General features: G+C 36.3%; 1 protein-coding gene and 1 long non-coding RNA gene across 3 annotated transcripts; both read left to right on the top strand.

Annotated features, from left to right (window-relative positions):
* Nucleotides 1-25255: 25255 nt before the first annotated feature.
* Nucleotides 25256-29347, top strand: LOC141712051 (uncharacterized). 2 transcript variants are annotated; one of them, XR_012571511.1, is made up of 4 exons: nt 25256-25465; nt 25922-26002; nt 27034-28372; nt 28997-29347. It is a non-coding gene; the product is annotated as an uncharacterized LOC141712051 (long non-coding RNA). The 2 variants fall into 2 exon arrangements; XR_012571510.1 differs by having other exon boundaries at nt 25922-28372.
* Nucleotides 29348-48293: 18946 nt separating this feature from the next.
* Nucleotides 48294-49475, top strand: LOC141712050 (metalloendoproteinase 2-MMP-like). The gene is made up of 2 exons (XM_074514817.1): nt 48294-49128; nt 49220-49475. Exons 1-2 carry the CDS (start codon nt 48334-48336, stop codon nt 49313-49315), a joined length of 891 nt encoding a protein of 296 aa, XP_074370918.1. The 5' UTR covers nt 48294-48333; the 3' UTR covers nt 49316-49475.
* The last annotated feature ends 22614 nt before the right edge of the window (nt 49476-72089 follow it).

Here is a 72089-nt window from a genome sequence, read left to right as displayed (position 1 = left end):
GCGGCATTCCGATGCTAGCATGAAAGCTATTGTTATAAGAAAATTCGATCAACGGCAAGTGATCATCCCAACTTCCTTTAAAGTCTATTGCACAGACTCTCAACATATCCTCTAGTGTCTGGATGGTCCTTTCACTCTGCCCATCCGTCTGGGGATGGTAAGCGGTACTCATATTTAACTTGGTCCCCGCACATTATTGAAAGCTCCTCCAAAATCTGGAGTTGAACCTGGGGTCTTGGTCTGAGACAATGGACGCTGGGACTCCATGTCGCGTCACTATTTCCTTAAGGTAAATGTCCACCAGCCTATCGACTGTGTATCTCTCATTGATAGGAATGAAATGAGCTGACTTTGTCAGTCGGTCTATAATCACCCATATGGCATCATGGTTGGCTTTCGTCCTTGGTAAACCGACAACAAAATCCATGGCTATCTGTTCCCATTTCTATTCGGGAATCTCCAGGGGTCGTAAAAGTCCACTGGGTCTCTGGTGCTCTGCCTTTACTCTTTGGCAAGTCAAACATTTGCTTACCCATTCTGCTACGTCCCTCTTCATATTGGGCCACCAGTAATATTCCTTCAAATCCCTATACATCTTGGTGCTTCCCGGGTGAATGGAATATCTTGAACTATGGCTTTCATCCCAAATCTCATCTTTAAGCTCTTGAACGCTCGGAACCCAAATCCGGTAGGAGTACCTCATTATCCCTTTATCATCTTTCTCAGTATGGGTCTCTTCTCCAGTCATTGACTCTCTGCCTTCATTCATTATTTTCTCTTGGCACAATCAGATCTTTTCCAATAACTCTGGCTGCATTGAGATCTCAAACAGCTTTTCAGTTCCGGTTCCGGTTACCTTTACTTCTATTTCCATCCTCTCGAAATCCTTTATCAATTCTTCCGAAGTCATTATTATTCTGAGTCTTTCCTTTCTACTAAGGGCATTAGCCACCACATTGGCTTTCCCCGGATGATAGAAAATCTCACAATCATAGTCCTTGATTAGCTCTAACCATCTCCTCTGGCGCATGTTGAGCTCTTTCTGCGTAAATATGTACTTGAGGCTCTTATGGTCTGTGAAAATCTCGCACTTCTCTCCATACAAGTAGTGCCTCCAAATTTTTAGGGCAAAAACTATTGCCGCGAGCTCAAGGTCATGAGTAGGATATCTAATCTCGTATTCCTTCAGCTGTCTCGACGCATACGCAATCACTTTACCGTGCTGCATAAGCACACACCCTAATCCTTTGTGCGAAGCGTCACTATATATCACAAAATCTCCTTTTCCGTCTGGCAATGCCAACACCGGGGCCGTTACCAACCTTTTCTTTAATTCCTGAAAACTGTTCTCGCATTTCTCCGTCCATTCAAACTTCTCTGTCTTACGAGTAAGTCATGTCAAAGGGGCTGCGATCTTCTCAAAGTCCTATACAAATCTACGATAGTAGCCGGCCAATCCTATGAAACTCCTTACCTCTGTGGGTGTGGTTGGCCTTTCCCAATTTGAGACCGCCTCTATCTTGGAGGGGTCGACCAATACTCCTTCTTTATTGATCACATGCCCTAAAAACTGTACTTCATTCCGCCAGAATTCACACTTCAAGAATTTGGCATATAACTGTTCCTCTCTGAGTATTCCTAGAGCTATCCTCAAATGCTCTGCATGCTATGCCTCAATCCTTGAGTAGATTAAAATATCATCGATAAAAACTATCACACACTTGTCCAAGTACTTCTTGAATACTCTGTTCATTAAGTCCATGAAAGCCGCTGGGGCGTTGGTTAATCCAAAGGACATTAACAAGAACTCATAGTGCCCATACCTAGTACGAAACGCTATCTTGGGAATATCTTCGGGTTTAATCTTTAGTTGGTGATATCCAGTTCTCAGGTCAATCTTGGAAAAATAAACAGTATCCTTTAGCTGGTCGAACAGATCATCTATTCTAGGTAACGGGTACCTGTTCTTCATGGTTAGCTTGTTTAACTCTTGATAGTCGATGCACAGCCTCATGCTCCCATTCTTCATCTTAACAAATAACACTGGTGCTCCCCACAGAGACACACTGGGTCTTATCATACCCTTTCCAAAAGTTCCTGCAATTGGGTAGCTAATTCCTTCATTTCTAATGGGGCTAACCGGTAAGGTGCTTTTGAAACTGGCGCCGTCCCTGGGGCCAACTCAATAGCAAATTCAATCACTCTATCGGGTGGTAATCCCGGAAGGTCTTGTGGGAATACGTCTTCAAATTCGTTGACTACCGGAATATCTTGTAAGTTGGGCACCTCCTTCTGTGTGTCCACCACATAGGCTAGGTAAGCCTCATTTCCTTTTCGTAGCATCCTTCTGGCCTGGGCCATAGTCAAAAATTTCTGCGTCTGCCTCTTTCCTCTAAATATGACTTCTTTCTTTCCTGGGATATTTAACTTAACTTTCTTCCCCTTACAGTCTATCTGAGCATCATTGCTAGATAGCCAGTCCATTCCCAAAATTACATCAAACTCCCCTAATTTAAAAGGAATCAGATCAACACTAAAAGATTGCTCCCCTATGCCTAACTCACAGGTGGGGTGAATCTGGTTAACAGGAATAATTTCATGATTGGCTATTTCTACTTGTAAGGGTTCTATCAAGGGTTCAGCCTTAAGTCTTAACTTACGCGCAAGGTCCTTTGATATAAAAGATTTAGTTGCTCCTGAATCAAATAAAACGTTTGCACTGACTGAATTTAGAGAAAGGGTACCTGCTATCACATCTGAGTCTTTCATAGCATCCTGGACTGTCATGTTGAAAGTCCTCGCAGTAGGTGGCTTATTGGAGGCAGCCCTGCTGGCTCCTGAAGCTGCTGGTTTGTTCATTGGGCATTCCTTCTTCCAATGACCCGGGCGTCCACACTGATGATAAGTGGTGGTTGGAATGACGACAGGGGCTGACGAAGGGCATTTGTGGGAATAGTGGCCCACTTGCCCACACTTAAAGCAGGTCACTGGCTTTCCTTTACATTCCCCAGAATGCATCCTTCCACAAGTGTTACAGGCTGGCAATGGGGGTCGAGACTGGTTGGAATAGGACATTCTTGACTTCTGGCCACTCTGGCTCACATTCACACTCATTGGCCGCTTAAACCCAGTGTTCTTTCCCGGTAGGGACACTGCTCCTCGATTAAATCTAGTTGGGAAGCTCCTTCCTGCGGAACCTCCACCCATGCTCATGCTTTTCCTCTTTATTCCCTTCTTCTCTCTTTCCTTCTGCATCTGTTCACTTCCGGCTTCTACAATTGTTGCCTTTTGCACCAGAGTGGCATAATCAGTAAGCTCAAGGATTTCCACCCTATTCTGAATCCACGGTTTCAGTCCCTGCTGAAACCTCCTAGCTTTCTTTTTCTCGGTGCTCACAAACTCCGGCACAAACCTTGATAACTCAGTAAATTTTGCTTCGTACTCTGCTACAGATAAGTTATTCTGCTTTAGCTCCAAGAACTTGAGCTCCATCTGGTTTTCCATAAACCTCGGGAAATATTTCCCAGAAACAACTGACTGAATCTCTCCCAGGTTATAATAGCATATGTCTCCATGTTTTTCTTGGCCTCCTACCAGTAGTTAGCCTCTCCTTTCAGAAGGTAGGTAGCAAATACAGTCTTCTGTGCCTCATCGATACTTAGAATCTCAAAGGATTTCTCCATTTCATTTAACCATGCCCTTGCCTCAACTGGGTCGGCTGATCCGTGGAACTCAGGGGGCTTAAGGGTCTTAAAAGCCCTGAAAGAGTTTGCCACATCATTGTTATTTCCTTGAGGGGGTGGGTTGGGTTGACGTTCCAAGTTCTGCCTTAGTAGTTGCATGAACTGGCCCATGGGATCCATGTATGGGTTTGGTACTGGTTGCTCAACCTCAATTTCTCCTTCCTCAGCCTCTATCTCAAATCCCTCAACATCATATATTTCCTCCTCCTCTTCATACAGGGAGTCATCCTGTTCAACATAATCCTCGTCTTTCTCTTCACTGTGTTCTTGGTTCCTATCATCCTGGTTATGGCTTCCCTGGTCCTCAGATCCAGGGTTCGCCCTAGTTCCAATCTTTCTTGGCGGCATGATACTGATAATAATAAAAAATAATTATTGGGAAAATCAACGTTAGGTCACAATCATACACAATATTGTGCCTTGAACAGTTCTATAATGGGGAGAATGTATCTCGTAATTCTATTATTTTATGACAGTTCTAATAAGAAGTGCAGTAATAATAATGATAAAAACAGTGATCTCGTCACTAAGGAACTGAACTGAAAGGAAACAAATATATACATAATACGAGAAATACATAGTTTGATCTGGTCAAAAGTACAACAGTGCTGCAGCCATCTGTCCCAAAAGTGATACACAATAGTCTATCTGTCTAGTCAGAAAAAGGGATGCTATATACAAGTCAACTATCCCGGAAAATTGGCTCTTACTAAGGCCTCGACTAACTAGACAACTAGACTATCCCATCGTCAGTCCTGAATCACACACCGGAACGGGTCAGCTCCCATACTCTTTCCATCGCACGACGGAAGATATAGTCGGCCTGCCGCCTGGAGATCCTACCATGCCTGTCCCTCTGGAGCGATCCGAGTCTCGCTTGGGACGTGAGCTCTATCCCCGTCAGCTCCCTTCTCAAGGATCGGGGTATAGTAGCCCTAGTCTCATAAGCTCGGGTACGCCTACCCGCCCTCTCCGCATCCAACTCCCTCCTGACCTCATCCAGCCGGGCCTCAGCAACAGCCACTCGGGTCCTCAGTACATCCTGAACATAGCCGTGGGCTAACAAAGACTGCCTATGGGCAGGGTCGAGAGGTGGTGAATCCGGAGCCGCTGGGGGTGCCTCCTCGGTCTGCCTAGGCTCGGAAGTATGGGTCTCTGAGCTGTCATCATATGGGCTCCAGGATAGTGGTGGAGGGGTAGGAGCTCTGACTACCAGGAGTGAGGGTAAAGGGGTACCAGTGTACACTACCATAGCTCCGACACGCTCCTCAGTTACTGGTACCTCATCCGGGTCCTCCTCATCTGAAATAGCAATGACCTCTGTCTCTGACTCCTCTGAGGGGTCCTCCTCATCCTCCTCCATCTTAGGCTCCTCCTGATTCTCGACATCTAGCAGTGCCTCATCATGCTCACGCTCCAACATCTCAGGGTCCTCTATCTCATGTGCCTACACATTAAACGAGCTAAGTTACTATCATGATACTTATAAGGGTTCCCGTAAGGGTTTTAACTGTCAGTGTTACTTTAAGTAGTCCGACCATGAACTTGGCAAAAGTTCTTATTATCTTTGTGAGTTTATTATTATATCGTCGTACCATCTCTGAGGTTTATAACGCTTAGCTCTGATACCATTTTTGTAACACCCCCAGATCCGGGGTCAGGGATCCGGGTCTTCACGGTCTTTCTTTCCACAATATCACTTCACTTAATTAATAATAAATAACCACATGCTGTGACCCACACTAACACACACCATAACCCGTTATAGTCTCAGAGATGAAATTGAAATAAGTACAAGTCCTTGAATCCACAATTTAAAAGTTATTACAACCCAAAATGATTACTTGATAAATTTATAGTTAATTGCCATTATCTGCCACAAGTTATAATTATACAATATTTGGTTCCCAAAAGTAGAATGCCTGATCTACCAATAGATCTACCTCTGCAGCTATAACAGCTACAACATCAACGGGAAGACGCGGGACGCATCCCACGCGCTTGCGCTGGGTCTGCTTGAGTCTGGCCATCTTTCCTAACTGTTGTTGTGTGATGAAGAAATGAAGCAAGAGTGAGCATTACAGCTCGCAAGATAATATATAGTGTAAACAATAATGCAAGTATCTAAATGGATAACTTGCTAGAATCCTTTATCAAGTGTAAGGTAAATACTTACTGGATATAAGCTTAAAGGAAGATGAATTTACCAATTACTTCACTATACTTATACCATTTTTAGAAATCTACTTGAACTACTACTGTTCAAAGTATAATAAGTTTCAAAAGGTCATCCCATAGATGAGACCACAAGTTAAAACTTGAATAGATTCAATCTTTGAAATATTTTTAAAGGAAATGAAGTTACGAGATACTTCATTCAATGGAAACACCATTATAACTGTTTGACCCTGTCAATGCTTCGGCAACCTCCCATTCGTAGCCTTTCGATCGAAATGCTACGGATAGTGTTGCAGAATTATCCAACTGGATGATGAACTCATTACGAGAGTTTGTCGCGCCAGGAAGACCACTTACGATGATCAGTCGCAGTAGTACAACCCCACCATTTTCTACATGTAGAGGAGAACCTGTCGGATTTACTTGTCAACCGAACACTGGACTCCTAAGGAATGTACCGTCTTGCGGAACTTCCAGGCCATTTGGGCCAATATAATAAGGCTGGGCCGGCGCCACTCGACCACTTACGCCACTCCTAGTTCAGATGAAATCCATGACTCTTAAACGTAAAGCTCGTCCCCACTTTCCCCAAGTAGAAACTTTTTGATACGGCTCCACCAAGAAGTCGTATCTAGTTGGAAAGGAAAACTCACCGATATTTCCCAGGCGATGTCTGTTAATGGATTAACTTGTTCCAAGAATTTTACTTCCCGAGTATTGGGTAAGTAATCAAAAACTCTTTTATCAAAATAGCAACCTTGTTGCGAATATAAAACACACCATAGAGCCGGATCCCTCAGGTTTTGAGCGAATATTTAAATCCCCTTTGAAAGGAAGATCTTAAATATATAAAAAAATGAGTTTTGGGGTCCGCTCTAACTTTTAAAATCATTTTGACGACTCGCAAACATTTTTTAGAATGTTTGGAGTAATGCTGATTTAATGAAATAAATCAGTCTCAATTTATTAGAAAATATCCGAATATTATTATTTAAATAATATTCTCATAAAGAATAATCTTTATAAAAATAATTGAAGTAGAAGTTTTAAAACTTATACTTGCAATGTATATTAAATAACCAAAGATATACTTATACGAAAGTACTATCTTTATTTGAATAATCAAAAGTGAGTTTGATTATCGACACATTATTCTTTAATAAAATTAAGAATAATAATTAGTAAATAATCGGAGTCATAAGTCCTCGAATGAATATTCAAAATAATATTCATTAATAAAATAAAGCGGAGTCATAAGTCCTCGAATGAATATTTAAAATAATATTCATTAATAAAATAGAGCGGAGTCATAAGTCCTCGAATGAATATTCAAAATAATATTCATTAATAAAATAAAGTTATCGAATAAAACTTATTCGATTCATCGTTTTGAAAACTATATCTATATATATACATAAATATATAATATACTCGGGAGCATCGACTCCCGGTTTCAGAAAAATGTTCACCTTTGGGTCCCCTGTACTAAGGGTACATGTAATTACTGCTTATCTCTAGCATAGGTATTATCAACTGAATCAACAGATATATATATCAAGATTACGAAATAGGCATACATATATAACATATCACATGCTACAATATCTCGCAAGGATTTTCTAATTTAACCATCATGCATCTATCACAAGATAATGCATATACATATGTATACATCACAACAACAGTATAACGGATAGAAAACTTGCCTGAGCGACTGGGGGTTATAAATGGCTTGGGACGAGTCTGGTAATCTATAAACAACATATAAGTTGGAATTAAACCAAAGTCACTTATAAATCAATACTTTAACCAATTTAGACTCTAACGCTCGCTTTGCGCTTACGGATTCTCTTAAGTCGCTCGAGTACCCTCGGCTCCACCATTTTTAATAAATTAATCATTAAGAGTTTTAAGGCGATTCTTTCGCGAATGTCTTACCAACTGCCTAATACACTTTACATAAATGTTTCATACTCCAATTAGTCCTTTTAGGTCTTTAACCTATGTTTCAAAGTAAGGCGAGGGGTAATGGTTCGTTCGCGAAATGCCGTTACTTAAACGGTCGTTTCTCCTAAACCGTACATCGGAATCAAACGAACTACATATCAAAACGAAGCTCGTAACATGAACTATCTAATCATGGCAGTGGTCAAAACCTAGCAGTGAGTTCACGGGTCCTAATGTTAATAACAAAAACAGTCTAAAGTAAATCGGACATTACGACGGCTATGTTTACGCGATTACCCAAATTTATACCACTCCAAATCAACCCACAATCAACCCACAATCAACACTCCATCCATAATTCACCATAACAGCCCCAACAACTCAACATTATCAATTTATACTATTCTCAAACATGAATTTAAACTATACTTAAGTTCATTAATCAACAATCCAAGAATTACAACTCCAAAAACTTCCCAAAACCAACTAACCTCTACATACACAACAATCAAGCCTCTCATGAATTATAACAACAAAACTAAACCTAATACTCAAGTAAAGTTAGGGTTTGGAGGGATTATACCTTCCTTGGAGAGTGGAGAATCAAGTAATTAGGTTGGAATCACCCTTAAAATTCCTTATCCAGGCTTAATCTAAACAAAACTCAAAAACAAAAATTTTAGTTCTTGAAAAACACTATTCACCATCTTCTTCCATGATTTTTAGGAAGATATTGTGAATGATTTAGGAGCTCAAACTTATAGGATAGCTATATCTATGCATAAGGAGTCTTAGATAATTACCTTGCTAATTAACAAAGCTTGGAACTAGGATTTTGAATTTTCTTTCTTTGAAGAAGAAAAAAAAGCCGAGAGCTTTTGGATGAAGAAGGTGAAATAACTTTGTGTTTTTGGTGAAAATGAAATGTTTTGGCTTGGTTGGTTGCTTTTGATTTGTTTTGTTTTGTTTTATTACCTTTTACCATGGTAACTTTTGTTTGGTTTTAAATCAACCAACAACACACTTTGCTTTGGTCATGCTTATGTCATCATGTGATGTCACCCTCCCACCTTTGTCCTCTTCTTATTGGTTTGATGACATCATCCCCACTAACCTCTTTGATTAGCTTCTAATTACTTGGCTAATGACCGCTGATCTGTTATACGGTTCGCTTAACTTTCATTTTCGTTTATCGTTTGAGGGATCATACCCGGGATCTTATTACTTGGGTTCCCATTAACCTTTCTCAATACATTATATTCCTTTTATGATCCTCCCTTAAAATCCATAAATTTAAATCCTTTTTATCCTGTTACCTTATACTCAATTCTTTCGATATCTGGTGGATTTTCGGGAAAAATCAAAGTGTTCGGATTTGGATTCTGACGATCTTTACATACACTCATTTATCATAAAGAGTACTAATAGGATCGCAGAATAACAATAAAAGAACCCCTACATAGTGTGACATGAAAAGTTTTCTTATTCAGCAATATCAGCAAAAATACTATTCATAAGCGTTACAAAAAAGTTCAAAATTTTGGGGTTATTACACAGTTCGTCAAACGGTTCGACTCGGTACGTTTAAAACGGAAATCGGGTCAAAAATATAATTTATCGATCAAAAATTGACTCAAAATGATTCGTAAAACAAGCGACCTTTCGAAACAAAAGGATTTGGGTCTCGAAAGTATTTTTAATGAAAGCGGAATATTTTTCTGAGTCTGGAGGCGTTCGTTTCGTATTAAACGGACGAACAGTTTATTTATTACGAATTTTTGAACATTTTTCGGAATTAAAACGGGTGTCCGAATTATTTTATAACTAAATAATAAGGCTCGAACACCCGAAAATAATTTTATAAGAATTATCGAGCCTGGAAAATAATTTAAAATAATATTTTAAAGCTCGAACTAATTTTCGGAATTTTTAAACATAAGAAATAATTAACTCAAATTAAATAATCAATTAAAATTCATTAACTAAATAATTTGGATTTATTTTCGAATAATAATACAAATAATAATCTTCAGAACTAAAAATAATATTTTCTTGGAAATCGGACATCACCTCCTCTATTTCTCGGACTACTAGTCGATATCATATCGACACAACCAACAACAATCAACATAATAATTTATATTTACGCGTATAAACACTCGAGAAATGAATAACACGGCCACCTGAACCAAAACTTGGACCAAAAGTGACTTCTCCAACAATTTCTAAAAATTATGAAATAAATATTAAACACTAACATGCTATAATATACACAAGTACGAAGGCGGAATTTCCGAATCGTTACCCAAAATAAATTTTGATCACCCCGAATAAAATATATGATGTCCAGAAAATATCTCCAGAAAAATCTGAAATTAATAGCCATAGACATATACACGCTGAGATGCCATGTGGAGTAATCACCGCCTCCAAACTCTTTTTCTAGCCCTGAAAATAAATTAAAACTGAAAATATGATTCGCAAATTTTCTTCTCAAAACCTCGCAATATATATACCTATGCGTAGGTATCGAAGCGCTGATCGTTTATATATATAACAATTAAAATTTGGATATACGGTTTGTAAGATATGAATTTTTGAAAAATTAAAAATATATAAATATACGATAGAGAGGAGAGATAGAGGGAAGAGGGAGTGGGGATGCAGAAGGAGGCGTACACTAAAAAGAAAGGAAGGGATTAGGGAGGGGCGGCGCACGTGGCGCGGGTGGGGTGGGGGCTGTTTAACAAGTTTTTTTTAATAACTAAAATCTATACAATATTTAAATAATTAGCCCAAAATTAATATTTAGCGGGGAATAATATTTAACCAGATAAATATAAAATTTATATCAAAATGTCCTAAAAATATGAATATTCTAAATATGCGAAAATATAAAATATTTGGAAGTCCCACGATTTTATAAAAATAAAAATATGATTTTTGTGGGGTTTGACGTCCCAATAGGGGTTCGGTCCGATAATTTTTATGAAACTGAAATATTTCTAAAATTCTCAGAATATTTAAAAACTAATAAAAATATTTTCATAATTTTTAAAACATTTATGAATTGTGCATCCGACCCGCATTTTACGATTTAACGAACAAACGTGCAGGTAAATATAATCCGAAAATTTTTCGAAATAATTTTAAAAATCTCGAAATATTCAAATACCAATAAAATATAAGTTTCATGATTTTTGAAACTTTCTGGAATTTAATACTGAATTTACACTTATATATATAGGATCCAAAAATAGATTACTTAGCCGCTAAGTAACTATAAAAATGATACAATTTAATACCAGAATTGGATAATCATCAAAACCGGGCTTTTCATAAAACACCATATACGAAAATAATGTAAAAATATCCCCTCTTTCGAGAATACGGGTTTTGTTGATTTATCGAAATGGTTATAGTACCGAAAATCTTGCGCCGGGCCGCGCACGGGTCAAACCGTAATCCGGATCGAAAAAGTCAAAACACGGAAAATGTCCGGAATTACCAGATTAGGTTAGAAAAGAGTTTTCGGAAGAGTTTCGGGTTATAAAAACGTAAAAATAGTTGAGGTTGGACGATTCCCGACTTTATAAAATAATTTTGGTAATTATTCAGAAAATAATTAATAAATCCATAAATTATTATAAAATCATCTAACAGTCCAAAAATTATCAGAAAAATATCACAATTATCTATATTTTATTCTGCACATATAAAAATTCACATACTCAAATAATATCACATATAAACACCCAAACATTAATTCCAATTATCATATAATTCACTAAAATTCACATAAAATCACATAAATAATTCCAAATAATTATAATAATAATATCTGAAAATAAGGGATATTACAATCTACCCCCCTTATAAGGATTCCGTCCTCGGAATCAGCAGAAGAAAGCACTACGGGCCTTCTAACCAACTTCCCAATCTTGCATAAGTAACTTTTCTCAAAATTTCAACTAACACTGAAATTCCTTATACCACATAGTTATCACATGAGCCTCACTCTACAACCTTGCTCCATCCATATCTTTTGACCAATTTCTCAATAGAATCGCTTTTACTGATCGCAAGAAAGAAGAATGGAGAGAAAGATAGAGAGAAGAAAAGAAAGAGAGGTAGAGAGAGAAATAAAGAGATAGATTGACTTCGTTCCACGCCCATGATATTATAACCATATCTCATTCCACTGTTGTTCTTGGTAATCCCATCACATAGCCTTACTTAGACTTGACAAAGTTAACTCAGCTTAACTTGATTGGCATACCTTCGAATGTTGGGAATGATAAAATCATGGAATTTCAAAAGGAAAGAGATAAAATCTGAATTTGTTAAAAAAGTGTTGTTGAAATAAGAGAATAACTGAGAGATCAATATGATCAAATGAACTTGGTATTGCGTGCCCAACTAGGACACTACTAAAGGTTGTTAACCTTCATGTATTCATAATACACACAAGTGATGGCGTCCCATCCAACTCCTATCACACAAATATGTATACCTTGTGTCCCCTATAGTTAGGGTTGTTCATCTTAGTCAGAGTAAAAGAATATCAAAGGAATTCAAAATCAAATGAATAAAAATAAAAAGATTTCAAAGTTGATATTTTTGAAGGAAATGAAATCCGGGGAACAAAATTCTGGCACAAAATGACTAAACGAGTGTTAGGGAATATATCCTTCTAACAGATACCTCTTTTTGAGAGAGGTCAAAAGAAGTTATAGAAAGAGAATGTATTGCTAAGGTCTTAATACTTATCTTCTATTTGAATTCTTCAGTTGACTCGTCATCCGATTCTAGATGCTTCTTTATGTTATAAGGATATCGATAATCTTCATCGTCGTCGAGTCGTAGTAGCCTCGGAAGATTCCACAATAGAAGTTTGCAACTGCCAGGAGTTTTATCCAGCTCAACGTAGCCATCTCAAACGAAGGCGCCTATCTTAGCTTACTCGTTGGTACCATATCCAATAGTCCAACAGGAACTCGATATGAGCTCAAGCATCCTCACATAGCTATACACACTCCTACACACTCTCGTTTCTAGTTTACTATAACCTCAGCTCTGATACCAACCTGTAACACCCCCAAATCCAGGGTCAAGGGATTTGGTCGTCACTATGAAACCTCAATCCAAATTAACCTGTTAAATCAATAAATAAATGCCAGCGGAAGATATTTAATATAAATGACCCCAACTAATCCAAGATCTTTTAAGGTTACAGTTCTAGAAACAAGATATCCAAATTCCACAAATAAATTTTTCTCTTTCTTTTATAACTCTTTGCAGCAATTCTCAATCTCAAAACTTAACCCGCTAGTATAACTTCGAAATGAAGTATACTAGGCCCAACTATAAAATACACAACTATAATATAATATAATATAAACAACTTTACACAATAGAAATTACACTAGTTCGCAAACCCTGGACCAACCACCTTCCAAAAGCTTCTTCTTTGCTTCCTCGAATTACGCACCTAAACAGCGCAAGCTAATCCTCACTGGAGGTTAAATTTGAAAACAGGCAAGTATGAGCGAAAGATATGCTCAGCAAGATCATTATAGCGAATATAGGGTCATTTTGATATAAAACCGACATCAGCATTAGAGCAGAACATTTAAAATTATAATTGCTGAATCATAAAATTTTAGTTGAGGAATCATAGAATTAATTCCTGAATTGTATTCAAAACCATTTTGCTATTTTTGAGCGAAATGCTTCAGCAATACTTTGAATCTTGACGAGAATTAAACTCGTAAAACAGTGTTTACGGAAATATCATAAATAATAATAACAAGAAACAATGATTATGGATTGAATCATAAAACTTTACTCAAAACTGAACTCTTCAAATTAATACTTATTCTGCTGTCATATCAAATTAGATATCAATACGAACTTTGATGCTCACAACATTCCATACTGAAGTCAGCATCAATCATCTGTACTAATACCACCTTTGATATTTAACAACAACGTAAGTATCAGCATAAATCAAAAACTGAATCAAAACCGCAATTCACTTTTAATCCAAAAATCCAAAGCTGAATCAGTACTTTTAATCCAAAACAGAATCAAAAGATAAATCATTTACTCTATGATTATCAAAACAATAAAGAATTTAGATATCAATTTAGATTGGAACTAATAACATTTCATGTTGTTCCCGATGATCAGTCGCGAAACAACACCGGTATCCCGCAGCCATACCGTAAATATAGGTACTACCCGTATCCTGAAGGCATACGGTACCTATAGGGTGGCAGAAAAGGCATAACTAGCCTTAAAAGATATTACAGCTGGACCGATATCTCGATCACCTACGCTGTAACCAATAACCAGTAACCAGTAACCATTCCAATCTTAAAAACCTTTTTATTGAAAAAGGAGCTGAAACCTTCGACATACTAAATAATTTTTATTCCCCCATTCACTTGGGCAGGAATACTCGCAACAAAATCATCTTTCTCAAAATCCAAAACATTTATAAATCCAGTAATTTTATAAGTAAAATCACTTAGCCATTCTGATCAAAGAATAGCAGAAGAATACTTGCATAAACAGAATCATTTAATTCAGCGATATATAAAACATTTATCGATTCTAATTGAGAATAGGGAAAACAATACTTGCATGATAAGATTCAAAATAAATATCACTTGAACAATAAGTGATGATAGGGATACTTAACTTTGGGTTTTAGTAGTTAGTCACACTCGCAAAGATGCATCTATTCTGACATTCAGTCTCAAAACATCACCGTCTTTATTCTACTAATTCTTTGGTCTACTGCTCATGCAGTGCTGCAACCCAATATTCCACACTGTTCAACTCTAGTCTTCATCCATGCCCTCTGGTTCTGATCGTCTTGAAAGACTCGCATCTATAATTAAAAGATACAAATTTAATCGTCTAAATGATAATCACTCGACGAACTGCGCGTCAAAAGCCTATCGTCTACCCATATGATAGCCCACACATAAATATAACAGACAAACACAGGACTCTTGATCCACATACACACGTAATTCGCATAACACGTAAACACATAAATCATATATCACATAATTCATATCATATATGACTGAGTTCGTCAAACGGTTCGACTCGGTACGTTTAAAACGGAAATCAGGTCAAAAATATAATTTATCGATAAAAAAATGACTCCGAATGATTCGTAATAACAAGCGACCTTTAGAAACAAAAGGATTTGGGTCTTGAAAGTATTTTTAATGAAAGCGGAATATTTTTCTGAGTCTGGAGGCGTTCGTTTCGTATTAAACGGACGAACGGTTTATTTATTATGAATTTTTGAACATTTTTGGGAATTAAAACGGGTGTCCGAATCATTTTATAACTAAATAATAGGGCTCGAACACCCAAAAATAATTTTATAAGAATTATCGAGCCTGGAAAATAATTTAAAATAATATTTTAAAGCTCGAACTAATTTTCGGAATTTTTAAATCATAAGAAATAATTAACTCGAATTAAATAATCAATTAAAATTCATTAACTAAATAATTTGGATTTATTTTCGAATAATAATACAAATAATAATCTTCAGAACTAAAAATAATATTTTCTTGGAAATCGGACATCACCTCCTCTATTTCTCGGACTACTAGTCGATATCATATCGACACAACCAACAACAATCAACACAATAATTTATATTTACGCGTATAAACACTCGAGAAATGAATAACACGGCCACCTGAACCAAAACTCGAGCCAAAAGTGACTTCTCCAACAATTTCTAAAAATTATGAAATAAATATTAAACACTAACATGCTATAATATACACAAGTACGAAGGCGGAATTTCGGAATCCTTACCCAAAATAAATTTTGATCACCCCGAAGAGAATATCTGATGTCCAGAAAATATCTCCATAAAAATCCGAAATTAATAGCCATAGACATATACACGTTGAGATGCCATGTGGAATAATCACCGCCTCCAAACTTTTTTTCTACGCCCCGAAAATAAATTAAAACTGAAAATATGATTCACAAATTTTCTTCTCAAAACCCCGCAATATATATACCTATGCGTAGGTATCGAAGCGCTGATCGTTTATATATATAACAACTGAAATTTGGATATACAGTTTGTAAGATATGAATTTTTGAAAATTAAAAATATATAAATATACGATAGAGAGGAGAGATAGGGGGAAGAGGGAGTGGGGATGCAGAAGGAAGCGTACACTAAAAAGAAAGGAAGGGATTAGGGAGGGGCGGCGCACGTGGCGCGGGTGGGGTGGGGGCTGTTTAACATATTTTTTTAATAACTAAAATCTATACAATATTTAAATAATTAGCCCAAAATTAATATTTAGCGGGGAATAATATTTAACCAGATAAATATAAAATTTATATCAAAATGTCCTAAAAATATGAATATTCCAAATATATGAAAATATAAAATATTTGGAAGTCCCACGATTTTATAAAAATAAAAATCTGATTTTTGTGGGGTTTGACGTTCCGATAGGGGTCCGGTCCGATAATTTTTATGAAACTGAAATATTTCTAAAATTCTCAGAATATTAAAAACTAATAAAAATATTTTCATAATTTTTAAAACATTTATGAATTGTGCATCCGACCCGTATTTTACGATTTAACGAACAAACGTGCGGGTAAATATAATCCAAATAATTTTCGAAATAATTTTAAAATTCTCGAAATATTCGAATACCAATAAAATATAAGTTTCATGATTTTTGAAACTTTCTGGAATTTAATACTGAATTTACACTTATATATATTGGATCCAAAAATAGATTACTTAGCCGCTAAGTAACTATAAAAACGATACAATTTAATACCAGAATTGGATAATCATCAAAACCGGGCTTTTCATAAAACACCACATACGAAAATAATATAAAAATATCCCCTCTTTCGAGAATACGGGTTTTGTTGATTTATCGAAATGGTTATAGTACCGAAAATCTTGCGCCGGGCTGCGCACGGGTCAAACCGTAATCCGGATCAAAAAAGTCAAAACACGGAAAATGTCCGGAATTACCAGATTAGGTTAGGAAAGAGTTTTCGGAAGAGTTTCGGGTTATAAAAACGTAAAAACAGTTGAGGTTGGACGATTCCCGACTTTATAAAATAATTTTGGTAATTATTCAGAAAATAATTAATAAATCCATAAATTATTATAAAATCATCTAATAGTCCAAAAATTACCAGAAAAATATCACAATTATCTATATTTTATTCTGCACATATAAAAATTCACATACTCAAATAATATCACATATAAACACCCAAACATTAATTCCAATTATCATATAATTCACTAAAATTCACATAAAATCTCATAAATAATTCCAAATAATTATAACAATAATATCTGAAAATAAGGGATATTACAATCTACCCCCCTTATAAGGATTCCGTCCTCGGAATCAGTAGAAGAAAGCACTACGAGCCTTCTAACCAACTTCCCAATCTTGCGTAAGTAACTTCTCTCAAAATTTGAACTAACACTGAAATTCCTTATACCACATAGTTATCACATGAGCCATTAACATTTCTAAAGAATAAAGTTTTGTCCACAGTACCTCTTGTGAAGTTATTTTCCAAAAGGAACTTTGATAAAGTGTCATACCAGGCTCTAGGTGCTTGCTTCAGTCCATAGAGCTTTCAAAAGATAGTAGACATGATTTGGGAAATTTGGGTCTTCAAAACCAGGAGGCTGACTCACATAGACTTCCTCATCCAAATCTCCATTTAGAAAAGCACTCTTGACATCCATTTGATAGACCTTGAAATTGGCATGGGCTGCATAGGCTAAGAAAATTTTGATGGCTTCAAGTCTTGCAACAGGAGCAAAGGATTCATCAAAATTTATTCCTTCTTGTTGACAATAGCCCTTAGCAACCAATCTAGCTTTGTTCCTGACTACTATGCCATTTTCATCCATCTTGTTTCTCAATACCCATTTGGTGTCTATTGGATTCTTTTCTTTAGGCTTGGGTACCAGCTTCCATACTTTATTCCTTTCAAATTGGTTTAGCTCCTCCTGTATAGCTAAAATCCAATCAAGATCCAACAGAGCTTCTTCCACCTTCTTTGGTTCTTCCTTAGATAGGAAGCTGCTATATAGACATTCTTCTTGAGTTGCTCTCCTTGTTTGAACTCTAGAAGATATATGACCAATGATGAGCTCAAAGGGGTGATCCTTTATCCATTTTCTTTGTTGAGGTAGATTAGCTCTAGATGAAGAGGTCTCATTGTTATCTTGATGTGTGATTGAGTTTTGATTATTAGAAACTCCCCCCGAGTTTATGGATCTTTGATTTGAGAAAGGGAAACTTTCTGTGAGTGATCTATTCTGACTTTCAGCTTCTTTTGATGACCCGACGGATGGTGTATTTTGAGTTCCGATGGATGGAGATGATTGTCTCCTGGCTAATAAAGTAGATTGTCTCCCGACGGATGAAGCATTTTGTAACTCGATATATGTTAAATTTTGTGCTTTATTAGTAGTAGATTTTTCTGCAATATCCTTTGTCATTATTTCCTGATCACTTTCATCATCACTAACCATCTCCACATTATCAAATTTGAGGCTTTCATGGTAATCTCCATCTTGCAGTCCTTCAATCTTCTTATCATCAAACACAACACGTATTGATTCCACAACAATGTTGGTTCTTAAATTGTAGACTCTATATGCTTTACCAACAGCATATCCAACAAAAATCGCTTCATCTGCTTTAGCATCAAACTTTCCATTTTGATCAGTTTGATTTCTCTAGATATAACATTTGCAGCCAAAGACATGAAGAAAGTTTAGGGTTAGCTTCTTGTTCTTGAACAATTGGTAGGGTGTCATACAATTTGCTCGATTAAACAAAGAAATATTCTAAGTGTAATATGCAGTATTTACAGCTTCAGCCCAGAAGTATGTTGGTAACTTTGATTCTTCAAGCATTGTCCTTGCAGTTTCAATAAGTGATATGTTCTTTGTTTCCACTACTCCATTTTGTTGTGGAGTTCTTGCTGTTGAAAACTCATATATAATCCCATTCTTTTCACAAAATGCTCTCATAACAGAATTCTTAACCTCAGTTCCATTGCCACTCCTGATTCTTCTAACTTTAAAATTAGGATGATTGTTGACTTGCCTTATGTGATTGATGATGATTTCACTAGCCTCATTTTTAGACTTTAGGAAATATGTCCAAGAGAACTTTGAGAAATCATCTACAATTACTAGGCAAAATCTTTTCCTTGAGATGGACAACACATTGACTGGTCCAAACAAATCCATGTGTAGCAATTGCAGAGGTTCTTCAATTATTGAATCAAGCTTCTTTCTAAATGATGCTTTGATCTACTTTCCTTTATGACAAGCATCACACAGTCCATCCTTAGAATACTCCACTTGAGGAATACCTCTAACCAGTTCTTTCTTGACAAGCTCATTCATGGTCTTGAAGTTTAGATGGAACAACTTCTTGTGCCATAGCCAACTTTCATCTTGACTTGCTTTACTGAAAAGACAAGTAACATATTCTGCATTTGATGAGTTGAAGTCAACTAGGTATACATTTCCTTTTCTCACTCCAGTGAGAACCAATTTGTTGCTCCTCTTGTTTGTCATAACACAGGCTTTTGAATTGAAGGTTACTGAATTGCCCTTGTCACAAAGCTGGATGATACTCAACAAATTATGCTTGAGACCATCCACTAGGGCAACCTCCTCAATGATGATATTTTCGTTACAAATCAAGCCATATCCCACAATATAACCCTTGTTGTCATCTCCAAAAGTAATACTTGGGCCAGCTCTCTCCTTGAACTCTGTGAGCAGGGTAGAATCTCCAGTCATGTGTCTTGAACAACCAAAATCCAAGTACCACAGATTCTTTCTGTTTCCCTGCACATATCAAAACCAAATCAAGTTGATTTTGTTACCCAAGTTTCCTTGGGTCCTGCCTTGTTAGCTTTCTTCTTTTGTTTCTTAGGTTTTATCTCATTTGACTTGGGGATATCAGATTCATCCTTAGTCATCTGAGTTGGACCTTTGAAACCAGTCATTAAAACAAAATTATCATGTATATTTTGAATAACAGGAAATGGTATGCTATTTGCAAACATATTATTCCAGTAGGGCATGCTAAATGGCATTTGAGGCATACTAAATGCAACATAATAAGAATTAGGTGTAAATGACATATTAGCAAATTGTGCATTCATATTCTGTGCAGACATAGCATTCATAGGCATAGAAGGCATATCACTCATGTTGGGAAAAAAAGGTGGTACATATATGGGAGTAGGCATGGCAAGTTTGCAATTAACAGACAAATGATTAGCACTACCACATTTAACACAGATTTTTCTTTGAGCATACTTATCAGGTGTGTAGTTTTTATGTTTGTTAATCCCTACTTTCCTATTTCTATTGTTTTTCTTTTTAGCCTCTGTTTTAACCTCAATCTTTTGTAGTCTGTCATTCAATTGCTTGATGGACAGATAACCAACATTCACTTTCTTCTCCTTCTTCACTTGACTAGATTCTTCAAAAATAAAGTTTTTGGAAACTAATCCATATTATTCATCTAACTTGGCAAGTTTGGCTTTACTCACATGTTTGCTACGGATGAGGATTTATGTCACTCGACGGATAATCTTTTTGATTATCCGATGGATGACTCTCATCATCCGTCGAGTCTTTATCTGTTAGCGATCCTTCAACCAAATTGGATTCCAGCTTCTTTTTACTCTTTTTCCAGGATGCATCACAGAAGGACTCAATTCCTTGAACTTTGGTGATTTAAGCATGGACATCTCTAGATGATTTCCATGCCTTAATCACCTCCTGCTCTCGTTCAAGCTGCTTCTTCAAAATCTTTTCTTTCTTCAAGGACTCAGTTAATTCATCCTTAGCAATCTTACATTCTATTCTCAATTTTTTAAATTAAATAAACTAAGACTCTAGCACATTATTCCCCTCACTTAAAAATAAATTGTTTTTTTTGAATTTAGCATTTTCCTTAGTGAGGGACTCAAGTGTAACACGCAAATAATATAATTCTGTAGACATGTCATTAATTGCATCATTACACTGAGCTTTAGATAGTTAGAGGTGATTACCTGATTACTTGAAGAACTTGTCTCTGTTTCATCAGACTTGGACATTAAGGCTAGATTGACATAGCTGACATCTTCATCCTCATCCAAACCATCTGCTGCCCAGTAATTTTCTTGTGTAATAAAAGCCCTTTCCTTTTGTTTGAGTAACTCAAAATACTTTTGTTTGCAATCCACAGGCTCAAACTTCTTCTTGCTGGAATATGACTTTCTACACTCACTGGCAAAGTTCCATGCCAAGCCACATTTGAAACATTTGAATTTTGATTTATCCACCATGTTTCTATTTGACTTAGCTCCTCCAAAGTTCTTCTTGAACTTGAGCTTGGAAAATCTTCTGGAAAGAAATGCAAGATGTTCATCAATATCATCTATATCATCTTGGCTCAATGAATCTTCATTTTCTGCTACCAGCCCCTTGCCCTTGTTTTCACAGACCTTTGAAGTAGACTCAACAACTTCTACCTTCACCTCTTTCTCTTTCTCCAACTCAGCAACCGGTGCTATGGACCCTCATTTCCTCTTTCCTTTCTCCATCCTCTCATCTTGCTCTATTTCAAGCTCATAAATTTTCAGGATGCCATACAGTCTCTCCAAGGTAAACTCCTTGTAATCCTGTAAATTTCTCAGTAAGACTGTCATTGGTTTCCATTCCTTTGGAAGAGATCTAAGGAACTTGAGATTGGAGTCTTTTGTCTGATAGACACTTCCAAGCAACTTCATAGCATTTAGTAGTTTTTGAAACCTACTAAAAATGTCAGTGAGAGACTCACTATCTTCACAATGAAAGTGCTCATATTGCTGAATTAGCAGCTGCATCTTATTTTCCCTTACTTGCTCAGTACCATCACAGATAATCTGAATTTTATCCCAAACCTCCTTGGCAGTTTTACAGTTAATGATGTTATCAAACATATCACCATCAACTCCATTGAACAATATATTCATGGCCTTCTTGTCTTTCCTGGCTTGCTCAATATCAGGATCTGACCATTCATGCGTAGGCTTGGGAACAGATGGTTCATTCCCTATTGCAGCTCTCATTGGTACATGAGGACCTCTTTCTATGCAATCCACATATGCCTCATCTTGAGAAAGAAGATGTAGGTGCATTTTCACCTTCCAGTGCTGATAATTGTCTTTGGCCAGAATGAATCTTCACTTCAACATCCTTCTTGTTCATCTTGTTATTTTGTTGTGATCTTTAAACTCTTTGTACTTCAAGAGCTTGCTCTGATACCAATTGTTATTCCCTAACAATACAACAAGAATTACAGAAGGGGGGGGGGGTTGAATGTAATTCTGGCTTCTTTTTAAGATTTACGAAAAATGGTTCTAACTCAATAATATATGTGTTTGATGAATTATATAAATCAAAACAAAAGTAATAAAAACACAAGTCTTTAAAAATATATATCGAGAGAACTCTGTATAGCTCAAATATGCTCACAGCTGCTTACAAGTATGAACAACTAAAACTTGCAAAGAAATGCTAAAGGATACAGCTTACAAATGATTCTCTGAGAATGTATTTTCTTAGTCTAGTTAGTTTTAGTTCTACTTGCTGCACTTGGTTTATATATCACCAAGTTTACATAGTAAAAAGATAAGATAATAAAACAAAACTATCAAGTCTAACTCTATGCTACTTCATTACTCTATTCCAGCATCTTTCAAAACCTTCATAGCTTGCATGAAAATGGTAGTGCTTCTTTGTTCTCATTTTCCTGCTAAATAGGCTACCACATTCCTTTTGCAAACACCCAACGCATGTGACTGTGTTGTCACTGTCAACAAATGTTTGAATTGATCATCCGTCGGGTACATGCTTGTTATCCGTCGGGTTGCCTTGTTGGTCATCCGTTGAGTAGCTTTGTTAATCATCCGTCGGGTAGCCATTTATCACTTAACTCCATTTCATTTGTGCAGAATTACAAGACATCTTATATTTACATTTAATCAACCTATTCTGCATATTTACTAGCAGTCTCCATGACTCATAAGCTACTATAGAAACTATATAAAGTTGTTTGCAGAAATGTGCTACATGACTTATTGTTACATAAGCTACTCACCCGATGGATATCAATTGGTCATTCGTCGGGACTATATTGAATCATTCGTCGGGACTATAATTAATCATCCGTCGGGTGCTACAAAATTCACTAAGTTAAATCTACTAAGGTGTTTTGTTTAGCTTATCATCAAGTACACAACATATTCCTAAAAAATCTATATCTCTAAGTACGTGACTTAGAAATGAGATTACGAGCAACATTCCTAAAGGTCCCTAGTCAAGTATTATTGTTAAGGGACGATAATAAATACATTGAGACTGGTGTGTTTGTTGACTGAAGATAACATCTCATTGATCATAGGTATGGTGATACAAAAGTCAAAACACATGCACATGTATTAGATACATGATGCTGGATTGACCTGTTATGGGATACTACATGTTTATAGTGTCATAAGTTAATCTCACAGTGATAATAATGTATTGGTTCTTAGACCTTAAGTCGTTATATTTCTATACGAGAATTAACATACTTTGATATTATTGAAAGTTATCCTTGACCAAGTAATCATAAAAGTAGACATTGGGTATATTATGAATCATATGAGAAATATGAATTATGTAGATGGGATTTAGCCCTCCTATATTAAGGAGTGATATTAATGGCCTCTTGATTGAGTAAGACTATAAAATGTATGGCTGTGCTCAGATACTGATTTTTTTAATAGTTTACTCATTGATCAAGGAAACAAGGATTAAACGTTAATTGAGGATGACACAATACATGCCTCGAGTTTGATTTTTAATATAAGGCTAAAGGGATTATATTACATTGTACATTATTCACGAAATGTTTAATTGAATCACCAATTATTATTATTACTTGGGTAGCAATGATGTAATACTAGATGCCACTAATTGTTTATAATTTGATTTTTAGAAAATAAAATTATTACCAACGTAATAATAACCTAAAAGGTCACATACAAAGAACGTTTAAAACGGAGTGTTATTTAAATTATGAATTTAAATATTTTTTATTAATAATTGAAATTCAATTATTAAATTAATTAAGTGAGACTTGATTAATTATATATATATATATTAGAATTAGAATTGAATAGTAATAAAAACCCAAAATGAGACTGGGTTATTTTGAAAAGCCCATTAGGTTTAGGGTTAGCCCTTAATCCTCTCTCCCCTATATATACATTAAGATGTATACTTTTAGGGTTACTAGTTATATTATATTTTTGAGAAACCTACCAGCTCTACATCTTAGAGAGGCTAGAGAGAAAGAGAGAGAGGAAGAGGCAACCAAATCGGCTAGTACCGGCTCCGGTGATCGTTGGACGATTATACGTTCCTGTGGATACCTTGGAGAGCAGATCTTCGCAAGAAGGGCTGCTTTGATTTATTAAGATAAAAAATTCCATTACAATCATATGAAAAACTTTATTAAAGTATATGATCCTATTCTCCAGAATTATCCAATCATTATACATAGATCATGCGGTAGGGATTCATTTTTTTTTGTTTTCCGTTGCATTTTATGCCTCTCTAACACATCCTCCCAAACTTTATGCAGGAACGGGTCTTATTAGATCCATATGTAGAATCTCGAGTGGTCTAGTTGTAGACACCATGAATTTTGATTTATGTGATGATCAATTTTTTTTCCAATTTCACATGCTTCACATATATGGTCTTTTATGAAATTGAGTTTTGGTAAACCACGAACATTTTTCATTCGAACTAATATTATAATGAGTTTCATGTTAATATGACCCATTCTTCGGTACCAGAATCATGGATCCTCATTTGTGGTAACTATACACACAGTTTCATAATTACACTACGCCATATATGACCTGTTATAATAGTTTTTTAGTGTAACCAGCTAAACTGTAACCATAGATGGCATAAAATTATTTTTGACTATCTATGGTTACACTTTTTTTTATTGTAACCGTTGGTGTCACTTGGTATAACTATAGATAAAATGAGACATCTACGGTTACACCATAGTTGATGTTGCCATTGGTGTGAAAAAAGTGTACTCAAAAACTGAAATTTCAGGCAGCTACATCAAAAACATGAGCGGGAGAATGAAATTTATTAAAAAAACATAAGGGCGGGGGAAAACAATTGCTTTGTCCTAAAATTAAAAAAAAATTAAAATTAAAATTCATTTTTATTACAAACTACTCAACACACTCTTTGTGTCTAACATTTCATATCTCTCTCTCTCAAACACCGCTCTCTCACTCATCTCACTCCTCATGTACTTGTCACTGTCAACTGGAACTCCCAACCAGAACTTCAACTGCAAGCTGAGAGTTCAAAAAAAGGGGCTTCAGTTAGGGTTTGATAAAAAAAGGCTAATGAAGGTTCAAATTAAGCTAGGGATTCAAGATTTGTGCTTCGATTTAAAGCTCTGGTATTATTCTCCCTCACTCTTATTCAATTTTGTGTTATATATATGTATGTGTATCGATCTCTCTCTCTCTCTCGCTCTCTCCCTCTCTCTATCTATATATATACATATATATATATATATATAAGTCTCTTTGAGCCATCTCTCTGTCTCTTCTCTATATTTCTTTTATCTCCGTATGATTCTATAATTCATATTGTAGCAGTTAAGTATGGTCGAAAATTAGTGGAGGGCTATAAACTAAACTTTTGGGTTTCAACTTCTGTTTAGCTTGTAATGTATGTTAGATGTACAATTTTAGTGTTATATATTGGGTTTTTCTTTTGAACTAAATATGGTTATTTTATTAGTTGGATGATTATTGTTCTCAGATTATGTAGCAGTTTGATCATTGACATTTTGTTTAATTGAGTTGATGGTTAGGTATTGATGTCTTATAATATCTAAACTTTTTTGTAGGCAAATGATGATGATTGGAATCTGACGGATCAAATGGTAGCATGGCTTCTTAATTGGCCACATGAGATATTTGCGTCTAAGGTTAGTGTAACTCATTTAGATTAGTAAATGTGTTGTAGAATGGCCTTAATGTTGGATGGATGCATTATATATTGCTTCAGCTTTTATGGACAAGCTTGTTATTCATATTACCAAGAACTTCCTCAAGCTACCTAATATCAACGTAATATTTCAAAAAAAAAATAGTTGAGTAAAATTAGAAGCTAAGGTTCATATAGTAAATAATTAGTATCTACCTAATCTTTCCATATTTTTGAAAGGCCTAGGATCTTTTATCTTTTAATTTTCGAGAGATTGAAATGCATTCTTCATATTTATTACAACCATATATAAATATATGTTTGCAAACATGTGAATGCAAGAATTTGAAAACCAGTAATTTGTTCATTTTTAATATCCCTTTTTTAATACATCAAAAATCTGTTATCTGCCTAACATATTATTAGTTGCAAATTGGGCAATGACAGGGCTTCCAACTCTTTTGACTTTGTGTTTGAGATTGTTTAACAGGGAAATGATAGGGTAGTGGAGATTGGGTGAATATGGAATCTACGCATGCATATTCTTAAGATTATTTTTAATGGTTCAGATGGGTCACACTTTGATTGTCATCTGGTTCATAGACACACCTGATCCTTCTACCATCCTTAAATACTAGAGATGCTAAGTGAAGTTGTTATAAAATTAGTGAATTGTGTGTCTTAGTGATTGTTTGGTAGGTTGTAATCTATCATATTATGTTAAAATCTGAATGGAGTGCCCCCCCACTTTCCAGTGTCGTAGTAAATTAAAACCTGAATTAAATTAGTGATAGAATGGTAATCATTTCCATTTGTCTAATCATGTATGCTGATAAAGAGATATATTATATATGAATTATGGTTGTAGAAACATTACTCTGCACCTTTAAGTAATAAGTCATGTGTTCCAAGTTTGTCGATTTAGTTTACTTTTAGCTTCAATACGTGATACACTGAAGACATAATCACACTTAGTTCTTTTATCAATTAAATAAATTATACGTGAATGTGTTTTACTTTTGAAACAAGCAGGCATATGCTTTAGAAGTTTATCTTGAAGAACATCAAGCTTGGGGAATGTCAGTTGTATATTGATTTTTCCTTTTTCAGTGTATTAATATTTAAATTGTAGCTCTTTTCTTGAATCCTTTTGAGGTGTGATCATTTTATATAAGTACATCAGGGGCGTAAGGCTGGTTAGAGGACCGACTATGGGAGGTTATATTGCACATGTACATAAACTTCTTAATAAGTTCATCCTCTCTTTTATCTGTTATAAATAGTTTCATATCGAACAAAAAAATGCCATTATTTCACGATTCCACAAATAAGTTGTGTAATTTATTATTTAGTTCAATTAGAAGGGAATACTTTTATTTTGATTACTGACATGGTTTTAATAGAATGTGTGGTGATTTATGTTCTCAGGTACTGATTTGACCAACAGAGATTTTTAAAAAATAGCAGTACTATACTATTATCCTTATGCATATCAACTTGTCTCTTTATTTTATTTTATATACCGCACACTGTTGTTATTTTTTACAAAGCAGAGCGTAAACTTGAGGTAAGAGTACATGCCTAATGTGCTAATTTTTCCTAAACTTGAGGTGTTAGATATAAAAAGAACTTTTGTATTCTTCCTTTGATTTTAGTTCAGTAATTTATTCATTTTTCCATTTATCTGATGTTGGTTCAAAGTCTAAAAGAAATATAACGGTTTCAGCTTAATTTAGTTGTATGTAATCTTGTTTTGCATAAATTTAACATTTTAGTCTCCACATTGTAATTCTGGATGTTGAATCCATTCCTATTTGAAATTGGGACAACATATTATTCTTTTTGGTACATTAGATTTTCAATATTTAGAGAATGAAGCAAGGATATATAAAGGGAATCCTTCGTTTGTTCTTTTTAAACATTTACGGTCTTTTTTGAATTTGATTCGGAAGTGCTGTTAGCCTGTTACCGATTCAGTTGCTTTGTAATCAACAATCTGTATCTTTTGGGGATTAATCATTTTTTGCAGGATGATGAAAGCATGAAGAGATGGAAAGAACAATTACTTGGTTGTGTTGAAAGCGATTTGAATAGTCTGTAATTAACTTTATTCCTATTGATTGCAAAGTCTGTGCACTTAGCTTTTAGTTTGTTCCATTTCATGTAACTAATATTTGTTTCGTTAGGACAAATGGATCCTAAGGTCATATTCCACTTTATAGGAATTTTTTCTAATGACTTTGGAGAGATTATACACCTCTTCCTGTCGACAAACTTCAAAATGGGAAGCCCCTCTTTACATTCACGGTATTGCACAATACTGTCTCTGGCCTGACCTATACAACTGCAGTATGGAAGGGAGGAATGCAAGGTTACATTTTGATCTTTCTTGATAGTGATGTTATGAGTGATATGTTAGGGTTGTACACTTGTACTTGCAGTCAATTTAATCTCTTACCTTTTTTTGCTTACTATCAAAGAGTTTTAGGAACTTAGTTGTACGTTATATGTTGAACAAAAACTAATATTGTTCAACCTGGTGGAGATTGGTCCAAGCCAAATGCCTCTGTTTACGTTTTCAAAGTGTGTTTACATGACAGTGCTTCTTTATTTGAGCTTCATAGCACAACTCAAGTATATTTTTCCTGGAAGCACATAAATGCTATTTCTTATGTAAACCTTCTATCAGTTGGTGAATAATTACATTAATTAATGGAAACAACAACAATATTCTGCTCGGTTCCAAGCCTAGCGCTGTTGTATGTAAAATTTTAGTAGTGTCTTCTCTGTTCAGTGTATAAAAGTATAGAAAGTATATTTGTGTTCTACATCCCAACTGCTAGTCTAGGAGATAGGAGGTGGATGTGGATGGTTATGGATATTTACACGTACATAGTTGTAGTAATACACTTTATGACATTGTTTCCTTGCATTCAAATTATTTATATCATATTACTAATCTTTTTTACCTCTTGGTTGTTTCTTGGTTGTTTAGGTTTTGAACTTACAGAATGAGGAATGAAGTCAGTGTAAAGAAGAAAGAAACCTCTGCAAAAAAGAAGATACCTAAAAAACATTAGTGGAAGAGAAGGATAAAGAACCTCTGTTAGCAATATAAGAGAAGAGAGAATGTTAAAAGTGATAATGCAGTTACCATAAAGTTGTATTGTACCTAGCAAGTAATTATCACGAACTTGATATGGTACCTAGCTAGCTAAGTTAGTTTTAGTTTATGTTTTGGTATGGTTGGTGGTTGGTAGGCTTGGAACTGGTTGTTTTGGTTGTTGGATTGTTTTTGTTGATGAATGTTTGGTAAACTTTGAAATGGGGAAGTTCTATTTTCAAACACGATATTGCCTTTTTTTCTCTCATAAAGTGTTGGCAATGAGTCCTGTAAAGTGTAGCTATTGATATAGGTCCACATAAAAGTGTAACTATAAATAACAAGCTGTAGCCATTGATAACTTTGTTCGTTAAAATTTAGTATTACAATAGCTAATATGGTGTTACCATAGCCTTATGGTTACACCAAATATGATGTAACAAATACCATAATTATGTTACCATAGATCTATAATTACACTAAATTTATTGTTACCAAAACAATAAAAGTGTAGGCATAGATGTCCCATGGTTACACTTTTTCCGGTGTTACCAAAAATTGAAAAAGTGTTACCATAGACCCTTATGGTAGCACTGATATTAGTTACGATCCTATTTTTGAAAAAAATGTTACCATAACCACTTTCTTCACTTTCGGCAACGCTTTTTGGCCTTTATTCACACTTTTTTGGTGTTACAATAGGCTGTTTATGGTGTAGACTAATGTCACAAGCGTATACATTTTTATCTCTTAGACATATTATGACCAATTATCCCTCTTTATCAAAGACGGAATAATGAGATGGATAAAATGTAACCTTGCATCCATTATCACAAAGTTGGCTAATAGAGATCAAGTCATGCTTTAATCCTGTCATGTGCAGTGAAAAACCACAATCAAGATACCATACAACTTTCTTTGCAACAAGGCACACTTATACGAAAGATTAATTAAACATTTTGGTACCCTTCTTACTTGAGGGTCCGGGTGTTAGTACATCATATTGAATATAAAAACCTAGGTATAAGATATTCGTCATTTATGCCGAATAGATTTTAAGATGCTTGAATCCTATCACTACACCATAGATTGGCTTTCTCAACCAGATTTCAAAACTTTCTTTCAAAAACGTTGCTATTGGGATAGGAGTTCATGTCTATTGCAAGGGGTTTTAAAAATATTGCGATTGAACCAATAAATCTTGGGGGATGTTACACAAGGCATGCAATTACAATGCTTTACGTAACCGTTGCAATATATAGAAGATTTGGGCCAAAAATTTAAGCGGGCTTTCTGAAAATTTTATTAGACTTAGCAAAATTTTAAGCGGGCTTTCTATAAAAAAAATTCTCGGCTAAAGAAAAAAGTAATAAACAAAAACACACAGTCTCAAACACAAACACACACTCTCAAACGCTCTTAACTCCCCGAAACTCACACGCTCTCAAACACACAAACACACTCGAACACATAAACATGACGAAGGAGGAGATTTAAAGCTTAGAGGAGTTTAAAGCACGAAAGGTTCATTTTTTCCCAAATTTTCTTTTCTAGAAATGTTCATTTTTTGTAGATGGGTGTTCTATTATTTCCAGATGGGTGTTAATTCATGCTTCTTTATTTATGTTTTCACTCAATTAAGTGTTAACTAGGGTTTAATTGTCTGTCAATTATTGATTCTTGCATTTCGTTTTACATGTATGTGGTAATTAGAGTTATTTGGGTATTATTGTTACATGTATGTATGAAATTAGGGTTAATTTGTTAATATTTTGTGTTAAATAGGATTTACATGTATTTGTTAAATTTAAATGCCCTATTTTTTTATTTTTAATTTGGTCCACGGTTTAAGTGCCCTATTTTTTTAGTATATGTGTATGCCCTGTTTTTAAATGTGTTGTTTATGTGAAATTTTGTAGAAAATAGGTTTGAAAATATGAAATGGATATTACATCCTAAACAAAGTGAAGAATATCGTAATGGGGCTAAGAAATTTATTACAAATGCATTCTCTAATTTTGGTGTTGGAAATTAAGTACAATACCCCTGAAAGGACTGTAGTAATCGCTTTTGGTAGTCCATAGATGATGTGTATGATCATCAAGTCTGTAAGGGTCCTTAGCCATCATTCGTTGATTGGATATACGAGATTTTAACCTCTAAGTACCAAAATAAATCAGATCAGGGCTGTGACAGAGGGTTTGGGTTAGGTAATGATTTTGATGAGATGATGGATAATACGTATAAATATAATGATGATTGTAGAGGTAAGAAGGGGGTTAATCAGGATGCAAGTAAATTTTATGGGCTTGTTGAAGAGGGAAAATAACCTTTATATCCCGAGTCAAAAAAATTACTTGTTTAGGTTTTATAGTAAATCTTTACCAGTTGAAGTGAATTCATGGATTTACCGAGTCCTCCTTTACTGCTATACTAGAGTTAATAAAGGACGGCTTCCCCGAAGTTAATCTGCCTTCATCTTTTAACACTGCCAAGAATATGATCAAAGAGTTAGGTCTACATTACCAAACAATACATGCATGTCCGAACGATTGCATGTTATATTGGGATGAAAATATAAATGAAGTTAAATACAAAGTATGTTGAATTTCAAGGTGGAAAATTATGGATAATGTCACCAGGGATGTTGATACTAGCAGTAAGGGAAAAAAGTATAACATCCCAGCAAAGGTGATGCGATACTTTCCGCTGAAACCAAGACTGCAACGCGTATTCATGTGTAAAGAATATGCTGAGCTAATGATATGGCATGATATAGGACGCATCAAAGACGGGAAGCTAAGGCATCCAGCCGATGCCGAGGATCGGAAGTCACTGGATGCTAGATATCCAGATTTTACGGTTGAAAATCAAAATGTTAGGTTAGGATTAGCGGCGGATGATTTCAGTCCTTACCGAACTATGAGTTTAACTCACAGCACCTGGCCAGTTATCCTGGTTAATTATAATCTACCCCTTGGTTGATTATGAAACTAAATAACATAATTTTTTTAACTTTAATCCCCGGACCTGTGTATCCTGGTAATGAAATAGATGTTTATATGCAGCCATTGGTTTCCGAATTAAAAGAATTGTGGGATGTGGGTATAGAAACTTATGATCCCTTTTCTGATAAAACATTCACGTTACGTGCGAGCTTACTATGGACCATAAGTGATTTTCCGGGGTATGCAGTTTTATCAGGTTATAGTACAAAGGGTAAATTAGGTTGTCCAAACTGTCATTATTGCACATCGTCTACCTATTTGAAGCATAGCCGAAAAGTCTGTTATATGAACCATAGAAAATTCCTTCCACCTGACCATAAGATTAGGTTTGACAAAAGAAGATTTAACGATCAAATCGAGACAGAGTTTTGTCCACCACCGTTAACTGGAGCATAAATTGAAGAACTATTACGTGGATATAAGAATAATTTTGGGAAGCAAATGAAACAAAAGAAGACTTCAGATTGCCCTTAGAAAAAGAAGTCTATATTCTTTGAATTATCATATTGGAGTGGTCATCTAATCCGACATAACCTAGATGTCATGCACATTAAGAAGAATGTGTGCGACAAAATATTAGGAACTTTGTTAAATATTAGTGGCGAGAGTAAAGATAATCTAAATGCTCATTTTGATATATAAGAGATGGGCATCCGTAAGGTTCTTTATCCCGTGTTATCCGCTGATAACAAGCATTATGAAATCAGCGCGGCTACTTTTGGCATGACAAAAAAAGAAAAAGAAATTTTTTGCTCGGTGTTGTTAAATGCTAGGCTACCTTATGGATGCGCATCTAATATCAGTCGTTGTGTGTAAATGAGTGAAAGAAAAATCTACGGATACAAAAGTCATGATGCACATTTTATTCTTCAATACTTACTATAATTTGTTGTGATTAGAACATTGGATCCAAAGGTTGCAATACCTTTGATTAGGCTGGGTTAATTTTTTAGGGGCATATGTGGGAAAGTTATAGATATGGAGGATGTTCCGAAGTTGCAAGAGGAAATTATAGAAATACTTTTCCAATGTGAAATAATCTTTCCACCAGCATTCTTTGACATTATGGTTCACCTTCCAATTCACTTATGCAAAGAGGTTGAACTAGGAGGACCGGTACATCTTAGATGGATGTTTGGAATCGAACGATATTTGTGCAAATTAAAGTCATATGTTCGTAATAGGAGCAAACCAGAAGGGTGCATAGCTGAAGGGTACTTGGTCGAAGAGTGCTTGAGCTTTTGTTCTCGGGTTTTAAGTGATGAAAGGGAAACAAAACATACTGAAGGTAAAGAAAATTTGGGATAACCCATTGGGTCCAGGAGAAACAAAGATGGAAAGGCTATTCATTTAGGGGAAAAGCAATGGGATGCCCATCGATATATACTCTTTAACTGTGGTGACATGGAGGTCGAGAAACTGATAAAGTATGTTTCTTTTCATACTTTTTGTATAAGTATATAAGAGTAGTGTATGTAAAATATATGTATCAATGGTGCATTTTATGTTTAAAACTGCAGGGAACACCGTACCCTATATGATACTCATGGAAAGTCAAAAAAGTACAACCGAGAGAGGACACATACAAAAGAATTTCATAATTGGTTAAAAGAAGAGATTAATAAAAAAAAGGGGTGTTCACAATAATTGTTAAGTCCGACAAAGGGGCCTCAACGAGCAGCTAAAAAGCACACTGGTTATATAATTAATGGGTTCAGATTCCACAAGTTTTGCAAGTGCAAAAGATCAAAATCCAATAATTAGGGATGTTAGTTACTATGGATCAATTGAAGAAATTATTGAAGTTGATTATTGGGGTGCATTGAATGTAGTTTTGTTTAACTGTTGTTGGTATCGTAAGGACAAAGATTGTTGTGGGCTCACACGAGTCAATTTCAATAGATTATACCAAAAAGGTGATCCATTTGCTTTAGTTACGCAAGTACAACAAATTTTTTATATTCAAGATTGTATGGAATAACATTTATATTATGTTGTTAAAAAAATGCCGAGGGAGTGTAATGATAAATTACAAGGAAGTGATGTTCTTGAGGAAGTCAGTGGGCCTACTATGCATGATGTGCCAATACATTTTTATAAGGAAAATCAGACAGCTGATGATGTCAATTGGTATAGAGACGACATATTCCTATTAATGATGAGCAAGAAAATGAAGAACTTGGCGAATGACCGGACTTGAATTAGTTGTTGTATTTTGCATTTGCTGCTACTTGTAGTGTGACTTTTTTTATCAGTACTTGAATTAGTTGTATCTTGAATTGGCTACTACTTTTGCATTATGATATTAATATCAGCACTTTTTATTTTGTATTTGTTGTTACTTGTAATGTGTTTTTTTATCGTACTTAAATTAATGTAATGAATTTTGATATTAATATCAACACTTTTTATTTTGTATTTTTTGCTACTTGTATTTTGTGTAATTATATCCCCCTAGTCATTTCTACATTGTGCCATTAGTTCTTTCACTAATTAATTTTTTTATATTTTAATTTCAGGATGGCGGACTATTTCCTTCTCAGGTTTCATCACAAGGGCCAGTTTCTGAAAACTAAATACCAAGGTGGCATTTGTACAAAGATTCCTAATGTCATGGAAGTTGATAAATTTTCATTCTCGTTAATTATGGAGCATGTAATGGAAGACTGCAAATACACCAAAATTGGAGGACTTTATGTCAAGAAAGCTGGAGGTGGTTGGAAAATTATTACTAATGATGCTGAGGCAATAGAACTCGTAAAAGGATTGGCTGATGGTGTCTATTTTGATCTATATATCAATACTGTTGTTGACAAAGCAATAGAGCCGATAAAACAAATGCTGCATCATGTGATAATACAACCACAGGCAAGTTTCTTTGAAGGTAAAACTGTATTTCTCAAATCATGTTTATTACAAATATATTTGAGTTGTAAAATGTATCTGTTTTTTGTCTTTGCTATTTTTCTAGGTCAAGAATTGCAATTGAAACGCAAGTTTGTGACAATACAAGGGCTTCAACAAGAACATGCTGAGAAGAAGCAATTGGAAAATGATAGCCAACAGTTGGTCGTTGAGAAGTCGGGACCGAGAGAAGAAGTTGCAGTTGTACAAGAAAATGCACAGAAGAAGAAACCGACCGATTGCATGTTGGTTGTTGAAGGTGAATGGCATCACGCAACAAAAAAGGCAGCCAAAAAGATAAAAAAAAAGAATGCAAAAGGAAATGCTGAAAAAGCAATTCACTCGGAGGTAATTTAGTTTAAAATAAAATGTTGAATGCTCTGTTTTTTCTATTTTATTTACCATAGTATTTTAGATTATTATCTGTTTGTTAAGGTTTGCTGTGTCATTTTGCCCCTCTATTTTAGATTGATTTAATGGAGGAAAAAAGAAGAAAAAGGGCTGCAGAAAATCAGAGGTACTTAGAGGAGAAATGAATAAAACAATTGGCCTATAGTTTAATTTCTGAGAAATTGAAAAAAGCAAAAAAATCACTTGAAGAGTGCCCGTCCGAGTGTGACAGAGAATATACTCTAGGCCATGATAGCTTGGAAAATAGTGAAAATGAAGAAGTTCCCACGATACATGTATCACTATTAAATGCATGTTTTGTTTTAATTATTTATTTATATTTTCATGATGATATTTTCTATGGAAATTGATTAATTTATTCTATGTTTTATGTTTATGCAGAAAATAGAAAAAGTGCGGAAGGTGAAGGCTGTCACCAAGCCATCGACGCGTTTGACGCGTTCACAAACATTGAATAATATTGCGGCTACACATGAGGTACGATAAGTTTAAATTAATTTTACTTTAGCATTTTCTTCGAATAATATGCATCTTAACATTTATAAGAAAATGACCTTATGTTAAACTTGAACAATCTTTTTATATATAATAATGTGAAAACTGTATTATAGAGTGAAGAAAATGATATGAAAATTTGTTACACGTGTTTTGCTTTGAGATTAAGTAAAATATTCTAACTAACTAATTATATAATCCAATGAGTCGTATTTAACTTGTTTTAACATTAATAAGAACATGACCCTCCAATTTATTTGCCTTACTTTTTCCAAGGCCAATGTGGAAGAGATTGTGCAACCAGTACATGGTGATCTGGGACCATTACCACCTCCCCCACCGTTACCTACTGATTTGGCACAATTTAAAAAACTAAAAAGGGAAATGGATAATGATGGAGTTGGTACGATGGGCACATATATAGCACTAAAAAAACTCAGCTGGAACAGGAAGCCACACATGTCGTTGATGCTGAAGAAGAAGATTTGGGGAAAATTGATGACACTTACAATTGTTGGAGGTATAATTCACCACATACCAAAGAGATTAGATATTTTCTAGCAATTTATGATTATAGTTTTGTTTATCTTCTTTGATAGATACAACTAAACCCAAGAGGTGTAGAGGACCTTCAAATATGAATCATGCCTTCACAAGAAAATTAGAAGACATACCCGTGATTACCTTGAATAAAAAGCTTCAACCGGTGGATGAAAGTAGTAAAATAAGAGCCGAGTTGAGTAGCTTTATGGGGACTCTAGCAAGGCAATGTGTGCCACTTGATTATATTAATTGGAGTGTGGTTCCTGAAAGCCATAAAAATAGTTGGTGGGAGTATGTCCAGGTGAACACCATCAAATATATTTTCTTAGTTTCTGCTTTACATGTTGAGTTTTGTTATTTTGTGATCATTGTTCAATTGGATATATTTTGCATATTTTGTATAGACAAAGTATATCATTCCCGAGGAAGGTAAAGGCTGGGTACTTAGGACTATGGCTGAGTTGTGAGGATTTATAAGAGTCGTGTCAAGGCGGAATATTATACCAAATACAGTCTTGATGTGGAAAGACTGCAGAACAGGCCTGCCTCGATTCCATTTGAAAAGTTCAAGGTTTTGCTCGAGTATTGGGGTGATGAAGATGTGCAGACCAAAGCTGTAACAAGTGCTGGAAATCGGAAAAAGGTCACTGATGTGCATAATGCTGGTGGCACAAGTTTCGCAAAGAATGGAAAAGATATGGTATGCCAATATTTGAGAATCTTAAGAATTGTGCTTAATTTAAATTTACAAATACTAATAAGTCGTATAATTTTTTCTGCTACACTCTATCTTTTATATTAGAAAAATAAAAAGAAGATACCTTAGACCCCTAGAAAAGGACATAATTACCCTTAGACTCACAAGAATCCTACTGAAGTACCACATCAGTTATTTTCTTGTCGCAAATATGCATGAATTGTAATTTTTACATACTCATATTTAGATCATTCGTAGGTCGAAGGTGATGCAGCAGAAACTGGTGGTGACAGTGAAGTGGAAGAAGTTCAGCTGGACTTTGATGGTCATGGGCAAAACTAGTTGGTTAGAAGGACTGACATAACGAGGAAAACTAAGAAAGATGCTATGAAAATTGAGAGGACAAATTTAGCAAAACTAGAAAAGCTAAGGGAGGAGTTAGCTTCTAAAATGGAGGAGAAAATGAACTAAAAAGTGGAGAAGATATGAGGATAGTTGGCCGAGGAGAATTTGTCGCTGAACATCAATGTAAAAGAATTGTTGGTCGACGCTTGTGAAGAGGCAGTTCCACTTGAAGAAAATTGAAGATTTAGTACTACTACATATTTTGTTTTGTGTAATTTTAACTTAAGATTATGATCGTGTGAACTTAACTTTACTATTTTTGGTTAAGACCTTTATATTTTTGTTAGACTTGGTTTTTATGTGGATGTTGGAACACCAGAAGTTGTGAAAACTGCTATTTGTGGATTATTGTTGGATTGTGTTGTGGATATACCAATTAAGTTTGGTGGCTGTTAAAGAAATCTAAAGGTCATGCCCATTTTTTTTTAAAAAAATTATGTTATAGTAGAGCGTAAAATGGTTGCCATATACTTCAATTTTGTTAACAAACTATGTTACAATTAACTCGAAATATGTTGCAATTAACTTGAAGTATGTTGCATAAGTCCATGTATTGCAATAATTATAAAAAAAAAGTTGGAAAACAATGTTGCCATAGGCAGCCTCATGTATTGCAATGCTTTTATATTAATTGCTATTAATGTAAAAACGTTGCTATAAACTAAATTTGCAACTTCTTTACTCTGTTGCAATATGGTCCCAAATTCGTTATCATAAGCCGTTATGGCAACGAGACCAAACGTTACGCCTATTTTTTCAAGATACGTTGCCATAGACCATATTGCAATGAATTTGTACCATATAGCAACACCTTTTTAGGGTTGTTATAGGCAATCTATGGTGTAGTGTATTTGAAATGTGATAGGGACTCCGTCGAGGAGCATATTTCTCATTTCTAGGAACAATATTAGCATTTACAAGTCTCGTATATGTAAGATGGTTCATGTGTTATCTATATGAATTATCATGATAATGCATATTATGATCAACACATGATCTATTATTTTTTACATAATTATGCCTTGATCTATTTTACAAATGGCTTGTATTCCTAGGCATAAAATAAGCATTTATCTTATGAGTTTGATCATAACCATTAGAATTCTTGTTCATATGTCCTTGTTTAGGAATATTTAAAAATCGACTAAAATTAGTACTTGTACTAGCTTGATTTTTGACGTTCTGTTGTTGAAAACTAATTGGTTCTTGATGATAATGAAACTTTAATTGCTTCTTTTCATTTTTAACCATTTTTGTTTTGTTTTGAATAAATTTCGTTTCATTAGTTTTCTTTGTAAGTTCACTTTTAGGAATCCATTTATACTTTCCGTTTCATTCACCCTTTTTAGCTTTGCAATATAGACTAGCTTGTTTGTTCTTTATTACAATATGAACATTTGTTCGAAGATGACTTTGGAGATTCATCCTTTGAGGCTTTAGGAATTTGAACTTCTCGTTTAGGTGGAGAGTTCGAATCGTATCCTAAATCTTCCAGGTTATGTGATTCCTTAAAGTTAAATTACATTGAATCTAATATAACATTAGTCTTAGTGAATTGTTTAACAGTTCTCTCAAGATTTTCATTTTCTCTTAATAAGATATTAATCCTATTATTTAGAAAGGTTTCTTGATGATCTAGTTGATCTATGAGCTTATTGTTATTTTCGGTTTGAAGATTATAATCTTCCAATGCAACCACTTTAAGTTCCGATATAACTTGTTCTCGTTCATTAAGTTTGGTTTTGAACTTACTAGTCACTTCCGTAAATTCGTAATCCTTTTGTGCTAGGATACCTTGGTAGTCAAATTCCTTTTCTTTAAAGGCTTCATGAAGCTCTTTTTTAACATCTCTCATTAAGGATTGTTCAAGATCTTTTATCCGTTCACTATTTTTCTCATTCTCTTAAATCAATGATTCATTTCCAATTTTTAAATTTAGGATATCTACGTGGAGATCATTAATGTTTTTGGATAATTGAATCATTTTCATTTTCCATCTCTTCTGTTTGAAGTATAAATTAAGCATTTTCGTTTTGATGTTTTTGAATTGTTTTTTAATGCTTACATCATGTTTCAAATGTTCATTTTGAAAAGAGAGAAAATCGTATTACTCTATGTCTTGAATTAAGTATCGGCGAACCGAGTGACCTCTTTTTACAGTTCAACATTTATTTCTCACATTTTATTCCTTTCCGAATTGATCATATTAAATCGTTGATTAATATCGTAATGACTAGGTTTCATTCTTTTTACAAGAAGAAATAGATCCAATAAGTTTAAGTCAGTATGAACAATACTAGAAAAATTTAAATCAAGATCATTACTACTATTACAAGAAGCCGAATTATTTAAAGGATTAAGGCTTACCTCTTGATGAATAATGGAGCTTTCCTTCAATGTTTCTTCGTTACCAATCGCCATCAAGCACAAGTTGACAACTCCCTCATTTTGTTAGAGAGCTTCTTCATCTTCACTTAAGTCTCATCCATTTTCGGCTACTAGGCTTCGGCCTTTAGCCAATTTTGGACAAACCCGTTTAAAATGAACTAGTTATTTATATTTAAAACACAAATCATTTTCTTCTTCAATTGATGGTTCCTTAGGCTTAGGTGCAACATAATTATTCAAAAAATTCAAATTATTATTGTTATTATTATAACCAATATTCGGTAGTTGCATATTTTACATTTGTTAAAGTTCAAAGATAAGTAATTATTACTTTTGTAATTTGGTCTTCCTTTTGAGTTAAATATGCGTTGTTGGTTACTCGAATTAAAGAAACCTTTTTCGTATCTTTGAGCTATACTTTGCAAAACCTGACGAAGTTGTCGTGAAAGTAATGCAATCTTTTGTTCATTGAGATTTTGCAATTCTTCGTTCAACTCATCGTCATTTTCATCTTCATCGATTAAAATTACTTTTAAGGCCATATTCTTCCTTTTATCTTCGACTTTAGGAATGACATTTTCTGGAATATTATCTTCCACGTAGGCACGAAATTTATTGAATAAGCTACCGATTGAATATGAATTTAGGTTATGCATTTCTTTTATTATGGTAATTTTAACTTTCTAATTAAGAGGTGAAACTTTTAAATTTATACAATTTTTATGGTTTGTAGTATAAGCTTGTCCGAGTTGTGAAAGTTCATCAATTATATGGGTAAATCTCTTTTCCATATTGATGATGGTCTCGCTTTCGTGGAGTTTAAAATTTTCATATTCTTGAATTAAAGTGTCCATTCATGATACTTTAATATCTTTTATACCCTCATAAGTAATGACCAATTTGTTCCACATTTCTTGTGAAGACTTGTAATTATTAACATGTTGGTATTCTTATTCTACAAGCGCACTAGTCAAGTCCGTTTCTGCTTTAGAGGCTATGTTCATTTGACTTTTTTCTTCGAGGTTATATTCACTAACTAGTTTCTCGATAAGTTCATCACCTACGGTTTTCATAGGTACAAGAACCCCATCCTCGATGGCCATCCAAACCTTGACACCTTGTGATCTTGTGTATATTTTAAAATGTGTTTTCGAAGTGGCAAAGTTTTTGCCATCAAATAGAATTGGTCGTGAACACGAGAGTTCTTTTAAATTGTGTACACAATTTAAAAGCTGTTCTTTTTACGGAACGACTTTTATGATAGTCAAAAATCCGTTATGATATACTTTTTATCGTATTTCTAGATTATCGTGATAATCGATATATAAGATTAAAAACACTGATGTGATACCAACTGATAGGTCATGTGTAAGGGTAAAGTAAGCTAGAGGGGGGGGGGGGTTGAATAGCTTATCACCTTTTTAAAATTTAGAGCTTAGCTTCTTAAATTTTTTTTCTCGTCTTTTACTTTAACTACTTGTATGCAAGTATGTTAAGTGCAGATTATAATGATATAAAAATAAGGTAGACGATACTGTCGATTTTATCCTGGTTCGTGGTGACTAATTACTCAGCAATCAGAGTCCACTCACCCCTAGTCCCGTCCCCGAACTCCTCCACGGGCTCGAGATTTTCTCTACTATAAAGAAACTCCTCTATAATTGTTATTCCCTAACAATACAACAAGAATTACAGAAGGGGGGGTTGAATGTAATTCTGGCTACTTTTTCAGATTTTAAAACAATTCTAACTCGATATATATAACAGTGTTTGATTAGCAGTTGTGCGGAATAAAGAGATGATAGAAATCAAAACACTAAGTAATAAAAACAAGAGCTTTTAAAACTTTCTGGTGGATTTGAAAGTACCCACCAGATATATATATATATATATATATATCGAATGAGAACCCTGTGAAGCTTGAATAGCTCACAACTGCTTACAAGTTTGAACAACTAAACTACAGAGATATGCTTACATGATATAGCTTGATATGTTTCTCTGAAAATGTATCTGCTTAGTTCAATTAATTTTCTACTTGCTACACTTGGTTTATATATAACCAAGTTTACATGATAATAAGACAAGATAATAAAACAAAATATATCTAGTCTAAATTCATGCTGCTTTCCTACTCTATTCCAGCATCTTTGAATATCTTCATAATTGCATCAAAATGGTAATACTTCTTTGTTCTCAAATTCCTGCTTAACAGGCTGTCACATTCCTTTTTCAAACACCCAACACATGTGACTGTGTTGTCACTGTCAACAGATATTTAAATTTGATCATCCGTCGGGTACGTGTTTATCATCCGTCATGAAGCTTTGTTGATCATCCGTCGGGTAGCTTTGTTGATCATCCGTCAGGTAGATATTTGTCACTTGACTCTATTTCACTTATACAGAATTACAAGACATCTCATATTTACAATTAATCAACCTATTCTGAATATCCACTAGTAGTTAACATGATTCATATACTCCTACAGAATCTACACAAAGTTGTTTGCAGAAATATGCTACAATTCTTATTATTACATAAGCTACTCACTCGATGGATGTTAATCTGTCATTCGTAGGGACTGTAAGGTTTATCCATCGGGACTATATTAGATTATCCGTCGAGTGCTAAAAAATGCACTAAGTTAAATCTACTAAGGTGATTTGTTAAACTTATCATCAAGTTCACAATATATTCCTAACAATCTCCCCCAATTTGTAGCCATAAATTAAGAGAAACTTGATGATAACAAAACACCCTAAAAACACAGATTGAAAAATAATAGATAAAACTGATAAGTGTTATAATATTTACTGAAAATTGAACAAAGCAAAGTGTACAAAGAGTTGCTCACAATCATTATCAAGGTGCTCCTCTAGTCTGAGTTGATAAATCTATTTCCTTGATTGTCTAGATTTCTTCCCAAGCCTCCTGTTGTTCTCTTTTATCTGATTCTGGAGTTGTCTGTGGAATTCAAGTTCATCAGCTTCAGATAAATCTAACATTTCTTGTATTTCCAAAAGAGTCTCATTGCTAGAGATGCTCAGTTTGTCATCCAGTCTGAAGAATCTTCTAACTCCCTTATCATCCAAGAATTCCATCAGCCAATAAGGCCTCAAATGCACTCTCTTTCTTGTGAAGGGAATAGACAGAGTTTTTGGAAGTGCATCATTGGCTCTATTACTCCTTAGCTCCTCTATTTTCTTTAGGACTATTCTCCTTGCAGTCATATTAAATCCAAAGTTCTTCTTGAAGGATGAATAGACCTTTATCAGTACATATTGGCTTTTTTGAAGAATCCTGTGAAGTGGCCATGTAATCTCTTTCCCTCCCTGGTACTTGAACACCAGCCTTTCAGGAAGATGTTTGTAAGAATCAATCCCTCTTACTTCTTCCAATTCTTCCAAGTAGAGGTTTATTTCAGAGAACTCCTTGATGTCACAGATGTATAAGATATCTTCCTTGTTGACTGTGGGTTGAGATTTGGTTAGGGTCATGGATCTAAGAGTCTCAGGCTTCACTTTCTTGATTGCTCTAGTCTTTGTTTTCTTTGTCTTGTTGAAGATGGGAAAGTTTAATTCAGGAATTGGCAAACTATCCCAGTCTACTGGCTCATCCTTTGGAATTATGGGCTCACCATGAATATTCTTAGTTGGACCCACCACCTTGAATTCTTCAAATACCACTGAGGGTTTGATTGTCTCAGGTTGAAGTTGTAGACTTTTTGGTAATGTAATCTTCCATTTCCTCATCCCTAAAGTCCAATTTTCTCTTGATTCTTTGCTTGTACCTTGGTTTCTTTATCTGTTGGGTTTCCTGTTGCATTTTCTGATCTTGAGGTTCAACAATCATAGATGGTTTTGCAGAAATCTCAGTTGTAGTCTTCACATCTTGAAGTTTGGCCAAGATTGCAGCTTGCTCCCTCTTTTATTTGAGCTTTCTTAGCATCTAAGGCAGCCTGCTTCTTTTCTTTCCCGATTCTTTCTTTCTCTTCCTTCTTAGCTTCTACAAACAGAGGGTGTTCAACCACCACACAAATTTCTTTACCATTTCTGTAGATTTTGGCAATTCTTTTTTTAAGTGCTAAATCAGTAGGATCTTTGAAAAATGCAATTGACCTAGCCAACAACTTCTTCTTATATGGCCTAGGTGTCTCAAACATAGTGTCCATAGGATTTTTGTCAGAGAGCTTTGAGTAGTTTCTTTTAGGCTTTAGGACCAGATTTGCCTTTAGAGATTTGATGCAAGAAGTTTGACCCTTTTCCAGATAATTCAAACTCATCTCATTCACATAAATCTTCTTGACTTTAGAGTGATGATTAAAGATTTTGTCTGATTTTTGAATTGGTCCAAATTTCTGTTGAATTTCTTCATCTATTCTTCTCCATTTTTCTTTTAGTTCCTTCTCAGCTGTTGCTACATCAATCTTTAGCAGTTTGTCATTTGATTCCAGTTTTGCTGGTGCCAGATTTATGATATCAATGCTGTCCATACCTGGTGGCTTAGTGAAAGCAATTGTTGGCACAATTACTTTGTTAACTTGAGCTGTTTCTCCCCCTCACTTGATGAGACTTTCTCCCCTTTTTTGATAATATCAAGTTGTTGAGTGGAAGGGAGTTGAGCAGTCACCAACTGTTGGAGTAGAGCAGTCTGAGTTTCTTGGTTAGCAAGTATCTTGGCCATTGACTTCTCCATATCAAATAATCTAGAGTCCATGGCCTCAACCTTTCTATTGAGATCAGCTTCCTTCCTAAGTTTCTGAGCTATCTCAGTCATGGTGATTCCAGGAAGTCTAGCATCCAACCTTGCTATGAAATCCTGTTTTACTTCAGAAACTTCTTGCTTGATTTCATCCACACTTTGACTGTGTTGGAGAGCTTGAATCTTATGCAGCTGAAGAGCTTCAAGATATGCTATAAGTAGTCTCTTTGTGCTGACATTTGTAGATGATTGAATGGCTATTTGGGTGTCATGAATGAGCTTGAATAGTGTGGATTGGAGATGTGAGTAGGAATATTCTTTAGTTAACATCCACGCAGGAATATCCGCATCTCCCCTTATGCTCATGCTGTCTTCCTCATCATCCCCACCAGCATCCCCAAATGAGTGTTCAGCCAGTTTAAAATCACTGCCAGTAGTTGAAGGCATAACAGTGTTTGCATCATTTGCTCTTTGTAGAGATTGAGTAGTGTGTACTAAGTTGAGCATCTTTTCAGCCTCTTTATTGCCCTGTACAACTAGAGTTTGATAAGCTGTAACAGGATGAGTAAATGTCTCAGCATCCAGGGAGATAGAATCTATGACAGTTTGATATTCTTGCTGAAATAGTCTCTCCCTTTCTGCATCACTAACATTCATTGACTCACTAGCAATGGTGTCCACCTTTATCTCTCCTGTACCTGCATTTTCTTATAATCTCTCTTTTGTTACATCAAGGGTTCCCCTTGGCTTCCCACCCTCACACCCTCACCTTCACCATCTAAGGTGGGACTCTCCTCACTCACTTTTGCCAGTCCTGAAGAAATGGACTGCATAGGTTCACTCATTTTCTCACCTTTTGCCTGGGAGCAACCCAGCCTCTCACTCAATTCATTCCCTGCCTTCAATCCTAAGAGTGATTGCACTACTACTAAGTCATCTGCACTTGTCATAATTGAAGGACTTTTAAGTTGTACAAAGACTCCTGACGGATGATGAATATCCATCGGGATAGTAGTTTGGCTAGCCGATGGATGACTGCTGTTAGGCTCATCCGTCGGGATACAATCACTACTCGACGGATGAAGAATATCCACCAGGATAGAAGAAATGAATGAGTTTGGAGTGGAGACTATTGTAGACTCTGTGCAGATTAATGAAAATTTAGGCACAGATGTCTCAACAGACTCAGAAAGAATTGGCAAGTGAGCCAACAAATCTTCTAAAAGATGATGCTCACTTGCTTGGATTTTTGGCTTCTCCAATAGAGTTAAAGTTGGAGAATTTGGAAGTGATGTATTAATCATGTCAACATCCAATGAGTGTGTGGGTGAATTTGGTATTTTAGGTGCTTCAACATTAAAGATTTTGGCTGTGACTCCACATTTATTGGAGCCACATTAATCTGATTTTGAGATGGTGCAGTGACTGGGTCTTTAGCAGCAGTTTGCACTATGTGTGTTCCCTGTGCATCCCCAAGGGTTTTTGATCTTTTCTTTCTAGCATAAATCTGTGGTGAACTTGTGTCCCTAACCCTCTTGGTCTGTGCTCCTGGTTGGGAGCATGTTTCAATAATAATATCCTTTTGGGAGGATGAAACTAGAATTGAGCTTATATCCTTATTAATAACCATAGTTTGTTGGGAAACTGTAGTGTGGCTAGGCTTGGGTACACTAAACTCACTAGCCTTATCCTTAGGGCTTTCTTGATTTTCACCCTTTCCCTCACCTTGCTCACTCTCCTTCACACTCCCCTCTTTGTGTTTAGTAGATTTTGCAACTGATTTCTTTTGAGAGAAACCAGAGGGGCTTTCTTAGATTTGGATTTAGAAATTGTTGTTTTGGTAGCTTGGGTAGGCATCTGTTGGGTCATTGACAGAGTTGCCATGGCTATACTTGAAGGCAAACAAATATGTGAGGTTGGAAGAGTGGAGACAATGGTGCTTACCTCACTTACATGAGGTCCCCCCATGATTGGAAAGTAGTGGAGAAACACCTCTTTGTGGTGACTTCCCTGTTGAGATCAACAATGACTCTCCCTTCTTGAACCCAACAATTCACCTTGTTGGTTGGGTTCTCAACAGCAATATTCTCAATAAGATGGTTAGCAAGCATCATAAAGAATCTAGCATAATAGATACTTTTACTTCTCTTATTAAACCTCCTAACTTATAACCTAACTCAACAATGATCAACTCACTAAAGTGTTTCGATTATTCTAAAAATATTTTTCATCATTCCAACCGTATGGATGTCAATAGATATATATTAGTGATATAAACAAAGTTACTTATCAAAATAATTTTATTTGGTTTGCCATTTTAACAGTCAATCATGAGTTTGACTTGTACAATTAACTAATGTTTAGTTCTGAATTTGTGTTTCGAATATTTTAAAAATACTTTTGATCGAACCAACCGTATGGATGTAAATATATATATATATATTAGTGATATAACCAAAGTTATATATCAAAATAATTTTATTTGGTTTGTCATTTTAACAGTTAAGCATGAGTTTGACTTGTACAAGAAATTAGTGCTTAGTCCCTAATTGTTTTTCGATTATTTTAAAAATATTTTTTATCGATCCAACTGTATGAATGACAATATATATATATATATATTAGTGATATATTCAATGTTTCATATTAAATAATTTTATCAAAATATTTATTTTTATTCTGAAATTTCTAAAATGTCACCCAAACAAATAAATGCTGACATTAATATGGTTGTATCATGAAATAATACTTTTGAAAATTGAAAAATATCAAATATTATGTTCTAATTTATGACGGAATCCGTCATATATTATTGGCTGTCAAAAATTGAAGAAAAGTCAAATTTGTCGTCAAAATTTTGGGGAAAAAGTTAAATTTCCCTCTTTGATAAGTTACAACGAATTCTAATTTCCGTCCTAAATTGGACGATCCGATTTTTTCGTCACAAATATTTCGTCGTAAATTTAGATAAAATATTTTTTTATTTAATTCCAAGTTAAAATTTTAATAAAAATATTCAACTTACGACGAAATGCTCAAATCATTGCAAATTCAAATGTTTTTCCTTTTTTTAATCGTGTCATTCAGAATTTTATTAATAAAATACTAAATTTGTGACAGTTTTGGGTTTCATCGTTAATAATTATGATATTTTACTTTTTCCGTTGTAAGTTGGGCGCGCAATTTTTTCCGTTGTAAGTTTGCCGTCGTAAATGCCTAAATTTTTTGTAGTGCGTATAATATTACATGAATTAAATAAGTTTTTCCAATTGAACATGTACGAAGTCTTAGCTTTGAATATTCTTCTCCCATAATTTTTTCTTCACAAAATCTAATTGCCATCGTTAATATTATAGATTTACAAGTATGCCACACTAAATTACAATTTTTTTGTGAGAAATTTGCAGTATAAGAAAGATGCGCAACTCTCTTATGCCACACTTTGCAGTATCTATAAATATCTGGTGGTTACTCTTTGAATAGTCTTTGCCTTGGGTATACTATACTGAGAGGAATGGACTTGCATTTCCACATGAAAATACAAACCAGGAAAATAGGAAGGAAATTACTTGAGAAATAAATCAACAAATTAATAACAATTACGCCCCCCTATAAATATGGATGATGTAGGTAGCTAGTTTGGTACTTCCTTCTATCTTCCCAAAATCAAAGACATGGCACACTATCTTCAGCTGATCATATCATGCATCTCCCTCCTTTTCTTGCTCCTCCTTGTTCCATCCAATTCCGAAAACACTATTACTACCTTCACTAAGCCACAACCTTCCGGATTCCTTAAGCATCTTGAAGGATGCAAAAAAGGTGAAACTCTTTCCGGTCTTGGTGAGCTAAAAAAATATCTAAACAAATTCGGATACCTAGATTATCATTCTTCAAAAGCTCACGATAATGACGAATTTGATGATTTTCTTGAGGCTGCAATGAAGACCTATCAGGCCAACTATAATCTCAATGTTACAGGGACTCTAGATTCTGAAACGGTATCAAAGATGGCAATGCCAAGGTGCGGAGTGCCGGATATAGTTAATGGAACTAATACCATGAAATCAAACAAAAAAAGATATCACCACCACAGCAGTCCTAAAAAACTCCATACAGTCTCTCATTATAATATTTTTCCAGGCTCCCCTAGATGGCCAGTTGGTAAGACAACTCTTACTTACTGGTTTGATGGCACTACACCTTCAAACGCTAAACCGGCCTTTGTTAGAGCATTCAATAGATGGGCTTCCATTACACAATATTTCAGTTTCTCAGAAACACAGAATTCAGAAAGCTCAGATATAAAGATTGGTTTCGCAAGGGGTAACCATGGGGATGGAGATCAGAACTCATTTGATGGTCGAGGTAGAACTCTCGCACATGCATTTCCACCTACAGACGGAAGGCTTCATATCGATGCAGATGAATCATTTTCTATAGGGGCTGTTCCTGGTTATCATGATTTGGTGAGTGTTGCTATGCATGAAATTGGTCACCTTCTTGGACTTGATCATAGCACCATTGAAAATGCACTAATGTATCCAAGCATTTCTACAGGAGTCTCGAGAGATATACAAGATGATGATCTTGAGGGAATCAGGGCGTTATATAACTTTTAGACAACACTTCTCTCTTTTTATGCATGGTGTATGAATGTGTATCTTCTGGGAAATGTTTCATTTTGCTGCATGATGTACTATGTACGTTTGTATTTTTCTATATATGTGATGTGAAGTATACCAATAATTATGTTTTATAGAAGTGAGATTTACATTTATAGTAATTACATATATAATAAATAATTAATTATAAACGGATTTAATATTTCATTTCTCAGTATTGTTTGAATTATTAAATATGCTATATATTATATAGATATATGACATTAAATATACTCTTTTAATATATTTTTGTTCATATAGATAGGCAAATGTGGATTAAAATAAAAAAAATTGGATTTATCAGCACACCCGCTTCTGAAAGACCAACATCCATAATTTTTCTTTAGAAATAGTGCAGAGGTACATGTTATGCCCAAACATCTGGGAGGAAGGATGTCGCAATATCACGATGGGAGTTTTTACGATGGAAGTTCTGAAGAAGATTCTGATCATGGCTATGAATATGAACCCTACGTTCCGCCCATGACTGACCGTCCCACACCGGACGTTGGAGGACAGCCGCCTGTGCTCATCAGCAACGCCGACTTGTTGAAACAACTGTATCGCATGGACGACGCTTTGAATGGTTTCGATTCAAGGTTAAGCACCGTAGAACGGCGCAAGGGCAGGAGGGGTCTTCGCCACAACCGAGCGGCTCAGGCGCCTGGAAAAGCACCCGTGACAGATAGGGATGTCTCGGCCGACCATGACCACACTGAAAGAGGGCGTGTGCCGATAACCCCGCGACGCCTAGACTATTCTAATGACACGTCCCCGATCATTGAGCTAGTGGAAGAAGATGCTGATGGACGGGAAGTTCTGCGAACAGATAACCAGGGAGCCACCCATCCGCACCGCTCTGGATGTAGTCTCGAGGAACGCCGGCAGGCGGAGTCAATGCCGGAGAATCAGCCACGAGGCTTCGCAGCTCTGAAAGATCGCTTGGGGATTCGCTTGGGTGATGACGATTTGAGAATGGTATTACTTGAATGGCAGAGAGAAGCTGATCGCGGAGATGTGACGCCCCATAATACAACGCGTGTGCCCCTGAATTCCCAGGAAAATCGGGAGCGGCACCGCGATCCAACGCGTGTGCCCCCGAATCCCTAGGAAAATCGGGAGCGGCACCGCGATCATGAGAGAGCTCCTCCCCGCAGATCGCTGGATCGATATGGACGTGGGTATGGAAACGATCGATGGAGAAGGCCTCAATGGAGAGGATGAGGTGGAGGCCGAGGCAGATATTTAGACGGATACCGTCGTGGCAATTACCGCGGACACCTTGATTCCCGCTGGAATAACTAAGAAGAGGGCTATGATTATGTGGAACATGATGATCCCAGGAATATAGAAAACTATGATCGCGGTACGGTTCGAGGCCGCGACCAAGGTGGGGAAGAGAATCAAGGGAGAAATCAAGAACGAAATCCTGAAATAATTGTAATACCTGAAGACGCCCAGAATACAAACCAGCAGCAAGCCCCTCCCGGGGGGAATCAAGTGGAAATACCTCCATTGCAACCCCAAGGTCCGCAACCTCAAATGCAGACCATTCCCGGCGTGGGAACTTTCAATGTAGGAGATCTGAAAAGGCTACTTAACCATCTCGAAGGCAGGGTGACGGCTACAGCTGAAATCCCTTCCCAATTCTCGGCAGCAGTAAAGGATGCACAATTGTCGGCCGGGTATCGCAACACTACTAGCGATCTCCGTTTCCACGGAAACTCAGATCCGGTGGAATTCCTGGGTCGTTTTAATATAGAGATGGATGTGTACCAAGTCCCGGACTTGGCTCGATGTCATCTCTTGGCGGCAACCTTTAGAGAAAGTGCCCAGCAGTGGTTTCAAAAGCTCGGGCCAGGGGTGATCACCTCGTGGGATCAGATGAAAAATTTGTTCTTAACTAATTTCCAAGCCGCGGTGAGATACGCTCCCTCTGTCACAACTCTTGCCAATGTTAGGCAAAGAGAAAATGAACGCTTAACATCGTACTTCAAAAGGTTCAACGCCGAGTCTACTAGCGTGAGGGGGGCGTCAGATGAAGCCTTAAAAAGTTTCCTGATCGCAGGATTAAGGGTTGGTTCAGATTTTTGGAAGCACTTGCAAGGGAAAGATCCGGCCACTCTCGCAGATGTCTTCGCTTTGGCGGAATCCTTTAAAGCTATAGAACAATCTTTGGCAGATGTACAACCAACCTCACAGTCGAGTCAGAGAAACAAAGGAAGGAAGAGGGATAGGTCACCAAGCCCGAGATACCGAAGGGATAGTCGAAGCCCAGACCGGATAAATACAGCAAGCACAAGGAGGGGATGGAGCCCTCCCTCAAACTATGACTACAGGACAAGCCGGTACACACCTTTGGTCGCATCTATCGACCATATCTACGAGGTAAACAGAAGTAAAGGGCTATTTAGAAAAACTGAAGCTTTATCGTCATGGCAAAGCAAAGACAAGAAAAAATATTGCAAATACCATGAATCATCTGGACATAACACGCACGAGTGCCGACATTTAAAAGACGAGATCGAAGCGCTTATCAAGGAAGGATACCTCGGAGAATGGGTAGTCAAGGAAGTAAGGAAGCACAAGGATGACAGGACAAGGGAAGAGGAAAGACGAGCCCCACGCGGGACAAACAATGATACCCCGGAGGAAAATAAATTTTTCAGAGATGGCAGTATCCGAACAATCTACGGGGGAGATCCCGGAATGGAATGCAGCAACTGAGCCTTGGAAAAATACGCTAGGGAAGCCCGGTTCAGGCCTCTCACAGATATTCATAGGGTGGAAACCCGGCCACCCAAGGTGTTTAAGGGTGAGCAAATCCAATATTGGTAAAAAAGCCCAACGACAAATGGAGAACGTGCGTGGACTTCACCGACCTAAATAAAGCATGCCCAAAAGATAGTTTTCCCCTACCAAGAATTGATCAGTTGGTCGACGCCACGGTGGGACATGCCCTGCTCAGCTTCATGGACACATACTCCGGGTATAATCAGATCCTTATGTATGAGCCTGACCAGGAGCACACCTCTTTCATCACTGATAGAGGGCTCTACTGCTATATCGGAATGCCATTTGGTCTGATCAATGCCGGTGCCACTTACCAAAGGTTGGTAAACAAAATGTTCAAGAAGCAGATTGGGAAGACTATGGAAGTGTATGTGGATGACATGTTCGTGAAATCGAAAAGGGCGGAAGATCACGTCGCCGACTTAACTGAATTGTTCCATATCCTGAGAAAATATAGGATGAAGCTAAACCCGCAGAAGTGCGTGTTCGGCGTAGAGTCGGGAAAATTCTTGGGATTCATGGTCAATAACCGGGGAAGGCCAACCCGGCAAAAATAAAAGCTCTGCTAGACATGAAATCTCCCACCAGTGTCAAACAGGTACAGTGTCTAACAGGAAGGATCGCGGCCCTAAATTGATTTGTGTCAAAGTCGTTGGATAGGTGCAAAGAATTCTTCAAAGCGATCAAAGGGAGAGGGAAAGATTTTCTGTGGACCCCTGATTGTGAAGAAGCTTTTCTAAAAATCAAAGAACAACTGGGAAATCCGCCGATATTGGCCAAGCCAGAAGACGGAGAAACATTAATTCTATATTTGGCGGTATCAGAATATTCCTTCAGTGCCGTCTTGGTAAAGGAAGAAGCAAGCCACCAGTGGCCTGTATACTATGTAAGCAAAAGGTTGTTGGATGCGGAAACTAGATATACCAACATGGAAAAATTAGTGTACGCCCTTATTCTTGCGGCACGGAAGCTAAGACCGTATTTTCAGGCTCATCGAATAGAAGTTCGCACCGCTTATCCGCTCCGACATATTTTACATAAACCCGAATCATCAGGAAGAATGTTAAAATGGGCCATAGAGCTAGGGCAATTCGATTTGGAATATTGTCCACACACGACAATCAAAGGACAAGCGCTGGCCGATTTCGTACTTGAGTTTGATGAAGAAATTGATGATAAGGCCATAGTGCCGGCAGAACCAACCTCGCAAGAAAGTCATCAGGATGAAAAGAAGCAGGAACTCCCCCACCCGTGGTGGACATTACATGTGGACGGGGCCGTAAATAACAGCGGGTCAGGTGCCGGGATAGTCTTGATCACTCCGGAGGGGCACCGCTTGAAGAGTGCTATCCATTTCAAATTTTATGCTACCAACAATGACGCTGAGTATGAAGCCTTGATTAACGGTCTGAAGTTAGCTCTGGAGGTAGGGGCCGTGAATTTGATAGTTCGAAGTGATTCCGAATTAGTTGTCAATCAAGTTAACGGAGGATTCCAAGCCCGAGGACCGCGGACAGAGCTATATATGAGATGTGCAAAATGCCTGCAGGGAAAATTTTCAAGTGCCAGACTGGAAAGTGTTCCGCGAGAAGAGAATAGTAATCCGGACGCTTTAGCCAAGATGGGTTCACAGATGGACAGCGTTCAACTTGGACAAATTCCTTTGGGAATCCAGGAAGTTCCAAGTATCCCAGAGGTGGAGGTGTTTCAAACGCAAGAAATCCCACAAGAAAACTGGATGACTCCCATCCATAACTATATTCAGTCAGGGGCTGTACCGGAGGATAAACTACAGGCTCGACGTCTTCGGTACCAAGCTGCAAAGTATGTCGAGTATGACGGGGTACTATACAAGAGAGGATTTAACCAGCCACTGTTGCATTGTGTGGACAGGGAAGAAGGAAATTATATTCTCAGAGAGGTGCATGAAGGGATTTATGGCAATCACTCGGGGGGTGGTTCCTTGGCATTAAAAGTGCTCAGACAAGGGTACTACTGGCCGACTATGAGGGGAGATGCTTTCAATTTTGTCCGGACTTGTGATCGCTGCCAACGGTTCGCCAACTATTCCAACATTCCAACATCCACCATTACCTCATTAACAAGTCCCTGGCCTTTTGCCATGTGGGGGATTGATCTCATTGGAGAGTTACCCAAAGAAAAGGGGGGTGTGAAATACGCCGTGGTAGCTGTGGACTACTTCACCAAATGGGCAGAAGCCATGCCATTAGCCACGATCACGGCAAAGAAGATAAGGGATTTTATGTTTAACTCCATAGTATGCAGGTTTGGTATTCCTTACAAGCTCATTTCAGACAATGGAAAACAATTTGATAGTAAGGAGTTAAGGAAGCTCTGTGAAGACTTAAAGATTAAAAAAGACTTCGCCGCGGTTTATCATCCGCAGAGTAATGGTCAGACAGAAGCCATAAACAAAATCATAAAACATACCTTGAAGGAAAAGTTAGAAGAAAAGAAAGGGGATTGGCCAGAAGAAATGCCTATGGTCCTTTGGTCTTATAACACGACACCTTTGACGACCACAGGTGAAACCCCTTTTTTGCTGACCTACGGGTATGAGGCCATGGTTCCCATGGAGGTAGGAGCAGGATCTCTACGGAGAGATGCGTTCGTCGAGGAGAATGCAGAAGTTAACCAGAGGCTCCACTTGGATCTGTTAGATGAAGCCCGGGCAAATGCTCAATTAAAGCTTGCTGTGTACCAACAGAGGGTCGCAAGGTATTTCAATAAAAAAGTAAAACCCATACCATTCAAGGTTGGAGACCTCGTGTTGCGAAAGGTTATGCCTAACACTAAGATAGCTTAGCACGGGGTGCTTGGAGCTAATTGGGAAGGACCGTACAAAGTCAAAGCTATACTCTGGAAAGGGACCTATCGCTTAGAAGATCTGGATGGTAAACTTATTCCTCGAGCATGGAATGCAGAACATTTGTGGAAGTATTATCAGTAGGGTGTGGTTGTGTCCCCCTTATTTCTTTATTTTAATTCTTATGTAATATGCTAGTAGCAAATAAATTTCTCCTAGCCTCGGGGGGTAGTACACATGATTGCGAACCTCGGAACTAGCAGAAGGAAGAATTTTTTTTCAAATAATTTCCCCATAGAGCATAGTAGCCATGGGACTGGTGTAATTTACCCACTAGAGCGCATTATCAATAAAAGGGAAAAGTTACTTCAAAAGTTATTGTATTTGCTTAAATTCTCATCTGAAAAACATCAATGGTGCGCCCTATAAAGAGGCGCGCCCTATCTGATAAACTCCTGCTTTATGATCATGACATACATAGTAGACAAAGATGAAGGAAATAAATGCACATGGCCAGCAAAATAAGACTAAGGCAAAAGCCCCCCAAACAAAGGCGCGCCTTGGGATTAATAAGTCAATTAAAATAGTGCAAAGGTACCAATGGAAAGGAACAAGTACATATTATCTGCAATATGGCGCGCCCCTATATCTGAACAATATGAAGAAAGAAACACAATGACAAACTTTGAGATCACACAAAAATTTATAAGGGCGCGCCATATAGTAACATACTTCATAGAAACATATGGTCGTCAAGGGGAAAATCAAAGTGACTTAACAAATTTTTGAGTAAAGATGAAATTAACAACGAGTCATACATGCAAGAATAAAAGAGTAGCAGAAAAAAACAAGTCATACAACTTTGCACAGCATCAAAAGAGGGCTGGCTCCTCATAAGTATTTGAAATTTAAAACTATAAATGATTAAGGCGCGCCTTGGGACTGGTCTGTTGGAGGAATAGATTGGAGAGGGACAGTTGGATCAACTTCAGGCGCGTCCTTGGAGACTTCCTCTTGAGGCGCACCCTCCCCTTCTTCTTCTTCTTCCAATCCAAGCTCTACCCTCCTTGCCTTGATTTCAGCAGCATGCTCCTTTTTGAATTCCACCATCTCAGCAACAGTCTCCTCCCCAAACTTCTCAAAGGAGTAGTCAGGATCATTGACCACAAAGCCCACTCTGTAGAAATGAAAACCATTGGCAAATGCCTCATCAGATATCTCCCTCTTTTCATCAGGCCAGCCTAGTTTTTGTTGCTCCTCAAGATATTCAATCCTCAAGTTGGCTGCACCCAGCTCGGTGTGGAGAGAGGTAGCCTTTTTGTTGGCAATCTCTAGCTGGGAAGTAAGATTGACCACCTCATCCTTGAGAAAAGAGATCTCAGAATCCTTAGCTTTAATGTCCTTGGCATGCAGAAAGACTTTGTCTTTGAGGGTGTTCCTCAAAATGTTGTTATCCCCCTGCAGCCTCTCCAGGCGCGCCCCCTCTTCCAGTAGTTTGTCCACCACTCGAGTAAAATGGATAAACAATTGGCAAGATGCCTTTATTGAAGCACGAGCTGCATCTCCCAAATCCATGGCTTGCCATTGCTCCACTTCTTCATCAGAAACATGAAGGGAACCCATGGGGCCAAGAGCATTCAAGGCAACAGAAGAACCGGAAGGCGCGCCCTCTGCCCTTTGCCTCTTAGGCGCGCCCTGTTTCTCTGTAAGATCAATTATGGGCCTTTTTGGAGCAGGTGCTGTTTGAGGAATGGGGACGAAAGTTGGAACAGACACCTGTGCTGCAGGAGCATCCTTCTTTGCCTTGGGCCTAGGCTTGTCACCAGGGCGCGCCCCAAAAGACTTGGGGATTCTTGGAGGAGCCATTTCTGCACAAGACATAAAGACATAATAGTTAGACATGACAGTCAAATATGTTCAATAATGCAACAAATAGAAGCAATTGATAGAGACAACATTGATAAACATGAGTAAAATACTACGCCTAGAGTAACAGAGCGCGCCTTAAAGACGCAAGAAGAATAAATGGATGAAAGTTTTTCTATCCAGTATGGCAATGGAGAGTTAACAAAAAAGAAGTAAGACGCGCCAATAGTGAAAAGGCGCGCCTTTATATTCTACAGTGAATGAACCTGAAGGATCTTGGTCTTGTAGGGAGCCATCCTCTATTTCCTCTTCTTCTTCTTCAACTTCTTCGCTGTCTAAGTCAATAACACGAGAAACAGGAGCACCCTTCCTAAATTTTACGTATTTGCACTTCACTCCTACTTGGTCAGAAAGGATCCCTGCTCGCATCAAGTTGGATCGAGTGACTAAGGTTTTTAGGTTCCACCTGTCAGAAGCCACTCTAAGGAGGGTTTCAGCTCGTTTTTTGGGCTCGCCTTTAAGGGGTTTTGAAGCTGGTCTGTCTGAAAAAGTATAAGGATGAGAAAAGAAAGAAAAAATATAAAAATAACACAAGGGAAAAGACAAAAAGGCGCGCCCTTACTCGGTGACGTGTTGAATCTTATCCTTATTCTGGGAACGTCATACAGATAAAAGAAGTTTTCCTTCCAGCCTTTCTCATGGCTAAGCTTGCCAGAGGAAAAACCCTTCTTGTTGTGCTGCTTGTCCACCACCCGATAGTAGTACCCGTGGTCAGATTTCCTTAGATTGAAAAAATAAGCTTCTGCCATTGACGGTTGAGGAAAACCCAAGTCCGCATAGAGAATAAACAGAGCCAGGATAAACTTATAGCTGTTGGGAGAAAGCTGAAGTGGAGCCACATCATACAGTTCTATCACTTCCCTAAGGTAAGGATGTAAGGGTGCGCCTATACCCAAAGATACCAGCTTAGGGCTGGTCACCATTCTGGGAATTTTAAAGTTCTTCCCATAATTAAAGATATGGGGCTGCATCATGCTTAAGGGGCGCGCCCATATGCCCTCCATGTCATAAAATTCCATAAGCCATCCCAGTTGCTCATCTGAACAAGCTGAGGACAGGCCCACGCAGAAAAGCTTCCCATGCTCCTTCCTAAAACGCTTCTTCACAGCTTCAGTGCATGGTTCAAATTCATCCCAGTCAAAGTCCAATTCACTATCGGAAACTTCCCAGTGGTGAAAAGGGATTGGAGAAGGTTCAGGAGAAGTGGAAAATTGGAAGGAGTCTTCATCAAAGAAATTTTCTTCATCACGAAGAGGGGACGCACTTGCTTCAGGCACGCCCTCAGGAACGGGAGACATAGGCGTGCCATCTGTGTGTTGAGGAGACAGACTTGGAGATACAGTCCTATAGGATACTTTAGAGGGTCCTGCTCCTACGTTGACGCCCCTCTCAATGCCCCTATATCTATCAGCATTCAAACTCTTAAACCAATCATCGTCGTTCAGCTCTGTCCTATCTGGGATTGGAGATCTATCCTTTTGGACCAGCTTTTGCTTCCCTTGCCTACGAGATAATTGAGTATTGTCCGTGGACGAGTTATCTGAGGAATCTGCCATCAAGGTACCCTCTTTAGAATCCTGAAGAAGGCACGCCACCCGGTTCAGAAATTCAGGAGTGTGGTGGGCGTTCGGAGGTTGAGGATCGAAGTAAGTGTTTGGGGGCGAATAAATCCCCAAATTGGTGAGAAAGTTCTTGAAAGGGTGAAAGGAAGAGGACGCGCCCTCGTCTTCCAGCTGTCAAGAAAACCAAAAGAAATATTGAGGGCGCGCCCTATACGAAAGAATGAGATACAAAAGTGTAAAGAAAATGGGATAGATAGGTGGGGGTGTAAGAGAAGAGTACTTCCTATGATCTATATCAGCTCCCTTCTAAAACAAGCCCTCTCATGAGAAGGCGCGCCATAAAGAAAATCATAGTTTATTCATAAGGATGAGTTTTACTAAAAACAGGCGCGCCTTATTATGGTTGTTTACAAATTATAAGCTAAAGATAAGGCGCGTCCTAAGTTGCTGGCGGATTTTGAAGACGCAGATGGTCATAAGTGATGGTCTTTAAGACATAAGGGTACTAACGATTAGAATTCTCAAAAACATCAGTCTAGCGGTTAAATTTAATAATTTTGGATCTAAGACAGTAAAAATCGGAAATTATATATACATACACAGATACATACACCATTTTATGTATATCTTCAAGAACATTCAAAGAAGTTGAAGAGACAAAGTACCATGCAATGGGATTTATGCAATGAAATTCAAAAAAGAAAGAAGCTTTTCGTACCTTTTCGAATGGAGAAGGGAATGATCGGAAAAAACTGGAGAAAGGGTGGTCGAGAGATAGGATTCCGAGCAGAAGAGTAGTGATGCCGGTGGTGGAACTTTGAACAGGAGAAGGGGGTGAAGTAAGAGATAAAGTAAAAAGTAAAAATGAAAATGACTGATGGTGACTTGTATTTATAGGTGAAAGGGACAGCTGTTAAAACTATCATGTCAGTCACGATTCCCGAGGAATAAGGAAAACCGTTTCAAATTATTTCAAATTTTAAGACGCGCCCTCTTGAAGGCGCGTCCTATAAGGTTGGCATCAATCTAGAATGCATGGAAAATAAGAATATTGAATATATAGAAGCCCTCTGCTATTCAGGGCGCGCCCTGTAAAGAGTATTGGAAGATTTGTTTATACAAATTCTAATAAAAGTGAAGAAAAATTCCAATCCCATTTTCAATAGCATATGGAATTTGGGGGGTAGTTGTTATGTCCAAAAATTGGTATAAACAATATTTAGATTAAGATTAATAAAATGAGCAGAATTAAAAGAGAAGCGCCTGAAATCTAGGAAAAAGATGAGATTGACTTTCCATAAATAGAAGGCGCGCTCAAAGATTGCGTCCCGATTGACTGAAACTGAATTGACAGTTGTGATTATCCCGTATTAAAGGCGCGCCCTCAAACAGGTGGAGGAGGCGCGCCCAGTTATCGAGAAGGAGGAGAGAAATTTCTTAATTAAAACCTGTAGTGTAGTGAGCCTTAGGGCGCGCCTTGGACAAGGAAGGCTCCGTGGACGGATTGTTTGGACATTATTGCTTTGATAGACTTGCTCATTGGCTTGGATAGAATTGGAACGAGCCCTAAAGATGAATATTTTAGGGCGCGCCCTATGATGTAGAATGATATAAGAAGAGACCAAAGGCTGGTAACACAGGGCGGCGCCAACATACAGAGATGTTAGGGCGCGCCTTGAACTTCTACTTGAACATATAGATATAGCTTTTATGTGCTGCTTGGATGGATTCTCTGGAAGACTCAAGGAAGATGGAGAATGTTATTACTAACTTATTTGATGCAGGTACTCTATTGAAGAACTCCTTCCTGTAGCATATCTATAGGAAAGGCGGTGTCCGTGGTCAGAGACCTCCAGGGGTATGCCTGGACTGAAGGCCTCCTCTTGTAGTCAATGGGTGTCCTCATTGGGGATGTGGGGTAAAATCTGGTGTGTACTTTGGGAGCTCTGTCTCTGTAGTCAACGGGTGTCCTCGTTGGGAGACTTTGGAGTATCCTGCACTTTGCACCCAAAAGATGGGGATCACTTGTCCTGCAATCTGGTAGGGGCTCCTTATCGGGGGACAAGGATGCGTCCAACATTTGGGGTGAACCATGACTATACCTGCGTCTACGGACTAGAGAAACAGCTGGTAGCGGAGGGTTATCCTTGGCCAGGGAGATGCCTCATCCGTGAAGTCTCGAAGCCATGGACGAGCCTTGGGCCTTTGTGGTTGGGCCTCATCGGCGGACATTCCTAAAGCTAGTAGAAGACGGTTTCCAGTGGGTTTCCCATTGGGCCTCGGGATAAGAAATCTAAGCCCATTAGGTTTCTTATTCTCCAAGAACTATGTGGGCTTGATCCCCTATAAATAGGGGTACGTAGGCACATTGTAAAGGGTCAGAAGCGAGAGCGCAAAGGAGCCACCACTAACCCTAAGCAATCTCAGCCCCCAATAATCAACACCACCAAACACTGTTCATCTTTTCCGACGAATACTGTTCATCGGATCCACCGACTACTGTTCACATTTCCGACATAGAACCGCTATCACAGATCTTGTTTCCGGCTACGAACCTCAAATTTTTGTTAATACCAAATTCCTCCGTCAACAGTACAGGTTCGACAATTTCTCCACATACTTAAAAAATATTATTTTTGATATGTTGTATCTACAGCTTCTATTTTAACACTCTCTTTAGTAAAATATATTTCAATAACTGGCCCCGCAAAAGTAAGATGCCAAACATCTTATCTTATTTTGAAAATATCATCATATAAATATATTATATTAACACAAAAAAATGTTGGCATTTACCTTACTTGAAATCTCAACTTTAATATTAGCACCTTATCCCATAAAAATTGTTGGCAATTACCTTATTTGAAATCTCAACTTTAATGTTAGCACCTTACTTTGAAATGTCAACCTTTGACATCCTACATTAACAACTAGTATCACCTCACTTGACATCCCAACAGCTTCAAAATATTAATAGCTTCAAAGTATTAATAGAATGAGAATGAGGTGCGAACGTTTTTTCTTGACACCCTGAGATGTTCTTAAAACAAAACATCTACCTATATGTAAGTACGAGAAAGGCAGGCCCGGTTATTACAGTTAGTAAATACATGCTCTGAGAATCTAATATATACTTAGGGATAAGATTATATTTATAAGTGTGTTTGTTATATATATAGTGTATATTCCCCGGAAGTATGTTAATGTTATGGTATCTGATAATAAAATTATGTTTTGTTTTAAAATATTTTTAAATGACTTCTTATGAATTTTCATTTCTTTATAAAAATTTAACATGATATCATAGATGTTCGATGGAGTAATTAGGTGTCAAAAAATATCTACCAATGAATAAATAAATGAAAGACAATGAATGCCAGTACTACTAGAAATTCACGAATAATGTGTCTCAAAGTGAAAAAAATAAATTTTGAATTATTGGTGATTATATTCATAAAAACAATTATTCGAGTGTAGTGCTAAGTTGGTGAAAAATGCATCAACATCTAATAAAAAATAGAGAGAGCAGTGCAAATTATTGGAGTTATGTACTTCTCATCACCAAACCACCACACCATTGTTCTAGAGAATTTCTCTCCACAATTTCTTGAAAGAATACTTGTATTTATGATTATATCTCCTGAACCAGAACATGTCATTTAAGTGCGGTTTATCTTGATTCACGTGATTTGCACGTTATTATGTGAGTCTAAGGGATTTAACCATTGCGCACCCGAAGTGTAGCGGCTGTGGGTTCCCAACGATGAAGAAAACATAAATTCAACCGTATTTAGTGGAAATACCAAATACAACCGTTTTCAGTTGAATTTAGCCGATTCTTATTTCAACTAAAAGCGGTTGAATTTAGCAGATGCATTTTGGTAACCTTACTTCTTCTGCTTTCCAGTAGCCGTAATTCTCCCTCTTCTCCCATTCTTCTCTCTTCTTTCACCTATTTTGCATTTATGTAATCATCCTGAATCATCAAGTACGTAAAATTATTGATTTTTATTTATTTTTGTGTTTTATAAATTTTGAATATCATTATTTGTTCTATAATTGCATACCTTTTATATATGTTAAATTTGTTGATCGATATTAAGTAACTGTCTTATACTAATTTTATTAATAGCATGATATGTAGTGTAATATGTCGATATTATTTTTTGACAAGTAATATGTTGATATTTTTAGTGGTTAATAATTACATATATTTGCGCATTTATAGATAGCATCTGGTCGTTGTTGGATTGGTCGTAGCCGATTTGATGAGGCAAACTATTTAACAGAAGAATATAAAGACGGCGTAGATCATTTCATTAAATTTGCTATAGAATATAGTGAAAAAGAAGATAATGGTCTTATAAGATGTCCGTGCCAAAATTGTAGATATAAGTACTTTAAGAAGCCTAATACAGTGAAAATTAATTTGTATCGACATGGTATTATGCAATGGTATACTAGATGGGATTATCATGGGGAGAAAGATATGTCACAAGTCAAGGTTAGAACGAGTTCAGGATACATAGATGATGACATGTATGATGCACATGATGATAATTATGATGATTTTGAGAATTGCGAGAATTTTGAGGAAGAACAGAATAAAATAACAAAAACATTTTACAAGATGGTGAACACCGCTTCTGAACCAATCTATCTAAACAATGCCAATTTTACAACATTCAAGTTCTCAATGAAGTTGCTTGAATGGAAAATTAAGCATTATTGCATTAATAATGGCTTTGATGATTTTCTTCATCTCATTGGATTAGTATTTCCTGATGATAATAAATTGCCTGAGAAGTACTACACATGCGAAAGATGATTAAAGGATTTATATGGAGTATGAGAAAATTGATGCTTGCTAGAATGATTGCATGTTATTTTACAAGGAATATAATGAAAAGAAAAAGTGTGATATATGCAATGGAGACAGATACAAAAAAATCCAAAAAAATAGAAGATTCCACGAAATTAAATATACGACATTAAATATACCCTTTAAATATACTTTTGTTCATATTGAGAGGCAAATGTGGATTAAAATAAAAAAAATTGGATTTATCAGCACACCGGAGCTTATGACAGACCAACATCCATAATTTTTCTTTAACAAGATTGCAAAGGTATAGGTTCGACAAATTCGCCACATACATAAAAAATATTATTTTTAATATGTTGTATCTAGTTGTATCTACAACTTCAATATTAGCGCTCTCTTTCATAAACTGTATTTCAATAACCGGCACCAGATGCCAACCATCTTATGTTATTTTGAAAATATGACTATACTAACACACCAAATAATGTTGGCATGCACCTTACTTGAAATCTCAACTTTAATGTTGGCACCTTACTTGAAATGTCAACTTTTGACATCCTATATTAACACTAGTACCACCTCACTTGACATCCCAACAGCTTCAAAATATTAATAGTTATTACAGTTAGTAACTACATGCTTCAGAAAATCTAATGTATGCTTTGGGATATGATTATATTTATAGGTGTGTTTGTTATATATATAGTCTATATTTCAGGGAATTACCTAAATATTATGGTATCATATAATAAAATTATATTTTGTTTCAAAATATTTTTAGATTACTTTTTATGGATTTTAATTTCTTTCTAAAAAATTTAACATGATATCAGAGTTGTTCATTGAGTAATTAGGCGTCAAAAGATATCTTCCAATGAATGAAGAAAGGAAAGAAAATGAATGGTAGTGGTGCTAGAAACTCACCAAAAATGTGTCCCTAGCTGAAAAAACTAATTTTTGAACTATTGGTGATTATATTCACCAAAACAAATATTAGGAGGGTAGGGAACTGATAATGCTAATGATATTGCTTCTTTAATCCAAAGAAATTGGTCTTGGGTTTTTAATTATGACTTTCACTATAACGGGAGAATCTGGATTGGATAGGATAGTAACATCTGGCATGTTAGAGTTTTCTCCATGTCAGCTCAACATATTACTTGTCATAATATGTTCATTGAAAGGTAGGTCCACTTTCATGTACTTTTGTCTAGGATTTTAATAAACCTCATCAAAGACTTGCTTTGTGGGATGAAATAAAAGCTCTCAACAGATCTATTCAGGATCCTTGGTGTTTATCTGGCAATTTTAACTGTATTTTAGACCTTTGTGAGGTTAAGGGTGGTAGGAAGAACTGGACTTCTGATATGCAAAACTTCAGAGACTGCATTTCATCAGCTAGTTTAGGCCAGGCGAAAACAATTGGTTCTCTCTTCACTTGGACAGAAAAACGGCCTCTTCAACCTACTCATAAGAGACTTGATAGGATTCTGACTAATGGAGACTGATTTTCTCAATTTACTGAAAGCATGGCCCAAGTTAAGTCTAGAGGCTTAATGGATCATACGCCAATCATTCTTCACATCCCAATACATTTAGAGCGACACAGGAAGCAGTTCCAGTATTACACTCACATGAGCACAATAACTAGTTTTAAAGAAATCGTATCTCAAGCCTGGAACACTGTCTGGTATGGAGATCCCATGGCTATTCTGTGTAAAAAACTGAAGCTTGTCAAAACATAACTCATCAAACTCAACAAAGACCACGAAAATGTACACAACAATGTGCTGAATGACATACAAGAAATGTATCGAATTCAGGAGAACTTGATCTCTTCTCCTAATGATCCCACTTTGAATATTCTAGAAACAGAAGCCACTAGCAAATTACAATTATGCCTGTCGGAAGAAGAACAACTTTTGAAATAAAAAGCCAGAGTCAAATGGCTTTTTGTGGGTGATGGCAATAACAGTTATTTCTTTAACAAGGTCAGATCAAAATGGAACCATAATAAGATTTTGGCTATTGAAGACAACAATGGAACTGTGGTTTTTGGCCAGAGTTCTGTAGACAAGGTGGCAGTGGATTTCTTTGTTAATTCTGTTGGAACTACTACTTACCAACAGGCTTGCAACCTTGACTTTGTGCAGTGCAAAACTATTAACTCTCATCAAGCTTCACTTATGACAGAGCCAGTTAATGATGTCCTTATCCTTAAGGCTCTTAAAGCTATGAAGAGACACAAATCTCCAGGACCTGATGGATTAACAGTGGAATTCTTTTTAGAGGTTTGGGATATTATTGGTGATTATTTCTGCAAGGCCATTAAACACTTCTTTCTTACAACCATCATGAACTCATGTATCAATATTACTTCATTAGCTTTAATTCTGAAGACTCCCACTCCCTTCCAAAATGACGTATTTTAGACCAATATCTCTTTGCTCCATTGCATATATATGTATTGCTAAGATTCTAGCTAGTAGATTGAATATCATCATGCCTCAGATAATTGTACCTACCCAGTCAGCTTTTATCAAAGGTAGATCCATCACAGATAACATCTTATTAGCTCGGTAACTTTTTAAAGGGTTTGAGAGAGATTCTGGGGTTTCTAAATGTGCTCTAAAGATCGATCTCCATAAAGCTTATGATTCCATCTGCTGGGACTTCGTACTTGCAGCTCTTGCTAAAATGGACTTTCCTCCTCAATATGTTTGTTGGGTGAAAGGCTGCATCACAACTACCAGTTATTCAGTTTAAGTGAATGGGATTCTCTCTGGTTTCTTCAAAGGTGGTAAAGGCCTACGACAAGGGGACCCCATGTCCCCATATTTTTTTTTGATAACAATGAATGTGTTATCTTGCATTTTAGCTCCCAAGCCCGAAAATTTCAAACATCATTGGAAATGCAAAGGTCTTGATCTCTCCCACATTCTCTTTGCTGATGACGTCTTGCTCTTTTCTCATGAAGACAAAAACTCCACAACTCACATTATGAACAGTCTGACTCTCTTCTCGAAGTTGAGCGGTTTAAAACCAAACATTCATAAAAGCACTGTCTTTTTCAGCAACTGCAGTTCTGATCCCAATTATTGGTTTGATAATCAATTCAACATCCCTCATGGTCACTTTCCAGTAAAGTTCTTGGGGGTTCCACTAATTACCTCTAAGTTGAGCATCAATGATTGTATGTCGTTAATATCTAAAATATCAGATAGAGTTAACTCCTGGACCATCATATTCCTCTCTTTTACAGGAAGAGTTCAACTGTTGAGGGCAGTTTTATTTTCTATTCAAGCTTTTTGGTGGACGCACTTTATTTTACCAGGGGCAGTGCATAAGCATATTCAGAAATCGTTTACTTGATTTTTATGGAATGGAGATATTGAAAAAACTGGAGGAGCCAAGGTAAGCTGGGTTCAGGCTTGCTTACCCTATCAGGAAGGTGGTTTAAACTTAAAGAATCCTAGAGAATGGAACCAAGCTTTGATTTTTCAACTTTTATGCAAAGTGGTAAATCGATCTTCTTCTTTATGGTCTGACTGGATTCACAATACGGCTCTCAAACGGAAGCATTGCTGGACAATGAGCGTGCCTTCAGATTGCTCATGGACTAAGAGGAAAATTCTAAATCTGAGAACAACGGCCATTCAATTCCTGGATTATAGCATTGGCAATGGCGAGAACTTCTCGCTTTGGTTTTACCCTTGGTGGAACAGGAGATGTCTGGCTCTCAACGACAAAGATCTTATAATTTCCCATTCTGGCCTCACTTATTCTTCCAATCTTAGCACCTTAATCTCGACCGGAGAATAGATTTTACCAAGGCCGAACAGCAGAATTCATCACATCAACACAAACTTGTCTGATTGGCTCAGAAGCTTCGACTATCCTCACTACAAGAAAACAAGGCTAAATACAACCGATTAAATACAACGAGGTCAAATTCAACCCCTTGCGGTTGAATTTAAGGGGTGCGGCTAAATTCAACCGCATGCGGTCGTATTTAATTACGGTCGTATTTATGCGGTCGAATTTAGCAACAAATGTAACCGTATGCGGTTGAATTTAGCCGTACTCCTAAATTCAACCGCATTCGGTCGAATTTAGCCTTACCAAAAAAATGGGTGTACGGTTGAATTTAGCAGTACTCCTAAATTCAACCGCATTCGGTCGAATTTAGCCTTTCCAAAAAAAATGAGGGAAATTTTCCCGCCAGCCAATTTTTGGACACTCCTAAATTCAACCGTTTTCCGTCGAATTTGATATTTTGAAATGATGAGAAATTTCCGGCACTTTTAAAACATTGTTTGCAAAAGTGGGGGAAATTTTCCGCTTTTTTAAAAATTGGAATTTTAGTAGAAATTAATTGTATTTATCTATTATGAATGCATTCGGTAATATTAATTATTTTCAGAATTTTATTTTTTAAAATAAATTAATTAAGTAATTTATTAACTTTGTACAAGTTATTTGTGAACCGAGCTGTTCACGAAACAAATATTAAGATTTATATATATATTTTAGTTATATGATAAAAAATTTAGAAAAAAATTAACGTATTCGGTTTGCTATTTTAACACTCAACTAGTAGTTTGATCAGTTATTCTTACTAGTATTTAGTCGTGTACCGATGTTTCGATTTTTTGCAAAATGTTTACGAATGATCCAACCGTAAGGATGTCAAGATCTATATATTTTAGTAATATGATAAAAATTTTAGAAAAAAATAAATATATTTGGTTTGCTATTTTAACAGTCAACTAGTAGTTTGATCAGTACTTCTTACTAGTGTTTAGTCTTGTACGGTTGTTTCGATTTTTTTAAAAATGTTTATGATTGATCCAACCATAAGGATGTCAAGATTTATATATTTTAATGATATGATAAAATTTTTAGAAAAAAATTAATGAATTTAGTTTGTTATTTTAACAGTCAAGTAGTAGTTTGACCAGTACTTCTTACTAGTGTTTAGTCTTTTACGGTTGTTTCGATTTTTTTCAAAATGTTTATGATTGATCCAACCATAAGGATGTCAAGATTTATATATTTTAATGATATGATAAAATTTTTAGAAAAAAATTAATGAATTTAGTTTGTTATTTTAACAGTCAACTAGTAGTTTGACCAGTACTTCTTACTAGTGTTTAGTCTTGTACGGTTATTTCGATTTTTTTCAAAATGTTTATTATTGATCCAATCGTAAGGATGTCAAGATTTATATATTTTAATGATATGATAAAAATTTTAGAAAAAACTAAATGTATTTGGTTTGTTATTTTAACAGTCATCTAGTAGTTTGACCAGTACTTTTTACTAGTGTTTAGTCTCATACCGATGTTTCGATTTTTTACAAAATGTTTATGAATGATCCAACCATAAGTATGTCAAGATCTATATATTTTAGTGATATAACAAAAATTCTAGAAAAAATAAATGTATTTGGTTTGCTATTTTAACAGTCAACTAGTAGTTTGACCAATACTTCTTACTAGTGTTTAGTCTCATACCGATGTTTCGATTTTTTACAAAATTTTTATGAATAATCCAACCATAAGGATGTCAAGATCTATATAATTTAGTGATATGACAAAAATTTTAGAAAAAAATAAATGTATTTGGTTTGCTATTTTAACAATCAACTAGTAGTTTGACCAATACTTCTTACTAATGTTTAGTCTCATACCGATGTTTCAATTTTTTACAAAATGTTTATGAATGACCCAACCATAAGGATGTCAAGATCTATATATTTTAGTGATGTGACAAAAATTTTAGAAAAAAATAAATGTATTTGGTTTGCTATTTTAAAAGTCAACTAGTAGTTTGACCAGTACTTCGTGCTAGTGTTTAGTCTGGTACGGTTGTTTCGATTTTTTTCAAAATGTTTATGATTGATCCAACTGTAAAGATGTCAAGATTTATATATTTTAATGATATGATAAAAATTTTAGAAAAAAATAAATGTATTTGGTTTGGTATTTTAACAGTCAACTAGTAGTTTGACCAGTACTTCTTACTAGTATTTAGTCTCATACCGATGTTTCGATTTTTTACAAAATGTTTCTGAATGATCCAACCATAAGGATGTCAAGATCTATATATTTTAATGATACGATAAAATTTTTAGAAAAAAAATAAATATATTGGTTTGATATTTTAACAGTCAACTAGTAGTTTGACCAATACTTCTTACTAGTGTTTAGTCTCATACCGATGTTTCGATTTTTTACAAAATTTTTATGAATGATCCAACCATAAGGATGTCAAGATCTATATATTTTAGTGATATGATAAAAATTTTAGAAAAAAATAAATGTATTTGGTTTGCTATTTTAACAATCAACTAGTAGTTTGACCAATGCTTCTTACTAATGTTTAGTCTCATACCGATGTTTCGATTTTTTACAAAATGTTTATGAATGACCCAACCATAAGGATGTCAAGATCTATATATTTTAGTATTGTGACAAAAATTTTAGAAAAAAATAAATGTATTTGGTTTGCTATTTTAAAAGTCAACTAGTAGTTTGACCAGTACTTCTTATGAGTGTTTAGTCTCGTACGATTGTTTCGATTTTTTTTCAAAATGTTTATGATTGATCCAACCGTAAAGATGTCAAGATTTATATATTTTAATGATATGATAAAATTTTTAGAAAAAAATAAATATAATTGGTTTGGTATTTTAACAGTCAACTAGTAGTTTGACTAGTACTTCTTACTAGTATTTAGTCTCATACCGATGTTTTGATTTTTTACAAAATGTTTATGAATGATCCAACCGTAAGGATGTCAAGATCTATATATTTTAATGATACGATGAAATTTTTAGAAAAAAATAAATATATTGGTTTGATATTTTAACAGTCAACTATTAGTTTGACCAATACTTCTTATAAGTGTTAGTGTAATATCGATGTTTCGAATTTTTTTTAAATTTTTTTAAAATCGATCAAAATCATGATTTCATTTCTTTTTATTAAAATAATGAGTTGTAAAAATAAATCATAATATTATAATATTTCAAAAAAAAAGTTTAGCAAATAACAATATTTTTTACATAAATTATCCGGATTTTAATTTTCATAACAGAAAATACGTAATATATGAACTGATTTTATAAATTGACACTCCTAAATTCAACTCACTGCGGTCGTATTTAGCCCGGCCAAGTCAACGATCCAAGTGATTTAGATCTAAAGTGTCAAATTTAAGCACTAAAAATAATCCAACGGTTGGTATTATATTTTATACAAAAACTAAAAAACAATATTTTCTAACTTAACCCCCCCTCCCAACCATCAGTCCATCACCCCCTCCCGCCCCACCCCGCCCCTCCCGCCCCACCCCGCCCCTCCCCTGTTTCCCCCTTCTTACTCTCTCTCTCTCTCTCTCATCTATACATATACACATTTCTATATCTATATTTTAACACACACATCCGCGTGTTTCTCATCAAACAAAAATGGTCGAAACACGACGCCGCTTGTCATCATCGAAGCACCCGCTCTCCTCTCCTTCCTCATCATCTCTCCCCACCGGAAAACGATTAAAGGTGCTGCCTTTACGCTTTGTTCACCGGTTTTTCTCCGCGATTTGATTTATTTGTGTGTGGATTCTTGTGAATTGTGATTGAATTATGTTTTTGTAAGTGGTGGAGATGTCGTCGTCGACGAACGAGAATTGGCCGGCGTCGGAGAAAACCACTCGCAACACGCCACCAACACCATCGGTAGTGGCTTCGTCAGTTCTTAGATTGCATACAATACGCGGAGCACTCCGATTGCTCCGATTGTAAAACAGCTTAAATTAGTTTTGTAATGTATTGTTATGTTATAAATTGATTAGATTGGCTTTGCGGATTGATCGATTTGCTAAATTATGAACTGATTTGATTTTCAATATCGAGTTTTAAATTTCCGAGTTTGACCGGAATATTTGTCATTTTGATCGGAAAATGGATTTTTTTAAACTCACCGGAATCTGAGAATTTTCCGGCGAGTATTTTTTTAAAAAAACTGGTGCTCGTTAATTTGACCGCATTCGGTCGAGTTTAGAAATAATATTTTGAACCATATACGGTTGAATTTATATTTTAGGCGGACTTTTCAATTTTTTTCAAAAAATTCAAAATTTTAGGCGGGATTTTTAAATTTTTGGTGAAAAACAAATTCGACCGCTTTCGGTCGAATTTAAGCGGTCGAATTTAGCCGCTCCGTATACTAAATTCGACCGGTTACTAAATATGACTCGACCGAATGCGACCGGTCCCAAAACCGGTCGTAATTAGTTAAATACGACCGTTTTCGGTCGTATTTAACTAAATACAACCGATTTTTAACCGGTCGTATTTACCCGTTTTTCTTGTAGTGCCTACCTTTAATCTTGGCTATAATGATAGTATTTGAATTTTGATGGAATGGTACTTCTCTTAATAGGATCAAAGCTTGGCACATTTGGGATGCTATGAGATTTTGGCTTCCAGAAATTCATTGGCACCATCTTGTCTGGCATAGGCTTAAGGTGAATAGATACGCCCATCATCAATGGTTGATATGCCTTGGTTGAATTAGTACTCTTCACAGATTAGTCTCTTTTGGCATAGACTTGATCCCTCAATGCTACCTCTGTATCAGTGGTGCAGAAACATGTGATCACTTGTTCAACAATTGTCCGTACAGTTGGTCAATTCTCAACAAGATTGCTGCCAGACTCTATCTTCCTAACCCGGAGAACTGCTACTTGCAGACACTTCACTCTTGGGGTGGTATTATACCTCAATCTCATCAGAGTTTGGCCCTTCTAGTTATGCAAATTTTTAGTT

This window comes from Apium graveolens, chromosome 3 (genome assembly GCF_009905375.1).
Source record: "Apium graveolens cultivar Ventura chromosome 3, ASM990537v1, whole genome shotgun sequence".
NCBI classification, from domain to species: Eukaryota; Viridiplantae; Streptophyta; class Magnoliopsida; order Apiales; family Apiaceae; genus Apium; species Apium graveolens.
This window is presented reverse-complemented; position numbering and strand designations above follow the sequence as displayed.

Coding starts and splice junctions, on each gene's coding strand:
- LOC141712050 (XM_074514817.1), top strand. CDS start 48,334: ATGGCACACTATCTTCAGCTGATCATATCATGCATCTCCCTCCTTTTC. Junction 49,129..49,219: donor TTCCTGGTTATCATGATTTG/GTGAGTGTTGCT, acceptor GCATTTCTACAG/GAGTCTCGAGAGATATACAA.